General features: G+C 43.3%; 1 protein-coding gene across 1 annotated transcript; it reads right to left on the reverse strand.

Annotated features, from left to right (window-relative positions):
* Nucleotides 1–18,604: 18,604 nt before the first annotated feature.
* On the reverse strand, nt 18,605–25,100 carry OTOS (otospiralin). Its single transcript, XM_082249856.1, has 3 exons — nt 25,039–25,100; nt 21,627–21,653; nt 18,605–18,815 (listed from the first exon to the last, which is right to left on the reverse strand). Exons 1-3 carry the CDS (start codon nt 25,094–25,096, stop codon nt 18,637–18,639), a joined length of 264 nt encoding a protein of 87 aa, XP_082105982.1. The 5' UTR covers nt 25,097–25,100; the 3' UTR covers nt 18,605–18,636.
* Nucleotides 25,101–72,089: the final 46,989 nt, after the last annotated feature.

Below are 72,089 nucleotides of genomic sequence, written 5' to 3' on the forward strand. Positions count from 1 at the left end.
TTGCTGACACTGGGACTCATGTGGTGACAATCAGGAACACTGATCCTGGCTTACACTGGGACTTCTGTGGCAGTGACCAGCAACCCTATTGCTGGCATACATTGGTCTGGTGACAGACTCGTGTAGCAGCAATTAGGAGAACTGCTGCTGGCTGCTCTGGAAACACTGACTGGTGTGGTGGTAATCAGGGACACCGCAGCTGGCTGGTATTGTGAAACTGCAGTGGTGTGGCGGAAATTTCATTGGTCCTGTACCCTGCTCTGTGATCGAAATAGCCGGAGAGGGGATATTTAGATACACCCTCATGAGCAGGGCAGCCATCAAAAAATTTGGGGCCCCTTACAAAGCTTTAGGCCTGGGCCCCCCAGGCTTGACCACCAACATTCCCCCAGGGCCTCGCAGCGCCCCTGCACCCACATGAAAAGAATGCACCAAGGGAAGGTGCTCCTCCCACCCCTGCCATCTCCTGACCCTGCCGGACAGCTGGGCCCCTCAGGATGCCCGGGCCCCAAACATGTGTATGGGCTGTCCTCCCCCTGACGGCAGCCCTGCTCATGAGTAAGAAGTCTGTAAATTTAAGTACAATGGCTGGGCAGCAAGTGGTACAGATTGATTTCATCTTACAAATATGGACTTTCCTTAGTAATCAACAGCAAGGACTGATTAACAGCAGACTTAGAGTGCAAATACAATAACACTCCGAGAGCTCCAGTTTATTTAAAGTGACTTGCTTTTATAGGTTTTCTTCTTCCATGTTAATGAACATAATGCGCCCCCTCCCCCTTTTGGAGAACCAGAACACTTGCAATTTTATTGGCAGACCTCACTAAAATTTCACCATATTAGTTACAGACTAAGAAATGGCAACATGTGCATGAATTGTAACTTTAGACAAAATATAGCTTCAGTCTCAGAGTCGTTGATTGTACATAATACTTAATAAAATACGAGATCATCATTTACAGGTTAGGTCATTTTATTTACATAGCATACATAAATTAAGAACATATATTGCTCAGAAACTCAGCATTCACCGTTTACCATCCGGCCTCAAAATCCATGAACAATGTTGTGAGTTTACAAATTAGTCAATGTCATCATCATCAAAAAGGTCCCCGAAATCTAAAAAAAATATGAGCACAGAGTTAGTACAAACATTTTACATAACAGCCACTGTTTATATTAGCTGTTATTTATACAAAGTCTGAAAATGCATTTATAACAGTTTTATAACCAAACCAGCTACACCAACACTACATGGTTGCATCTTCATATAGCCTTAAAGATGATAGCAGCAGTCCCATGAAAATTGAAAACAAAGGCAGACCTTTTTTTTGTTTTCTCTCTGTCATTCCTAATTTAAACCGATATATACATTGCTCAAAAACTTAAAGGAACACTTTGAAAACACATCAGATCTCAATAGGGAAAAATATCATGCTGGATATCTATACTAATATGGACTGGGTAATTTGTTAGGAACAAAAGGATATCACATTGTTTGATGGAAATGAAAATTAACACCCTACAGAGGGCTGAATTTAAAGACACCCTGAAATTCAAAGTGAAAAAATGATGCAGCAGGCTACTCCATTTTGCTGAAATTTCATTGCAGAAACTTAAAATGGTACTCAATTGTTTGTATGGTCCCACGTGCTTGTATGCATGCCTGACAACCACAGGACATGCTCCTAATGAAACGATGGATGGTGTCCTGGGGTATTTCCTCCCACATCTGGACCAGGGCATCACTGAGCTCTCATCCAGACACATAATGGCAGTCAGGATGCCATTGTCTAGCCTGTAGAGGTCTGTGCGTCCCTCCATAGATGCCTCCCCAGACCATCACTGACCCACCACCAAACTGGTCATGCTGAGCGATGTTACAGGCAGCATAACGTTCTCCAAGGTTTCTCAAGACCCTTTCACGTCTGTCACATGTGCTCAGGGTGAACCAGTGACGGAGCTGCCAATTCTGATGTTCAATGGCAAATGCCAATCAAGGTGTCGGGCAGTGAGCACAGGGCCCACTAGAGGATGTCAGACCCTCAGGCCACCCTCATGAAGTCTGTTTCTGATTGTTTGGTGAGAGACTTTCACACCAAAAGCCTGCCGGAGGTCATTTTGTAGGGCTCTGGCAGTGCTCATTCAGTTTCTCCTTGAACAAAGGAGCAGATACAGGTCTTGCTAAAGGGTTAAGGAACTTCTACGGCCCTGTTCAGCTCTCCTAAACATCAATATGTGCCATTGCCAGAAGGCTTGCTGTGTCTCTCAGCATAGGTTGGGATCCGCACACATGCCTGGACTAGCATCTGGCTCAGCCCTTCAGCAAGCCACTGAGAGCCTGAGCCAGACACTCCTGCCCCCTCCAAAGCCCAGCGCTCCAGTGAGTGCAGGGCATGGGCAGAGCAGAGAGTATGTGACAGAGTTACCAGCTCTCTGCTCACAGGGGTGTGAAAACTGAGTGATCGGCAGTGTTTAAACACTTGGTTCTCAGCTTTAGAGCTGGCGGGGAACCGATGTTGCATCCAGCTAGGTGGGTATGATTTAAAAAAAAAAAAAGAAAAAAAAAACAAACATTCACATACTTCTCTTTTATCCAATTGTTTCTCTCCTATTTGCGCTTGAGTCATTATTGTCTAACAGATATTTGTAAGCCTAAATCCCTAAAAGTGGACCCATTGCACAGCCTGTTCACTGGATGTCAGTGCTCTTGCACTTCAAAGCTGCCAGCAGAATCTTCAGCATCTGACACTTCTGTTCCTGTACCCCCCCCCCCACACAATCTGTGGTTACAACTGCTGGCCACTATCACTAATGTGTCCCAAATGTGGATCCACATCTTGTGGTGGGAAGTCCAGGCATCCAACAGGTACAGAAGATTCTGCAGGCAACTTTGCTCTGCAAGACTACCAACATCCAAGAAACAGACTGTACAAGTATAAAGAGTATATTGTGCATTTTTTTTTTTAATCAATGACAGAGTTTCCTTAAAAGGACAGAACAATGAAATGTGTATGGTGACCTTGACTGTGTATGACCCAGAAGACACAAATTATGGTCTCAAGCCTCTTTGATCACCTGTCTGCAGATCTTGTGTAAATCATTTTTGTTGACTTTAAGTCCCCGTTCACACTAAGGCGACCTGTGAGGCGACCTGGTCGCCTCACAGGTCGCCTTCCATAGGGAAGCTGCGGACCCGTTCTAATAGGAGTGACACAAGTCGCTCCCACTTAGAAAAAGGGTCCGGAGCTTCTTTGGGGCGACGCGGAGGCGACCGCCATAGACTTCAATGTTATGAAGCGTGCGGCGGCCGCTCCGAGGTCGCGGCGCGCTGCTCGCACCGCGACCTCGGAGGTCGCCCCCCCCAAGTCGGATCGCGGCAATGTGAACGGGGCTTAAAAGTGACTGAGCTACCAAAAAACAATATTGTGCCTAGACAAAACCTATTACAAATAAAAGTTCTGCCACTAAAAGGAAAATGTAAAACTAGCATCTGCCAGACGACTGTCAAAATCAGTTTATAAGGGGCACTAACCAATGACAGCAACTTATTTCCTTCCTTTACCCTGGCAGCAGTGACATGAAGAAACGCACACATCTCTGCTATTTTTGGATCACATCCATTATTCTGATCCCACACAGTATTTATAGTTATTGGCCAGCAATTACTAAAGTCAACTGATAAAACACTATATGTTCTCCATGCTGTGTAGAATAATATTACTATCACTTACTGTTGAAGTAGTCTAGATGCACAGCCTTTTCATTGGCTGCCAGGTCCATTAGTAGTCCTGTGCTTCCTCCCGCCTGAAAAAAAAAAAAAAAAAAAACGTAGACTATATGTTGATTTACTTTCTATTAAACAACACCTAAAATGGAAAGGTTATCTTAAAGATACAAAGCAGGAGAGCAACAAAAGCAGAAGCTGTACTTCGTTCTTCTCATCTTTTTGGGAGGCACATTTGAGCCTAATGCCTGGTACACATGTTCAGATAATCGTACGAAAATAATCGCTTTCGACTTGATTGCATAATAATCTGATCATTAGTACACAGCTTTCGACAGGTGATCACAACATTTCGTCCAACAAAATCCGAAGGGACAAACAGGAAAACTTCTGTCGTGCGCTAGCCTAGCGAACGACAATCGTTTAGTACAGTGTGCGTCTGCTAAAAATCGATCGACAGGACCGCGTATGATCAGAAACACTAAAATAGTACGGAAAAAGCCTGGCTGTTTTTGTTTTTCACCATCTGATACGTACCTAAGCAACGAGGAAGCTTTTCCAGAATCGTATGAAAAAAAGCCTACATTTATATGCATTGTTGAATTCGAGATTAGTATCATGCAACAAAATGCGAACAATAAGTCGTCCGATTATCTGAACGTGTGTACAAGGCATTAGGCAAGTTCTGCGACCCTTCATGGTTGTCTGTATTTAAGTAGGCAACAATAGGTGTTCAGGCAAAGAGAGGTTTAGTTATTAAAGTGGAACTTCAATCAAAAGGGGTTTTACTTGCTCCTCTCCCCATTTTCAGCCATGTTTGGAAAATATATACAGTGTGTGCATATATATATCTATATTAATAAAAGTCCTGTGTGTCTGCATCCGCTTTCCCTGTGTCCATGGAAATGCGCTACTGCGCATGTGCCAAAGGACAGCCGTTGGGACGCAGAGAGACCTCGGGCGGCCGGCCGGCGCTGGGGGTGGCGTCCCGATCTGTGGAGACTGACACCCTCCCCCCCCCCCCCCCCCCCCCCCGGAGTGCGGATACTGAGGAAGGCCCGTGGCCGTTAGGAGAGGCCGGGGATCGGGCCTGCACGGGGTGCCCAGGATGACGGACACCCTACGGAGTTCCACCCTCTGCAGAGGAGGCGCCGGGAGGACTGAGGAGACGGCTTCCGGGGACTGAACTGATGAGAAGCTGCCGTGACCGTGAGGTAAGTGCACGGGGGGGGGGACAATCCTATTCCCTACCTACACGCCCACTGTCTCATTGTCGGGTTGGCACAGTGTGGGGCATGGAGATCAGATTGTCGGGTCGGCGCAGTGTCGGGTCAGCGCAGTGTGTGCCATGGAGATTGGATGGATGTTTGTTGTAAGAGATCCTGCTGCCCGACCCATTGGTGTGTATGCGCCGGTGCATGCACACTAGGACTTTTGTCTGACCCCTTACGATGCGATCATAATTACCTACCTATTCTGCGCATTCCCAATAGGACGTGTGACGCAGGTACAAGCTGCTGCATGAAGAATCCACAACTGATCTCAATCGGAAATGACGTAGATAGGGAAATCTGATGGGGTAGGGAAATCTGATAGAACACCGGGCGAAACTGTTGAAGCGGCGGGTGTGGGGTAGGGAAATCTGATAGAACACCGGGCGAAACTGTTGAAGCGGCAGATGTGCGCTCGCGCGGACTTACTGCTAAGCGCCAGCGGGTGTTACAAGTGGTGGCGGGTGAGCGATGTCACGCAAGAGCCGCTCGGTCAGCTCTGCGCGTGTCCCCGGTGTTGCTAGGGCAACAGGGACGCTATGCGCAGAGCTGGCTACGTCATGTGGCTCTCGCGTTGTTAGAAAAAAAGAACGAGATAAGCGAGAGCCGCTCAGTCAGCTCTGCGCATGTCCTCGACGTTGCTAGGGCAACAGGGACGCAGAGCTAACAGAGGCTCTCGCTTAACTGGAACGAGTCTGTTTTTACAAATGTTTGACCACATATGTTCTAGTGCCCGTTAATTTAACGGGCTTAATGTCTAGTATATATATATATATATATTTTTTTTTTTTTTTTTTTTTGTGTGTGTACGCCACATATCAAATGTGTACAATGTGAAGGGGTGCTAGCTCACATGTCCATTATTTCTGAAAAGGCAAACAAAAGTCATGTCACACTGATCCATTTTTCTTCCACTTTTGTGAAAGAAAAACATGTGACCAAGTAATCTAATGGAACTCTTCACACTGATCCATTGCAGGTCCGCTGTGTTTAGTAAAATACGGCTTGCTGCAATTTTGGTGCACACCTCCCAATTGAAATGCATCAAAAACACACCGCAGTTATTATTTTGAGGGCTGGTTCACACCACGAAACCGAGCTTCGGGTCCGTTCCAGATGTTTCTGCATTGGTGTTTTTGATGTGTTTTGGTATGTTCTTTGTCTTATTTTGTTCATGATTTATTTTTCCCCACTCTGCTGCAGTCCAGTGCATATTTGATGCGGCTTTATTGCGTTCCAGTATAGGAAAAATGCAGCACGTTCTATTTTTTGTCTGGAATGCTCTGGAACTGAGCACACAGGTGTGAACAATGTCATTAGAAAGCATATAACCTACTTTCGATGCGTTTTTTTGATTCAGAAACAAAACGCACTACACTGCATGTAATGCGAGCTGGCCCTGAGTCACATCTCCTTCACTCACAGGTGCAAAACGTACCGCCGGGATGAGCAGATAGGCCTGTGTGTATGCAATGTACACGGGGATACTATAGAACACCTCCGTGTGTAGGAGAGGCTGCGCCCTCTATGGTCTCATATATGAAGGGTGAGGGTCCTTCTCCTGTACACAATATACAGGGCACACCTAATCAGGGACGCTGACAACAGGCCCAGCATGGAAGTGTACATCCCCACCCCGGGAGTATATATGAGAGCCGTCCGCCTCACCTCATCCAGGTCCACATAGGGCCCGGCTCCCTCCGGGAACATCTCATCTACGGCTGGCTTCATCTCTCTGCGGACACCAGTAGCCAGAACTCCACAATACCGGGCACTTCCGGTGAACCTCTGCCACACTTCCGTCAGAAAGCTGGGCGGGGCTCTACGCCAGTTCCGGTAGGTTATTAACACTTTGTAATGTGATGATAATGTAGGGGGCGGGAGCGATTTTTTTCCTTTCTTTTTTTTTTATCAGAGACAAGCTTTTTCTGAAAGGGTATTTGGGGCTGACAATACCGACCTCCTTCTATAAGTAGCACCTCTCCTGTGTGATTGTGTCCTCAGGATATTCTGTACTGGTGACAGAGAGGTAGGTTGCAGTTTGTAAAGTCAGCACCAGTCCATCATTTCTACATATTCATTTTATTCAGAGACTATTAAAGTAGAATTAAGGCCATGTTTACACTAACGTTCACTGAAGAGCAATCTAGGTTTGGATCAGTCTTCAGAGAGTGTCGTATCACCTCTTCGTTGCCTGCTTTAACCCTTCAAGCCCTGCACTAGTGTGCTGCACCTGCATTCATTAGAGTAAGTGTAAGTTCACACACAGTGCAGCTTCGAAATTGTGGGACTTCACTTGAAATCACAGGATAGCCGCATGTCAGTGTGACTTCATGCAAGCCGCAACCTAAAATCGCCAAAAGTAGTGCAGGAACTACTTTTTCAAATCGGTGCGGAACCAATTTAAATCCATTGTGCTGCGCTAGAAAATAGTGAATAATAAAATCACCAAAAAATACAAAAAATATATAATACAGAAAATATATATATCACTCTGTATGTGTGTCGGGATAAGGTAACCTGAAATTAATCAGTATTCCTTAAAAATGTGAATTTCACCAATGTATATCAATAATCACATAAATCATAAATCATCCAGTGTAAAATATAATAGAGTGAAAAAATTAGGGTAATAATTAAATTAAATCCCAATAAAGTCCATGCAAAAATTAGGAGAAAATCCAAGAAGGTGTGCCACAAGATCCCAAAGAGTGCATCCACGCAATTCCTTGTAAGAATATAATAGACACCAACGTGTAAATCACCCAGGGAAAATCAGATGGCTGCTTACCAGAACGGGTAGGTCTCTCAAGCTAATGAGTAGACCACAGAAAGCTTAAGTGTAATGCCAAGGATGGCCACAGGATGTCTCCTTTAAACTCTCAATGGCGATGTCCACATAGTGGGAAACAAATTATGACAGGGACATAGTGTAACTCCGTATACAAGGCATTTATTAAAAAGTAAAAAGCAGATAAAACCACTCACATTTGCGATGTGAATTCAAGGCATCTAAAGGTTACAGGTACGCTGGAAACGAACGAACATCTCCCTCGCTGTTAGTATCTAGGTAGCCGGCTTGTTGGGGGCGTGGTCTAGTCACGTCTGGGTCACCCGACCGGTTTCGCTATAGGTTAGCGAAACCGGTCGGGTGACCCAGACGTGACGAGACCACGCCCCCAACAAGCCGGCTACCTAGATACTAACAGCGAGGGAGATGTTCGTTCGTTTCCAGCGTACCTGTAACCTTTAGATGCCTTGAATTCACATCGCAAATGTGAGTGGTTTTATCTGCTTTTTACTTTTTAATAAATGCCTTGTATACGGAGTTACACTATGTCCCTGTCATAATTTGTTTCCCACTATGTGGACATCGCCATTGAGAGTTTAAAGGAGACATCCTGTGGCCATCCTTGGCATTACACTTAAGCTTTCTGTGGTCTACTCATTAGCTTGAGAGACCTACCCGTTCTGGTAAGCAGCCATCTGATTTTCCCTGGGTGATTTACACGTTGGTGTCTATTATATTCTTACAAGGAATTGCGTGGATGCACTCTTTGGGATCTTGTGGCACACCTTCTTGGATTTTCTCCTAATTTTTGCATGGACTTTATTGGGATTTAATTTAATTATTACCCTAATTTTTTCACTCTATTATATTTTACACTGGATGATTTATGATTTATGTGATTATTGATATACATTGGTGAAATTCACATTTTTAAGGAATACTGATTAATTTCAGGTTACCTTATCCCGACACACATACAGAGTGATATATATATTTTCTGTATTATATATTTTTTGTATTTTTTGGTGATTTTATTATTCACTATTTTCTAGCGCAGCACATTTTCGTTTAATTTCCACTATGGGTTTTTTCTGTGATTCCTTTGTGCAGCAGCTCACCCTACAATACTAATTTTTTATATAATTATATTAGCGCAGAAATATCCACTTTTATATAATTTAAATCCATTGCCAACAATAGGATGCGACTTGTCATGCAGTTTGACATGCAATTTGGAATTGCAAGACAAGTCGCACCGGTGTGAATGGGGACAATACTGGCAGCTAATGTGACCATGGCAATAATCGTTGCTGCTTTGCAAAACATGGCAGCAGCAACAAACTGTATGTAACCCCTCCCCCCCCCCCCGAACCGCCCCATCACTGCCTTTGCAGCTCTGCAGTACATTTTTACCCCCCCCCCCCCCAAATACAACTGTAAACACATCTCAATGGGTTATTTTTTGTTTTGGATAGAGCTGAGAGGGATTCAGGCCCCTGTCAGGCTTTTATTGGTGTCAGTGTTACAGAGATTCACCCTCTCTATTTGTCCTGATTACCATTATCCATTATCACTGAAAGTTAAACAAAATACAATTTTGGCACCAGAACAGGAATAGAGGGGGAAGTCCTCCTATGGGGACACTAGTTTCGGTGACCCTCCCTCAGTGGCGTACCTAGAGCATTTGGCATCCGGGACGGATCCTATATCTGCCCCCCCAACCTTAAAATGTAAAAACACCCACAAAAATTTGTTATGTTTTCAAGAATATTTATATATTTATTGCACACATTTCGCAACCCCCCATCACAGTGCCCCTTGCAGTCTGCCCTTCCGTCTCTCTAATCACAATGCCCCCTTTTGCACTCTCTGCCTCCCCTGCACAGTCCTGCCTTTGGCATAAACAGATAGCTAATACTATTAGCAATGTTTTTAAGTTTGAGTAAGAGATTGGAAACACACTACAGGAGATGGTCCGAGACTGAGGACATGATACAGGAGATGGTCAGAGACTGAGGACATGATACAGGAGATAGAGACTGCAGACATGATACAGTAGTGGTCAGAGACTGAGGACACGATACAAGAGATGATCAAAGACTAAAGACATGATACAAGAGATGATCAGAGACTGCGGACATGATACAGGAGATGGTCAGACACTGCAGATGTGATAAAAGAGACAGTCAGAGACTGCAGACATGATACAAGAGATGGTCAGAGACTGCAGACATGATACAGGAGATGGTCAAAGACTGCAGACATGATACAGGAGATGGTCAGAGACTTGAGACATGAAATATGATATGGTCAGAGATTGCAGACATGATAGAGGAGATGGTCGGAGATTGCAGACATGATAGAGGAGATGGTCAGAAACTGCAGACATGATACAAGAGATGGTCAGAGACTGCAGACATGATACAGGAGATGGTCATAGACTGCAGGCATGATACAGGAGATGCTCAGAGACTGCAGACATGATACAGGAGATGATCAGAGACTGCAGGCATGATACAGGAGATGGTAAGAGACTGAGGACATGATACAAGAGATGATCAGAGACTGCAGACATGATACAGGAGATGGTAAGAGACTGCAGACATGATACAGGAGATGGTAAGAGACTGAGGACATGATACAAAAGATGGTCAGAGACTGCAGACATGATACAGGAGATGGTAAGAGACTGAGGACATGATACAAGAGATGGTCAGAGACTGCAGACATGATACAAGAGATGGTCAGAGACGTCGGACATGATACAAGAGATGGTCAGAGATTGCGGACATCATAGAAGATAGAAGAGCACTAGGGGGTCGGGAAGCACAGAGGAAGCAGAGAGCACTGGAGGATCTGAAGGGCAGGGGGGGGGGGGGGATGACTTGAGAGCATTAGGGGGACTGGAGAGAATTAAGGGGGGTGGGTTTGGAAAGCATTGCAGGGGGGTTGAAAAGCACGGAGATGGAGAGCACTGGGGGGGGGGGGCAGGGAAAACCAGGGGGGGGGCGGAGAGCTCGGGGGGGACTGGAGAGCACCGGGGGGAACTGGAGATCACTGAGGGGGGGGGGGTGAGAACTGGGAGAGCAAGAGAGCATAGGGGGGGGAGCTGAAAAGCACTGTGGGGAACTGAAGAGCACAGGGGGGGGTGCTGGAAATGGGGGGGGGGGGCTGGACAGCACTGGGGGGCCAGCAAAATAAGTTGTACAGTATAGGAGGAGTGGTGGGGCAGCTACATATATGCATACAGCGGCTGCAAGAGGAATATGGAAAGATCAATTCCTCTATATGCTGCCCCCCCCCCCTTGCTCCTATCCAGGCACACACACAAGGCTACTCAGGCACTCACCTTCTTCCCGCCGCTCCCCGCGTGCAGCGCAGATTGGAGCTGGTACTGCAGCTGCCTTCACAGGGAGATGTGGGTCGGGCTGTCCTGACACCCCTCCCAGTGCGTGGCACTCGGGGCGGGGCGGGCCGCACCCCCCGTTGGTACGCCACTGCCCTCCCTTACTCTGTCCAAGAGAATTAAAGAAAAAAAAAAGGTTTTGTCTTCAGTACTCAACTCTCCCCATGACCACCATGTTTTTTTGTTGCTCTTCAAAGCACATCAAAAAGTAAATCCAGTGTTGTTCCGCTGCAATGCGGGTGCAGGCAGCTTGCTTCCCCATCGCTGTGATCTGTCATGCTCAGCATCTTGTAGGCCTCTTCACTAGTGTACCGCTGTTTGGACATTTTGGCCAATAAATTTATAGGTACCTAGTGTGACTCAGAAGTAAAAAAATGCACCTGGTTGTCAAGGACTGTTTGAATTTCTACTAAAAAATATAACTGCTAGTGCTAGTAAAGATCAGGCCTGACTCTTCTAACGCTGCGGTTTAGTGTGCTCTGTATTGGAAGTGACAGTAATCTGCTGATACTGCACTTCTTGGGGAATGGGTGGAGGGGCTAAACGCAGGTGTTGGTAGGTGTCGGGGCTGATCCTGCTAACGCTGCATTTGGGACCACTATACTATACTATTGGGGATGCTAGCATAGTTCTGATCTGATCAAAGATATTGATCTGTTCAGAAACTATACTAGTAATGGAGGTGTTTAATGTGTGTGTGTGTCACTGGCAACCAAAGGGTTAAAATGTATTACTAAATATGCGGAAGGAAATCTGACGCTGTCCTGGATTGATGCTAACTAACTGATGTCACCTGTGACACTAATACAGTGATCAGAAAAAAAGATCTGTACACTATAATAGTAACACTGTGACAGGGCAATTAAGGGGTTAACTGGGGGTTATCAGGGAGTTAAATCTTTATTAGGGGATATATGGCGGGGACCCTAAACCTATCTGGGACTCCCTCATATTATCACTAACTGTCTCTTAAACTAACTGAAGTCACAAGTGACACTAATACAGTGATCAGTAAATTATCTGTATATAGTGATACTGTGACAGGGAGTGAAAGGGTTAACTGGGTTGATGATCAGGGGCTGACTAATGTGCTTATGTGTACTGTTGTCAGTGTAGTGCTTGTGTACTCACTGTCTGATGTTCTCTTCTCTCACACTGGAACCGAAAAGGGCTCAAGGAGAGAAGATTGCATAATTTCCTGTGCCTGTGTTTACATTATAAGGGCACAGGACGCTCTGCAATTGGTCAGAAACGATCACCAGGTCCAGGTCAAAAATCATTGGCCTGGACCTGATGACTGATCGGTTTTGAACCGAATCAGCACATCGTGGGGACTGTGAGCATGTGCTCCCTAGCCCCGCAAGCAACCAATGTACAGTTACGTCAGTTCGCGCAGCCAAGCCACCTTGCCACGCAAAGGGAGTTGTGGCCATAAAGCATGTGATTACAGACGGAAGGATCTCCTACCTTTGCTGAGTTGCAAGATAAATTCTCTCCGCCTCGATTAATGTCCTGTTATTTTCAACTACACCATGCTATCCGGGCCCAGTTCCCAGAGCCGATCACACTGGAACCTGATCTGATTAAAAGACTGCTCATCTCCAGACTATTAGATAAATCTTTATCCTCCCTTAACCTTAGTCTCTCAGTCTCATACGCCCAAACAACAAATAAAACTTTTGATAGATGAAAACAAGACATACCAAACATCACTACTGAGGAGTGGGAAGACTATATGGAATCTTACATCACAAATATGATTTCAGCTAGAGATAGATTCATTCAGGTAAAGTTCCTTCACGGGGCTTATTACACCCCTCAAAGGCTATCGGTCATTTACCCGCAGGTTAGTTCGGCCTGTACACCATGCTTTTCCTCTGCTGGATCCTTTTTCCATATGGTTTGGCAGTGCCCGGTTATTTGGACTTTCTGGGAGTTGGTGCTTGAGGATCTCAATGCACTCTGTAACTGGTCTCTGCAGCATGACCCACGTATGGCGCTATTGGGTATTATGGACAATATAGTGGCTCCTAGGCATATGAAGCTGTTCTTAATTTATAAACTTTTTTATGCATGAAGAGAGACTCTACTTAAGTGGAAGTTGCCTACCTCGCCTACTCTAACAAACTGGATTTCAGCAGTGAATGCAGTACTGCCTATTTATAAGCTAACCTATGAGAGTAGAAATTGCCCAAAAAAGTTTTACAAAGTGTGGTCAACGTGGATCAATGCTCACGGTCCGGGTGAACCAGTGGATAATTAAATCCAGTCGGTGTGCTTCAATCTTCTTTCCCCTCCCCCCCCTCTCCCTATAATTTCCCCTCCTCTCCATTACCCCCCCCCCCTCCCCCCTCCTCTCCCTATAATTTCCCCTCCTCTCCGTTACCCCCCCCCCTCCCCCCCTCCTTATCCTACTTTCTCCTCTAATTTCCTGATGTTTCATAATTTATTTACATATCTGTTCATGGTGTGCCTACCTAGTTGTGACAGTATTTTTAACAAAGTCTGACTCCTTTCCCCCCATGTAATCTATCTATCTATCTATCTATCTATCTATCTATCTATCTATCTATCTATCTATCTATCTATCTATCTATCTATCTATCTATCTATCTATCTATCTATCTATCTATCTATCTATCTATCTATCTATCTATCTATCTATCACTGCTTTATGCTATATGCAAGACTCAGATATGTATCTTGTCTCCCTGTGCTAGCCTATAATGGCGATTGTGGAATACCTTGTCCCTCATAGTGGATACAGTCAGATTTTCAAGCACTGGTGTTAAAAAATCTCTCTTTTTAGTTTATTACAGTTGAAGTTTTATAGTATGTGGGAGGAACTACGGTTTTACTGGCCAAGAATGTGGAGCTAGGCTTACTACTTTAGTTAGTCCAGAAACACCAGTGGATAACACAATGGACTGGCTCTGTCTGTCTCCCCACAGCAGCATAATGCACCGTGACTACTACTGGTGAGTACATAATGACAATAATGATAATACTATTTGTTCTAATAATGTCTTGTATATGACGTTCTGCCTCTATTCTACCTGCACTCTTTTTTTAATTGAACAGTTTACCATTCCCCTATATGATGAAACTATATGGCAATACATACATGTATAGGGTCTTTGAAAGTTCTCAATTTTCCAGGTCATGGTATATAAAACAGTTGTTATTTACATTCAACAGGACTTGTTCTGTAACGTTAAAGGTATTTATCCAAGATAGTTTTTCAGTTCTAATGGTAATCAATCTACCAAGGAAAGACAGATGTTATTGTCCAAGGCCAGGATCGTTCCACAACTTTCATATCTCCCAACTTGTTCATGGACAATAAAATCTGCCTTTTCATGGTGGTTAGATTAACCACTTGCCGCTAGCCCAAAGTACATTTACTGCAGACGGGCAGCAGCTCCAGGCTAAGCGACATAATGGTATGTCGCTCAGCACATGCACACTGGCGCGCCCACTGGGGCGCACAGTGGAGTGATCTTGTGACCGGACACAGCAAATCACGGTGCTCGGTACTGGCCAGAGTATCATGTGATCTCTTTGACCAATCATAGCGATCACATGAATACATGCAGGCAAAGCTGTCATGAATAGCTTCCATTCATGACAGCTTACTTACTATTGTGATGCTGTAAACGGCCCACAGCTATCACTAGTAAGCAAGTTTTCATGAAGAAAAGCCATTTCTGACAGTTAAAACAATTGCTAATAACTGTGATCATCACTGTTATAATCAATACCAGTGTAAAAAAAAAAAAATCCATGATCATCCCCCCAGAGTAGTACAATATCACTATGGTGACACTGAACTGCTCTGATGAGAGTATATAAAGAAAAATCTTAAACAAGATAAATAGTGTTTAAAATATTGAATAATTTTTTCTTTTTTTTCTTTTACATACTGTCACCAGTCAGTGTCCCTGATCACCACCACACCAGTCTTATAATACACTGGTGACAGCGTGTAAAAAAAAAAAAAGTCTTAATTTTCCAAACGTGCCAAAAAAATTAAATCTTCAAAAAACTAGCCATGCCTCTTACTAAATACCTTGGACTGTCTACTTTCCAAAAATGGGTAATTTGGGGGTAGTTGTACTGTCCTGGCATTTTAGGGCCTCAAGAGATGAGATAGGCCATCAGTACATTAGGGTTGATCAATTTGTAAATACTGTATATACAGTATACCATAGTTTGTAGACTAATAATATACACTGATTTGGGTTATTTTTACAGAAGAATACATTTTGGCCAAAATTTTTGAAGAAAGATTATTTGTTTGCAAAATTTTATAACAGAAAAAAAAGAAAAAGGTAGGTTTTACTTTCAATTTTTTCAGTATTCTTTGGTTTATATAGTAAAAAAAAAAACAGTGGGGATTAAATACCACCAAAAAAAGCTAATTTGGGTACAGTGTTGCAGGACCGCGCAATTGCCAGTTAAAGGAGAAGTATAGCCAAAGCTTTTTTAGCTGTACTTGTCTAATGGATCACAGGAGTGCAGTTCGTTCTGCATTCCTGTGACCCACTGTCGGCTAAACATCAGAGCCGGTCCAGGCTCTGAAAAGATCACAACCATATAGTCAGGATACGCCAGCTGCCTGGACTAGAAGCTGGCTTAGCCTCTCAGGATGCCACTGAGAGCCTGAGCAAGCGGACCACCCCACCCCCTCCACAGCCAAGGGCTCCAGCTGGAGGGGCAGAGCAGAGACGTCACTGACTCTCTGCAGCCTGAAGACCGAGAGCTGAGTGATCAGCTATGTTTGATCGCTTCGTTTTTGGTCTTAGAGCTGGTGGGGGACAGATGCAACATCGGATCTATGCTGCATCCACTTAGGTGAGTATAATTTTTTTTTTTTTTTTTTTTTTTTACTTAAACCCATACTTCTCTTTTAAAGTAGTGCAGTGCTGAATAGTAAAAAAACATTCCCTGATCATGAAGGGGATACAACCTTCTGGAGGTTAAGTAGTAAAGGTGTCAGTGCTATCTATGTGGATATAAATGCTGGGGTATGTGCCCTGACAATCATTAGAACCAAAGAACTGGCCTGGCTTGGCTTGGCAAGTCCAGTTAATTGTGACTACTACTAGCTGCGTGTATGGTATTTTTTGGACAAGCTCGTATTTGAGCATCTAATTAATTTCATATCTCAATATGCTGAAGGTTAGTGAATGAGGCCAATTTATAGAAAAATATATTGAACCATTGTGATGTCTGTGAATATTTTTGAAACCATTATCCATTTAGAGCCCATTCACACTAGGGCGACTTATGAGGCGACTTGTGTCGCCCCAGGTCGCCCCAGGTCGCTTGACATAACAAAAGCAATGTTAATCAATCAGTGCCGTCTTAATTGGCACTACTGAAGTCGCTCCGACTTCAGAAAAGGGTCCTGTACTACTTTGAGGCGACCTGTGATCCGACTTGTCCCATATACTTCAATGGGAGTCGCCTCCTTATCTTAATTGAAGCGACTTGTGATCCGACTTTCCATAAAAATGGTATTGAACAAGAAAAAAAGAGCATTTTTCTTATAATTTTTATTAAAACATGAATACGGCTTCTCTGCACCCGGTGTTTTTTCTTGCAGGCATTTATCTGGCATTTTTGGAGGCAGGCATGACTTTTTTTGGATTTAGTGTCTGGGGGGTCTAAAAAGTGTACCTGTGAAGTTTCAGCTCTGTAGCATGTCCAGAACCCCCCAAAAATTAGCATGTTTCTTATAATTTTTATTAGAACATGAATACGGCTTCTCTGCACCCGGCGTTTTTTCTTGCAGGCATTTATCGGGCATTTTTAGAGGCAGGCATGCCTTTTTTTTGGATTAGTGTCTGGGGAGGTCTAAAAAGTGTACCTGTGAAGTTTCAGCTCTGTAGCATGTCCAGAACCCCAAAAAAATTAGCATTTTTCTTATAATTTTTAATACAGCAGTGTGGCGGCTTTTTTACACCTTGCCTTTTTTATTGCAGGCATTTATCTGGCATTTTTGGAGGCAGGCATGACTGTTTTTGGATTTAGTGTCTGGGGGGTCCAAAAAGTGTCCCTGTGAAGTTTCAGCTCTGTAGCATCAACCCACACTGATCCCACTGATCCCACACTGCTGTATTAATAATTATAAGAAAAATGCTCTTTTTTTCTGGTTCTGGACATGCTACAGTGATGAAACTTCACAGGGACACTTTTTAGACCCCCCAGACACTAAATCCAAAAAATGTCATGCCTGCCTCCAAAAATGCCCGATAAATGCCTGCAAGAAAAAATGCCGGGTGGAGAGGAGCCATATTCCTGTTCTAATAAAAATTATAAGAAAAATGCTTTTTTTTTCTGGTTCTGGACATGCTACAGAAATGAAAATTCACAGGGACACTTTTTTCATATTCTGATTGGCCAAATACAAAGTCGTTCAAAGTCGTCTATCATACAAGTCGCGTAAAAAAATTCACAAGTCGCGCTAAGTCGCTCTGAAGTCGCGCCAAAGTCGCGCTAGAAGTCGCCCCTTTATGAGGCGACTTAGAGGTCGCGCTAGTGTGAATGGGCTCTTAAAGGTTTATATTATCATCCAGTGATATTTCAGTATTAGGTGAAGTCCACAGACTGAATAGAGTGGAGTCCACAGACTGAATCACTCTCTAATTCCACAGTTTATCTTTTGGGGGCTGCAGTGGTGAGAAACCAAAGGCATAATGCCCAGAGGCTCACACCTTCTGCTATAAAAGGGAAGATTTCTCTACTTGTAGTTCAAATGATATAAAATGACATATCCACCAGTAGAGCAAAACCACCTAGTCATGGCTATAGCAATTATACAAGTGAAAGTAAGAGACCTAACCACCCTCAAGGAACATAGGAAAGGGTTTTGTGATTTCACTCACTAACATCCTTAAAAAAACTAAAGTATCAATTATGGGTGGACTGTTTAATCACATTTTGTTATCACAATTACACTAAAATCTCAGTGATCAGTAAATGTAACAATCACAGTAATAAAAATATTTCATTATCCAAGCCAAATGGCAGTAACATGCATGTTAGGAGTATACCTGGTGGCCACAGTAAGCATAAAAAAATAAAACATTTACAAAATAAGTGTAATAGAAAGTGGTATTAAATAGCCATCACTTTATTGCTTTTAAATACAGTGCGACAGATTAGTATTTTTTTACAGAAAATTTACTGTTTGAGGGTCTCCTCCTTCTTGGTGGAGAGGAGGGATGACAGAAGCTGACACCGGCGTGTAAAGCATAACATTTTCAAGACAGTTATTGGAGGACAGACTGGTGCACCATCAGTGACCAAACTGATTGGATCTTGCCTTGCATATGGGCACAGCCTGACATCTCTGGGCTCAAATCTTCAGGATTATAGTACTTTTGTACATACATCTATACTAGAGATGAGCAGGGGATCTATACACCGCCTCCTAATGATCGTTATGATCGTATCCCAGAGTTTCTTCAATAGGGTAGTGAGCAAAGAAAGTACGAGCCAGGTCGTTGATGTTTTCATAGGCGCCCATTGAACGGAAATGGTTTACATACTGCCAGAAATCTGAGGTAGAGAAGGGCCAGTAGGGGTGTGCAGGGGCATCCAAATATCGATCTGGAAAGAATATTACATAGCATTAAGATTTGTTTAAGTGAGTTTGCTCTGTTTTATTAAGATTAGTAGGCACAAATGATCATCTCTAGAGAAGAATAAAATATGAGGAATAAGTATGCATTGATAAGAATAAATGCATGACCTTTGATTTGCGTGAAGACATGTTTTTACTTCACGATGAAAAAGGGAGTAAGGTTTTTAGCCTAACCTGGTGCTTCAGGAGCAAACAAAAGTGGAAAAGAAAGAAAACTGCTTGTAGGATACCCTGTTTTTAGATATAAAACATAAGTAGAACTAATATCAAAGGTTTTATTTGTTTCTTTTTGGATGGAGTAAGAGATGATTATAACCCCTGTCAGTTTTTTTTTTTTTGGCTTCTGTGCCTCATTGGGGAGAACTAATTTTATTGTCCCATTGCCAAAACAGGAAGTGATAGGCTTTCCCTCCAAAGTGAGAGAAATTATTGGTTTTATCTAAGTCTTAGTCTGGCCATACACAGTTCCTATTGAGTCTAAATTCAAGCCATTGGTGGCCCTGTCACTCAGCACAAATCAACAAAAGTTGATTAAAAATCAAAGGCGCCAGGTGGAAAATTAATGGAAAGTGCAGTCACTGTTTGCGTTATCACAGGTGCTGTGGCTATATGGTTACAAAAGCTGATGGGGAGATTCCTCCATCCACCCTGTTAAGCGTACATGTGGGAATTGAAAGAGAAAACTAAATGTGTATTGCTAGCCTTAGATCCTTTCTGGAATTTCCTTCTCTGTGTATGCCATATGCTTTGAAGTTACCCTGTCAAAATAGGGCCAGTTTGTATGTTAATGTATGCCTGTACTAGGATAGGCAATATCCTCTGCATTGACCTTATTTTTAATATTCTGCCTGTTTGCTTCTCACTAGTCACTCATGGTTTCTCCCGATGGCTGGTACATCCTGTAGTGACATATAAGCCATCAGGAGAAACTACTGTGTTCCAATACAGGAAACAGGTAATCAACTCATCCAGATGCTTAAATACTTGCAGCAAGAAGGCAGCATATCAACAAAAGGACCACCGGAAAGGTAAGTATATTATATATATATACATATACAGTAGATGACAGGTGCACTTGTATATAACATATACCTGCAAAATAGAAGACTGCATATGCAGCTTAAAGTGACCCTGTCAGCACAGAGGCACTTGTATATAACATGTACCTGCAAACTAGAAGACTGCATATGCTTACAGTACCTTTCCATTGTTCCATCTGATTTTTCAAAGGCCGTCAATTCACTTCTCACCATACTCCGCAAGTATTCACACATTTCTGTGTGTGTGAATAAACTGCTTCCCCTCTGCTTTCTGTGGTTTTTACAACCTGGCTCCTACATCTCTCTAAGTCTGAGATATCAGTGCCATAGCCTAATGATTATATGCTCTCCTATACTTTGGTAAACATACTTTCTTTACCAACCCAAGCATGCATGCTTGCAGCAATGGCTTAATGTATTTTGCTGGAAGGGACTCTTGCCATATTGGGCAAGTGGTCTCCCTCATCATCGGGACATCTTCTTCTGGTCTATTTCTGGTACTGGAAACAGCTACATGACTTTAGGGCAAGCACTGACATGTGTTGTGTGGCGTCCAGAGAAATATTCCCAAGGCACATGTTCCTGAAAATGGCTGCAAGGTAAATGGGTACCGCAGCAACTATCGGTTGTGGACCAGAAAACAGGACAGAATAAAAGATATGTTGCCAGCACAGCAAGGATCTCCAAAATAACATCCAAACGGTTTATTAAAAATATTACATCACAGCATAAAAATAGCCAGTTTATGGAACCGTGCAGGACCCTTCCTCAGTCATGTGATGAGGATGGTCCAATGCCTAAGAAAGGGGTCCTGCATGGCTCCAAAACTTTGCTAGATTATGTTTGTGATGTGGTCTTGTTAATAAGCTGTTTGCACATTTTTTTGGGGCTCCTTGGTGGGCTGGGACATATCTTCTAATTTGTAGTGTAGCATATTGACATGTGTGGCATATGGACACTTCATCCTTAGAGTAGCACAGCTCCAAAGAGAGTGCAGCGGCATAGGAGTTTTTTTGCTGGGTGGGCGGAGCCTGATGGGGTGTTTTAGGCACACTAGTTCCCCATTAATTCCCCTCCCCTTGTGATTGAGAACAGGCAGAGGGTGGATTCCTTAGCCAATAGACAACCTTATTTTGGCTATTGAATCCACCCACTACCTGCTGTCAATCAGAAGGCGAAAGCAGACCTGATGGGAGACCAGTCCCTCATCTTCCCCATCAGGCTCCACCTACTGTCAGCAACACTGTTTGCCAGGAAGCTGTGAGCTGTAAAGCTGACAGCGTCCTTGACAGGTAAGGAGGGGGTTGCACCAGCAGACATACTGCCCTGTTACACTCCGAAAAAGACAGGCACTCTGCCTGTCTCTGTACACCAACTTAGAGTTTGTCCTAATTCCCTCCAGTTATGTACGAACTGGAAGTAACACTTTTTGAATTTGGTGTAGACATAGTGTCACCTTGCAAAAGTTGCGCTGTGGAGAACTACCTGAATTTGTTGCATGCTTCGGAAAAGCAGCTGAAACAGGTGGCAGGTCGTTTTTAAAGGCTATACCACCAGAAAAGTGGTGCTAATGTTTATTAAAATCCTCCCACAGAAAGTTTTCTGCGGTGAAAGCCTACCTGCTAGCAATTTTCACTAAAGAACCTTAACTTTTGCTTTAGGTGAATAATGAATGTAATGTTTATATTGAAGTATTAGTTGCAGAGAAAGTAAACAAAGTGTAGAAACTGTCTTTACCATCCTCCTCGTGGATAGGTCTGGCATCTGCAAATAAACATGGAAATGTTATGTGAGAGAGGCATGCATTGGACAATGGAGACTTTCATAGCACAAAGTCTGAGTAGAATTCTAATGTCAGCAGGAATTCCTAACAGCACAGCACTGTGTCCTACATAATAGGGTCCTGTGTTCACCGACTGCGTGGCACTTCCCTTCCACCTGAGAGAAGATCTGTCAGTGAAGAGGATGGGAATATCACTGACACCATGCTATGAGTGAATACAGAGGATGTGTATTGGCACCAGAGACACACAGCTACAGACCAGAACTCTCCGTATGTTTTATGTAGGGCTTGCTACATTGCTAATTAGACTAAGAAATATTTAAGATTTTGCAGCTGAGATGAGTCAAACTGGTAAAATGTCTACTGCACCCCATTTCGTAAAGGGAAACATACTGTATATACCAAGTTTTTTTCAGGATTCATAGCCAAAGCCACCTGGTTGGCATATTCCAATAGAAACAATTGAATCCTCATTATCGCAATGGGAACTTTAAAACTGGGACCCCAGTATAGAAAACAGAATTGCATGCAGAACATAGGCTACTTGTGTAATGAGGCAACACAACAGTTTAGTGGCCAGCACTTTTGCTTTGCAGAAGTGGCCTTGCACAGTTCAGACCTCACTACCTGCATGTAGTTTGCATGTTCTCCCTGTGATTGTGTGAGCATCCTTCCACACTCTAAAAGACATGCTCAAAGGTTAATTGGCTCCTGTAAAATTTAGCCCTAGTAAGTATGTGCATCTATCTAAGAGGAACACCTTGGGTTGTAGGCTTCTTGAGGGCAGGGACTGATGTGAATGTACATTATGTAAAATGCTGTGTAAAGTTGGTAATGTAATATAAATGGCTGTAATAAATAAATAAAAATGTGTATAGCTGTCATTACTAAATATAAACTGGTTTATTTTACTACTGTACAACATGTAATGAATAAAGGTATGCTGCAATTTATACCAGTAAAATGAGTGCTGACATTTTTATAATTAAAAAAGTTATTAAAAAAAGATGCAGGATATACAGTAATCAATCAACCAATGTTATACAAACTAACCTACGAGGCTAGGGGTTGCCTAAAATTAATCCAGACTAAGATTTTTTAGTCTGGACCCAGTGGGTAGAATCCAATACCACTATCCTATCTGTTACTTGAGATGTACATTTTGACTGGGGTAATTTTGATATATAAGGAATGTTGCAATTGTAGGTATAGACCGTAGCTTGGGGATGTTTCTGTAATCTTTCTTCTGTATTACTTTTCTGCTCCTTGGAATACATATACACAAAATGTTTATGTATCTGTACTTTGCAATTGCTATCCTGATATATGCTGATGGTACATTGGATGGACTATTACTCTTTATGTCATACACTGTTAAAGAGCACTGTTTGCTCTCATTTGTATATTTTTCTTATAAAACTAATAAAGCTACCTTAAAAAAAAAAAAAAAAAATCAACCATAGGTACATTTAAATATGCTTGTAATAAACATAGGTCTAAAAATACTTGATGGATCTCTTCCATGCTGACATTTCATACAGGAGAGGAATATTTCAAAAACAGTAGAAAGTTAGCCACCTTTTATTTACTGGTAATCTTAAAAGTAAAAGTAGTTAACTCAGCACTGCATAGTGCATGACAATACCCAGGCAGATATTAATGTATAATGTTAACACCGTTGTGCACTAATGCCCATATATGTATGTAGTATATACAACAAGAACATAATCACATTGGTGGACCATGGGAGACCAAGTAATATAGCTGTCATTAGGAGAGGTTAGTATTTTGCCTGATAGTCTATTCATATGGCTGTCAAAGCAGATATGAAAAGACAGCACCCCAGATTACTCCCAGCAGTGATGGAGTGAAAACCCAACATGCACCGCATAATGTTTGTGCTAGAGGTTCATCCAAGTGTATGGTCCATGTCCAGGAGACTACATTCCCCAAGTATGGCCACCTTAATGTCATATAATCAGTTAACTCATAGCAACAGCAGATGCAATATGAGTTAATTAAGAAGCTTCTATTCTGTTTAGAGATGTCCATAAAATCCTGATGCCACTCTTGGTGGCAGGTTGCAAACTGTTTATGGTTATCCCTACAGAGCTTCTGACAATGGAAGGGCTCTTTGTTGAGTTGGAAAATCTCCATGCGACCTTGCCGATCCTTCCTTCTTCTAATGAGTAGAAGGAATGAAAGTGTAAACAGCTTGCGTGCTGCTTCAGTTTTTTGGGTGGAGTCCATTAAGAAACAGCAGCAGGCTCCCAACCACCACTTTAAGATAGACATTTGCCCATCTATTGCTAGTTTAACATTTTTAAAGCTGACTTGACTTTTCTTTATGTTAAATTCTGTCTGGTACCCCCCAATATCAGCTTTGCATTATGAACTTAATAGGCAGCTTGTACCATTTTGGTGGGGTTCGGGGACAAGAAATGTGTAACTCAGCATGTTATTTGACTTTCAGTTAGATACATACTTTATCTTTATGACTTTGACAATATATTTCAAAAGGTGGCTAGAAAATGATAAACATAGTTCAGGCATTCAGCTGCTGAATTAATTCACTTTTATTGTATCCTTTTTTATTGGGAAAGATTAAATCAACTACAGCATAAATTAGCAGCTGGGCTTTACTGATATGGTAAAACACATGAAGTACAAGTTAGATGAACATTGAAAACTCAGAAAAGAGATTTTAGAGTTATTAAAACACGCTATTTTTTCTAGTTCATAAGTTTCATAAATTCAAGGTCAGATTCGGTAATGGAGCCATCTAAACATCATTCAAAACTATTTAAATAAATAAATAAAGAAATGTATATTGCATAACTCGTGTCAATTATTTAGTTAGCTTGCAGTTTCACTTATACAGTTAATACCATTCTCATTTTAAGAGAAGTTTATTTACTGAGGTTTCTTTGGGCAGCATTTATAGTGGCTGATAACGAGTGAGCACTGGGTAATTGTCTTCAGAAAAAATGACAGCAGTATAAGACAATTCAAAGAAATAGATTTTAGTAAATAAAATAATGTATTTTTTAAAAGCAGTGTGGGTCTAGCAGGGTACTTCATAAAAATATGAAGAGGTGGGTATAGGGATTGATTTACAAGGATTTAAGTAACATTACATTATGCTTTAGATCATGATCCCAGTTTGTTTAAATAATGCCCCTAAATAAAATGGCAAATAGCAATATGAAATAACCTAGAGCAACTAATCAGAAACTAAACCAAGCTGCTGAAAAATTATTAGTTGCTGTGGTTTCCTGCAAATTTGAGTTAGTTTTTCACACTATTACCGTAGGCACCAAATAGGTGAGAAGATTGTATACATAGTCAGTATAAACAAAGACTTACCAAGGATAGCACCCAAAAGGATACAGGAGAAATATAAACCAATAAAAAGTAGCTTCATCTTTATATATTTAGTGCTGTAAATGAGAATAATTCGATTTGTTCAAAAGTGCATCTTGTTAATGTTACTATAGCAGTTTATAGAACTATGTTTAAATGAACCTTTAATACAGTATAATTCTGCTGTAAGCATGAACATAGTTACCATATATATTTTACATGCACTAATCATATGCAAAGCACTGTATAACTTCTATGCAATCCTTTATGTGTTCGCTACTTAAACAGTATGAAAGCAATACAGGTACACAACTTAATACAGCATACAACATAAAAACTTTCCATGGCTATGTGGTTCAATGTGGTGCTCTGTTACCTGCTCTATATGGTGATACTTGCTGCAGTCCTGCTAAGTCTTCCTGCACAGGTTACCTGCTGCTTCTACTGCCAGCCTGGCTGCTCCTCTTACAGCTGTTTCCAGCCCCCCTTGTATAAAGGGGCTGACTGAGGAAAGCACAGCCGGCTTCATTTTTTTTTTTTTTCTGCTTGGAAATATAACATCAATTATACAGTCCCAGGTTATGGAAATATTGCTGGTGACCAAAGAGTGAATTATAGGATTAGGACAAAACTTTCTAAAGCTTATGTACAGGCAAAAGCAGTGGTTAAACAAAAGTCCCCATAAAAGATATATTTTTATATATATATATATATATATATATATACACATATATATATATACACACACATGCACGCAAAAGAGGGTTTCATAAAAAAAAAAAAAAGTCCTTTGCCAGATATTTTTTATGGCAAAACTTCAATGCTAAATTATACCAAAGATAGTGCTGCAGATGACAACTCTCTTCTTGAATAATACCAGAAAGTTGCATTAAAACTGATAGGACTCCATGTAAATGTAACCTTGAGCTACTGATCTGTATAACCAGCAGGCTTTTTTTTTTCTTTTCCAGATAAGACGTAAATACACTGCTCAAATAAATTAAAGGAACACTTTGAAAACATATCAGATCTTGATGGGGAAAAATATCATGCTGGATATCTATACTGATATGGACTGGGTAATGTGTTAGGAACAAAAGGATGCCACATCCTTTGGTAGAAATGAAAATTATCAACCTACAGAGGGCTGAATTCAAAGACACCCCGAAAATGAAAGTAAAAAATTATGCAACAGGCTAGTCAATTTTTCTGTAATTTCATTGCAGCAATTCAAAATTGCACTCAATAGTTTGTATGGCCCACACGTGCTTGTATGCATGCCGGACAACGTTGGGGCATTCTCCTAATGAGTGGTGTCCTGGGGTATTTCCTTCCAGATCTGGACCAGGGCATCACTGAGTTCCTAAATAGACTGAGGTGCAGCGTCGGATGGACCGAAACATATTGTCCCAGAGGTTTTCTATTTAATTTAGGTCAGACGAACGTGGGGCCCATTCAGGGGTATCAATTCATTCATCCTCCAGGAACTGGCTGCATACTCTCACCACAGGAGGCTGGGCATTTTTGTGCACCAGGAGGAACCCAGGATCCACTGCACCAGCATAGGGTCTGACAATGGGTCCAAGGATTTAATCCAGATACCCAATGGCAGTCAGGGTGCCATTGTCTAGCCTGTAGAGGTCCATGTGTCCCTTCATGGATATGGCTCTCCAGACCATTACTGACCCACCACCAAACCGGTCATGCTGAGCGATGGTACATCTGTGAAAAGCACAGGGCGCCGGTGACGGACCTGCCAATTCTGGTGTTCAATGGTAAATGCCAATCGAGCTCCTCCGTGCTGGGCAGTGAACACAGGACCCACTAGAGGATGTCGGGCCCTCAGGCCACCCTCATGAAGTCTGTTTCTGATTGTTTGGTCAGAGACATTCACACCAGTGGCCTACTGGAGATCATTTTTGTAGGGCTCTGGCAGTGCTAATGCTGTTTCTCCTTGCACAAAGGAGCAGATACAGGTCCTGCTGATGGGTTAAGGATCTTCTACGGCCCTGTTCAGCTCTCCTAGAGTAACTGCCTGTCTCCTGAAATCTCCTCCATGCTCTTGAGACTGTGCTGGGAGACACAGAAAACCTTCTGGTAATGGCACATATTGATGTGCCATCCTGGAGGAGTTTGACTGCCTGTGCCACCTCTATAGGGTTCAGGTATTGCTTATGCTACTAGTAGTGACACTGACCCTAGCTAAATGCAAAACTAGTGAAAAACAGAAAAGATGAGTGAAAAAAAAATTTCAGTGGCCTTCACCTGTAAAACCATTCCGGTTTTGGTGGTTGTCTCGTTGTTGCCCATCTAGTGCACCTGTTGTTGATTTCATGAACACAAAAGCAGCTAAAACTGAATAACAACCCCCTCTGCTACTTAACTTACCAGATCAATATCCTAGGAGTTTAACCACTTTACCTCCGCTCACATGGAGGTTACTGTGGCACTTTGCCACGATCCCGTCCAGCGACGTAGACCTACGTCGGGCGGGTTCACGGCTCCCAGAGCGTGCTCCCGCGCGCCGCGGGAGCCGATTCCGATCGGATTCGTTTGGGAACCGATCAGTCACCAGATACTGACCAATGATTTTTGGTCAGTGTCTGGCGATCGGTCCAAACCAATGGCAATCTGTCCCCTGTCTGTGTAATGTAAACACTCCGGACTCCATATCACATCTCCCCTAGGAAGGGAACTACTACACAAAGCCAGGATTAAAAGATACCTCTTCAGTACCCGCTCTATACCCCTGTGTGGGGTGGGTACATCTGGTGAGTAGGTCTTTCTACCAGGGGCCACTTTACCACTCACCAGTCACCCACCTTGGGGGTCACCGTAAGACATCCTGTACACCTATATTTTTGTTATCACCACTATTTTATGGACTCATTTTTATAATATGGACTGATTTAATATCACAATTTTTTTGCACGTTGCACAAATAGATTTCCCGCACCTTTGTATCCACCTGCATATTTATATAAAAAAATTTTTTGGCACATTTTTGATTCACCTTGATATATTTATTGTTATCACCTTTTGTTGCACTGTATACCAACCGTTTTTTTGCACACCCATCCCGTGCATAAAAGTTTCCCGCACATTTATCACTTCTTCACTATTTATTTATTATTTAATTCATCCACTATTATTTATATTATCACTTGCGGAACCAACACCTTTTATAAATTTTATCAATTCATTTAGTATTGTCATATATTTACATTGTTTATTTTTATTTTATTTTTTGGCATATACACAAGCATATTTATTGTCATATCTTGCAATTTATTACGCCCTCTGGTGGTTGCTTCTCTTATATACCTTTAAAATATTTTTAGATTATTTTATATCCCTTATAACACCATACGTTTGATCTTTTTACTTGGTTATTGGTTTTTTTACCTCCGCATCTTTTATCTATTTACTTATTCCTCAATCATATTTATATTTAAACATCTTATATTTATTTGCACTTTATAAAATAAGCAGCGCCATCACCTTCCATTTTATTTATCTATCTTTATAGCCTTTGGCTATAGTTTAAGGGAGGCTGCAGCTTATTTGTGCACATACTGTACTAATCCCTTGATATCCTTAGCGCGGATTTATTTATTCACAAAACTGAATAACAACCCCCTCTGCTACTTAACTTACCAGATCAATATCCTAGGAGTTTAACCACTTTACCTCCGCTCACATGGAGGTTACTGTGGCACTTTGCCACGATCCCGTCCAGCGACGTAGACCTACGTCGGGCGGGTTCACGGCTCCCAGAGCGTGCTCCCGCGCGCCGCGGGAGCCGATTCCGATCGGATTCGTTTGGGAACCGATCAGTCACCAGATACTGACCAATGATTTTTGGTCAGTGTCTGGCGATCGGTCCAAACCAATGGCAATCTGTCCCCTGTCTGTGTAATGTAAACACAGGCAGGGGAAGTGATGTCACTGTCCCTCCTGGAGTCCTTTCGGTTCCAGGAGAAGACAGAGAGACATCAAAAAACGTGAGTTCCACTAAGCACTACACTGACACACCTCACATAGGCACATTTAACCCCTTGATCACCTCTGATCACCCCCAAACCCCTCACAGTGAACACTATATACAGTGGTATACATATATTTTACTGATCACTGTATAAGTGTCACTTGTGAGCGTAGTTTGCGCTTGCACTAGGCCTATCCCCTAATAAAGTTTTAACCCCTTGATCACCCACAGTTAACCCCTTTACACTCTATTACTCTGTGCACTAAATACAGTATATAGGTAAATACTGATCACTGTATTTAGTGTCACTAGTGACCCTAATTTGTGCTAAGCCCAGATAGGGTTAGGGCACCCGCCACCTATCCCCTAATAAACCTTTATCCCCTAATAAACTTTTAACCCCTTGATCTCCCCCAGTTAACCCCTTCACTCTCTATAACACAGTGCACTAATATATACAGTATATCAGATAACTACTGATCACTGTATTTAGTGTCACTTGTGACCCTAATTTGCGCTTGCGCTAGGCCCGAATAGGTTTAGGCCACCCGCCATCTATCCCCTATAAAGGTTTAACCCCTTGATCTCCCCCAGTTTAACCCCTTCACTTCCCTGTCACAGTGTTCACTATATACAGTGATTACCGATCACTGTATTAGCGTCACGGGTGACACAACTTAGGCTAGCTAGTTAGCATCAGGGTCCCACTACACCACCGTTACTTAGCGTCAGTTAGAGTCAAGTACACTAACACACATACACACACACACACACACACACCTCCATTACCAGTATAGTGTTTGAACAGATCAATATCTAAACTGATCAGAACTATACTAGCGTCCTCATAATTTAGTGTTCCCAAAACGCAGTGTTTGCACAATCAGCACTGATTCCTGCTAGCACCTGCGTTTAGCCCCCCTGCCCAGCCCACCTTACCCAGGCAAGTGTAGTTATCAATAGATTACTGACACTTCCAAAAAACACAAATCACACAAAACCGCTGCGTTAGCAGAGTCAGGCCTGATCTCTGTTAGCACTAGCAGTTTTTTTTGTAGTGACCAAATAGTCCTCGACAACCAGGTGCTTTTATTACCTAGTAGTCACACTACTGTACCGGTAAATTTAGTTACTAAAATGACAAAACGTTGGTACAGTGGTGAAGAGGTCTACAATATACTGACCACGGCAGGTGAGAGCGATGGGGAAGCCTCACTGTCAGAATCAGGGTCAATATATGAACCAGATGACAGCAGCGGCTCCCTGACATATAGCTCCGACAGAGGGGTCCCTGCTAGGGTCAGGCGTACCCGACCCTATTCTGGAGTTGCTGACTTGCAAGAACCGGGAGTTTCTCGTATGCAGCAGAGTGCCAGTACTAGTGTCGCTCACACTTCTCGTGATCTGGCAAGCACGAGCGGCCTAGTACACCCTGGACCTTCAACCAGCACTGCAGTATCACCTGGTGACGTGGCGAGTCACCTAAGTGCAGTTGAAGCTGGTGCGGTGGCTAGTATGAGTCGTGGCCCGCAGCCACCGCGTATCCGAAGACAGGCCCGTAGAGCCCATAGTGTCCTCCCTGAAGCGCTGGCATATCCTAATTGGCAGCCCACAGATTCCACAGCGCCAGTACTTACCCCATTCACCGCCCAACCCGGAATCCAAGTGGAAACAGCTGGTTTTAATCCCATAAACTTTTTTGAGGTGTTTTTCACTGAAGATCTTTTCAGATTTATTGTGGACCAATCAAATTTGTATGCTCAACAATTCATCGCCGCCAACCCAAATTCACCCCTTGCCAGACCATTCGCCTGGAATCCTATTACGATTCAGGAGTTTAAAACCTATCTGGGCCTTTCCTTCAACACGGGCATTACAAGAAAGAATGAATTGCGGTTATATTGGTCCACTGACCCAATTCATCAAATGCACGTGTTCTCTGCTGCTATGTCCAGGGCTCGATACGAACAAATATTTCGGTTCATGCATTTCAACAACAGTGAACTCTGTCGTCCTCGGGGAGACCCTGAATATGATCGGCTCCACAAAATTCGGCCCCTCGTAGACCACTTCAATCAGCGGTTTGCAGCCTTGTTTACCCCCCAACAAGATGTCTGCGTTGACGAGTCCCTGATTAAGTTTACTGGCCGCCTTGCTATCAAACAGTACCTCCCCAGCAAGCGTGCCAGATACGGGGTCAAGTTGTATAAGCTTTGTGACAGGGCCACAGGCTATACAGTTAATTTCCGTGTCTACGAGGGAAAAGATAGCACTGTGGAGCCCCCCGACTGCCCAGGCTACATAGGGAGCAGCGGCAAGATAGTTTGGGACTTGGTGTCACCCTTATTCGGAAAGGGGTACCACTTGTATGTGGACAATTTCTATTCAAGGTGTGAGGGTGAGTAGTTGGAAAAACGGCGCTACCTAACGCATGTGCAAAATGCGGGTGACGAGGAAAGTAAAAAAGTGCTTAGTGCATACAAATTGTGTACGTGGGTGAATAAATATATAATTCAAGCCAAGACAATAAATAAATTAAATAAATAAGTATTTAGATGTGAGGTATGGTAAAACGTATGGTAAAAAGTATATTTGTGATGAGGTAATTTCCAATAAGTGCTAATGAATAAATAATAATAAAAAAATGCCAGGTATGAAGCTAATGATGAATAAAGGGTGTTGAAAAAATAAAAAAATAAAAATGCCAAATAAGTAAAAGATGTTGAATAAATACTGCTGAATAAATATTGTTGAATAGAGATGCCGAATGAATTATAAATCAATCATCATGAATCAATAGGAGCAATGAGAATACTAACTGTATACCTTTTAGGATGTAGTTCTCCAATTCGAACACTAGGTGTCACACTTACCCTAAGACCACAGATGTTGAGATGTTGGAGCTCCCCGTAGACGTCCTATGACGAAACGTATGTAGGGCGGAAACCCACGTCACTTCCGGTCCGCAGCTCGCCTAGGCTTGGAACGCAGAAGCTTCCTCGGCGTAGACTGCCACTATCTGAAGGGATCTGCTGCATCTACTACCCAAGCGTGAGTCGCTACTAACTTATTGTATACCCGATCTTCACTATCACACTAAGTAGATTCTCTCTCTTTCCCTTTTGTACCCAGATGGGATCTTTTTGGTCCGTAGGGACCGTCAGCAGACAGGTTTGAGGAACATACCCTCATACATTTAACATCTGTGAACAAATAGCAGACTTTACATACAGTGGCGTATCTAGGGTCTCCAGTGCCCTTGTTGAGGAGCTGTATTTGGCAACAACCCCCCCCCCCCAAGATCAATGTAAAAATGTAACCCCCCCCCCCCCCCCCAAAAAAAAATCTAAAAGGGCATTAAATGTTTCTCATTTGTCCCTTGTTTGCCCAGTGTAGAGCTCTCTAGTGGGCAATCATTGTCTCAGGTGTGAAAAACAAGAAAGAGAGGGGTGAGAGATAGAGAGAGGGAGAGAAAGAGGGGGTGTGAGAGAGAGAGGAGGGGGGTTGCAGAGAGAGAGGGGCCTGAACTTGCAGAGGGCTTGATGTAGGGCATTGAGGGTGAAGCGGTGCAGGTAAACAGGAATAAGGAAGCCACCTGCCTTGCTGACCCAGAGTGAGAGACCAGAGACATGGAAGCAAGGATGGATGTATCATTTGCAGGAGCTGTTAGTTTGTTAGTTTTGTTAAAAAAAGGTTGAGCCTGAGGAATGCTGAGGCTACAGCAGTGTTTGTTAGGACTGGAGGTGTGCTGGGGATGCAGCAGTGTTTGTAAGACCGGAGGTGTGCTGAGGCTATAGCAGTGTTTGTTAAGACCGGAGGTGTGCTGGGGATGCAGTGAGAGGCAGTCTCAGTCTCCTGGTCTGTTGGCTCAGCTGCTCTCAATGTTTTACACCTGCATGAAGCAGCTCTCAATGTTTTACACCTGCATGAAGCACCTCTCAATGTTTTACACCTGCATGAAGCAGCTCTCAATGTTTTACACCTGCATGAATCTGCCTGCAAACTGGGGGTTCTGGGGTGTGCAGGCTGAGTGGATTGTTAAAAAATCACGAAAACAATGCCAATGTTTTTGCGACACACCCCCCCCCCCCCCCCTTGGCCTGCGCCCCTGGCGGTTGCCTGTCATGCCAACTCCTTGCTATGTCCGTTTACATAAAGGATCAATTATGGTTTAGCTTATAATTTTGTTACATGATTACATTTTTAGCAGACAATATATTGTGAAATGCCATACCTGAGTCAAATTCTCCTCCAGGATATCTTCCTCCTGGCTGGGATCAACAGAGACTGAGGCCTCTGACAAAGTTGAAGGCAGCGTGGAAATTGATGGCCTGGATTCCACTGTGTCTGCCAGGAATCGCAGGTTGTCAAAGTACCACAGCCGTGGTACAGGGATATTCTCTGCAGCTGCTCCAGACTTTGTGGCCTCTTCAATTTTTTTGTCTGTAGGCAGTCCTTATGCTATTTATTTTTCTTTTTATATATTCTATATTTGCCCTCGGATATACGGGCTTGTAGAAGGCCACTAAATGTTCATAGGCCTGTTGTTTAAGATGCTTATTTTTGTAGTCTGCAGATTTTACTTGCCACAAACAGGGCAGTTGCCTGTACTCCTCAATGAATTGAAGCAAACATTCATGGCTGGTGAAAGTGTCCTCCATTTTCCAGTACAGTATATGCCTGCAAGACACAACACAACACAAAACATATGAAAATAGCATGTATTTTGGGACATAATAAAGATATTCCTAATAAAAGCTGTATACGACCCAAAACACACACTTTCAAATCAAATAGTTGTACCTTTGTTTGCGGTGAAGAGTCGTGATTCGCCGATCGATCGTGCTCCAACCAACGATATGTCCACTAGCGAATCGTCGACCGAAAGATCTGGCGTCCTTTAAATACAGCACATGCGTCAACTCCTCCTCCAGTGGCGGGCTTGTGCAGGGGTGTGTACGTGCCGAAGATCAGGCCTACATGCGACACACACACACCTGAGGCAGTGGAACAATCGTTGGCAAGAACCATGTCTCAAAGATCTGAGAGCTCAACTAGTGTGGGCAGAAGTGGTTGGGCCACCAGAAAAACCAGAGCTACACCCATGACCAAGGGGGAAATGGTGGAGATGGTAGGAATTCTAGAAAGGATGGATTATGATGGGAAGTTGGCTAATTACGATCGGCCCAATGCCAGGAAAGACCGCATCATGGACAAGGTGGTGGCCTGTTTAAATAAAAAATATGGTGTGGAGCGATCCAAAGATCAAATTAGGAAACGATGGTCCGACCTCAAACATCGTGAGCAGGATCAGCTTGGGCAAATCCATCGTATTTTGAAAAAAAGTAAGTTTTTTTTTTTATCATGCAATATGTTTATTTGAAATTTGGTGTATGTTGTATTAACATGTCTAGATTCCAATGTCTATATAAAAAGTACTATTACTCATTTTATTGGTCATGTCGTGATTAGATCGATCTATTGTTGATTTTTTTAGTATATTACATTAAAAGACAGGAAGCCATAGTTAAAAATATATGTATTGTGTTGCAACGAACGTTCTTTCCTGCACAAATTTTCTCTGCAAACATTCCTATTAATCACAGATTATTATTCTATTATTCAAACCTTGAAATAGGAGAAAAAAGAAAACAAAAAGCCAAAGAATGGGAAAGGAGGAGGAGAGGTTTGGCAGCTCCATCTGCAGTGGAGGAAGAAGCTGAGGACATGGGCCCAGATGCTGGCACACATTCTCCAAAAGGTAATTGGTTCCTATGCACAGTCAAACATTAATGTACCATATTTTTAGTAGATAACCATGTACATGTCTTAATATTTGTTCCTAAAATAGCTATCAAGCAGGGCACCATGTCCTAACAAATGTACCTCTTGTGACTTTTATGATATGGCAACTTTTTTGTATTATGTAGATCAAGACATTCTTCCAGAAATAATACTGGTGGAGCCAACAAGTGACCAGACACCAGAGCAACATGAAGGTTGGTAGGCACAGATTTTTTGGTAGTGGGATCATAGAAATATGTGTATTTGCAATGATTGTTTAACCTTATATTCTTGTATTCCCTTACAAATTTACATTGCAGATGTTCCCTCATGCGAGGATGTGGCATCTCCAGCCAGGTCAGATGTTAACACATCCGAAACCACATCTCCTGGCAACTTGCCAAGCAGCGTTGCCGGCACATCAGAAAATTTGGAGGATCCTGGACCAAGTGTCGGAGAGCCAGTTGTGTGCCCACGTAGGTTTTTTCATAATGATTTTTATCAGTGTTATTTTTTAGCCTCCAATTGTCAACACTAGTTCCCTATGGGAGCCTCTTTATTTGAATGGAAGTCGCACCGTAAGTCGGATCAGGATGCTCTGACTTGCGGGGCCACTTGCGCTGTGAAGATTATTGAGGGGGAACTACACAGAAAAATTGAATAACCCACCGTGGGTGTCCCCCCCAAGTTCCCAAGCAGGCCCTTTGTGTGTGGTATGGAGTTTGAGGGTAGGCCCACAACAAAAAGACAGCGTGGGTTACCCCCAAAACCCATACCAGACCCTTATCCAAGCATGCAGCTTGTCAGGCCAGGAAAGGGGACGAGCAAGCGGACCAAACAGCCCCTGGACCACAGCAGGACACATGCCCTCAACATGGGGGGGTTTTGTTGCTTTGGGCCAGGGGGGGCTCTGCACCCCACACCCAAAAGCACCTTGCTCCCATGTTGAGGAGGACAAGGGCCTCATCCCCACAACCCTGTATGGTGGTTTTGGGGGGTCATGCGGCCAGGGGGTTCCTAGGACTTTGGAAGCAACCTTTAACAAAGGGTGGCCCCCAGATCCCAGACCCCAATCCCTATGTGAATGGGTATGGGGTACATAGTACCCCTACACATTAACCACATAAATGGAAGTGTATGTGAATAACGACAGGAGACGTTTCTGAAATGTTCTTAAATATCTTCATCCGGTCTTCTCCACTCTGCTCTTTGGATCTTCTCCTCTCCACTCTTCTGCTGTCCAATCTTCTGCTCTTATGTTGTCTGCTCTTTTGCCCTAGGCTCTTCTTCTTCCTCCTGTCCTCCTCTGATGCTGTTGCCGTGCATTCTGCCCGTCTCTGGTCTCTGCAGCTTAATATATATACATTACGACCATGCCCTCACAATGACGTCATCATGCGTTCACACCCCTAATGAATATATAGTAAGCTCAGGAGACCGGCAGAATCATCAGCAACAGCATCGGAGGAGGACAGGAGGAAGAAGAAGAGCCTAGCGCAAAAGACCATAAGAACAGGGTAGGTATTAACTCGAGAGTAATTTAAGATAACCTGGACACCAAATGTTTCTCTATTATGACCTCATGTAGGTGATTCACATTGACTCTGTTGTATTTTTTTTTACAGATCATGTTTTACATAGTTGCACTTTAGCAAAATTGACCCGTGAGGCTCTACAATGCTGCTCAGACCTAGAAAAAATAAAGGAGACTGCAACGGCATTACAGAACAAAATGCGCGATTTTGTGGACATGATTGGCAAATGTTAAACCAAAATTTTAATATGTTTTAAATGTTTTTATTGGGATGTTCCTGATGTTACAAATTTTTTATAATCTTTTATGGCATTTTTATTACACTCAGATGTTAAGAGTGTACCCAAGTTTGGGAAAAACACTTTACAACACCCTAACCCTAACCCTGTAAATGTTTGTTACTAAAACATTTTTACATTCAACAATGTGTGTTCAATTCTTTATTTGACTTTCGTTGGGGGGTCCAGGTCTAAAGCTGTGTAAAGAAGCACTAAATGTATGATGGCTGTCCTATTCACATATTTACATGTTAATGAAAGCATTTTGGACACTGCCATATGCGAGTTACTGGAGGTGTCAATGAAATGTTAAAGATCCCATCAGTTGTAACGCATATCACAGTGCGATCTGACATTTCACACAGGATCGGATCACACAAGTGTGAACGACTGTGCGATCCTATCCTGATGCGGCTGAATAAATGCATCATGTGTGACTTTTGTGCGAGTGCAGTGCGAATTGAGCCATACAAATTGTATAGCTGATTTTGGCCTGAACATCTGATCGCATGTAATAAAGGAGCAGTGCGCTACGATATTACATGCCATCAGATGTGCAGTGTGAATTGAGACATACACTTTGTATGGCTACATTCGCACTGAACACGCACACAAGTCGCACATGACCCTTTATTTCTGATGTATTTGGATTGGATCGCACAGTGCTTCACACTTGTGGAATACAATCCTGTGCAAAAAGTAAGTGGCGGGTCACCCTTATGCGATGCAGGAAGGCTGCAAAGTCGCAGACTTCCTGCATCGCATAAGTGTGACTCAACACTCAAGGTGCTAGCAGTCCTAGGATTCAATATGGCATTGATATTGCCAGTAGCAATCAGTGTAGGGAGATCAGTGTAATCTATAGTGTATTGCTTGTTCGTTGCTCTAGTTCACTTTCCATTACCTATATATAACACTTTGAGATGAACAATGATCAAGTTTCACATAATACTGACATATCCTAACATTGGTAGGCAGTGAGAAGGATGTCATAAATGAACACAACATAACAGGTGTAGGTACGTTGTTAATACCCTAATGTATTATATGAAATATATAGTATGGGCACCTTCTGGACAATGACCACCAATGTAAGGTGACATTAGATGAACCTTGGGTGTGACCAATGTTCTCAATGTGAGAGGGTTTGTGGAAATTTTATGGGGTGCAGAAGGCCCTTGTATTTACACCACTGGCTAAAAAATAACACATGGCCATCATCACTTGGATCAGCTGGTGAGAGACTACAGTAAAGAAACACACTGATGAATGTATTAACCCTTCCAAAGTCACACATATATAACACATGATTAACCCAAAAAATTATGTTTGGCATATGTGCCCAAATGATTAGAATCCACAATACAGAATCATTGCAATTTTGGTTTAATGTGTTGAAAAATCTGATATCTCTGACATTTATCTTGTGTGTCAAATCTTTAACAACATTAATGTGTGTGTGACATTGATTGCTGCCAGGACACAGCTCCTCTCCCCACGAAATATTCCAGATATTCCTGGCGGATCTGACGGCCCTCTGTGATGCCAATCCTGAGCGTCCAACTTGCATTGAGGTCATGGACTCCATTTGGTCACGAGGTTGTGCCTCTCCACTTGTACCTGGCATAGCAGGGTCAGTATCCAGTTGCTGCATAACATAATTTTCTGCATTCCTGCGTAGGAAGTTGTGCAAAATGCAGCAACACAGGACCACGTTATCAACTTTGTACAGTGCCAGGTGTATGGACGTCAGGAATATCCGGAACCGGTTGGCCATTATCCCGAAGGCATTCTCCACAACTCTGTGAGCTCTGGACAACCGGTAGTTGTAGATCCTTTGGTCAGGGGTGAGGTTCCTCTGAGGGTAGGGCTTCATGAGATGCTCCCCAAGCGCAAAAGCATCATCTGCGATAAAAACAAAGCTCATACCCTCAACGGTTTGCTCCCTGGATGGCAGGTTCAGAGTGCCGTTATGAAGACGACGAGCGAACTCCGTCTGCTCAATAACTCCCCCATCCGAATTGCGGCCATTTTTGCCAATATCCAAAAAAATAAACTCATAGTTTGCATTAACTATGGCTAGCATGACTATACTAAAAATCCTTTATAATTATAATAAAATGTGCCGGAATTCGGAGGGGGGACAATGCGGACGTGCTTCCCATATATAGCACCCCCAAAATTGGGAAAATTCCACTTCTCCAGAAATTGAGCAGAAATCTCCAGCCATTGCTCTGCGTTTGAAGGAAACTGTGGGGGAAAACCAAAAAAAAAACAAGATTTAGTGCTTGAGCACATCACATTATTAATTACACACACAGTTGTCTGTTAAATGCTTATGCAACTTTTTAAAAATATAAACAACAGGAAGGCAATCGTTTGGATTTGGGGATGTAACATCTACATACATTTATTTTACACCTCCTATTGTTCTTATATTGTAAAGGGCCATACACACTATAAGATTCTCTGAAGACTTTTTCCTTCAGATTTACCTTTTCTATGTAGTGCAAGGGCCTGCCAGATTGCATAGGATTTGAAAGTGTTTGTTTGACCTCGTATTATCTGGTTTTGGTAAATCGTAAGGACAAATTGTTCTGAAAATCTTATAGTGTGTATGGCCCATTGTACTCACCAGCTAGAGCTGAGATTTACAAACTACGGCCCTCCAGCTATTGCAGAACTACACATCCCATGAGGCCTTGTAATTCTCTGACATTCACAGACATGACTAGGCATGATGGAAATTGTAGTTCCTGAACAACTGGAGGGCCATAGTTTTAAGACCTCTGAGCTAGAGCTTTGGTATATGCTGACTTTTAGATTTAGCATGTGGGTGGGGGGATGGGTAAGTAAAACTGGGCATTTATACATCAATAAGGGCTTGTGGTCAGTGAAGGTTTTAACATCATTACATAAACATACACAATCATAGGTGGAAATGGATGGACTGATGTATTTAAGATAAATCATAAACTAGGTAATAAAACATTGGCCAAGGAATAATTGTTTGAGGGAAAGTAATAAAATGACACAGATTCAAAATACTGTTAACACGCAATGCGTTTAGGGACACATAGGAGAGAATGGTGGGGTGGTTAGTGGGTAATTTTACAAATGGTTAAGATAATCTACATCTTTACTACTATGTGCATGCGGACAGAGGGTAGTTACTAAATAATGGCCTGTGTCAATTGCTGTACATCCAAAAACATCATAATTCGGGTGAAACGACTAATACATGTAATGTAATGTAAAAAATAAAACATACCTTGATATAGTCCTTCTGCAAGACCTTGATGATAGCAGAGCAGGTCTCAGGGATGATGATACCAAGTGCTTGGGGGGAGATGCCTGTGGTGAACTTCATATCCTGCAGACTTCTCCCTGTTGCAAGATACCTCAAAGTCGCAATTAACCTTTGCTCAGGAGTAATTGCAACCCGCATACAAGTATCCTGCTTCAGAATATAGGGGGACACCAGGGCAAGAAGACGGTAAAAGATGGGATCCGTCATCCTCAAATAATTCCTGAAGTCATCAGGATTATTTTCCTGGAGCTCCCTCAGCAAGGACATGTGGGAAAATTGATCACGGTTAAGCAACCAATTTTTCGTCCAGGAGGTCTGGTTCTTCTTCCTCTTGCTCATACGTCGCCTCAGAGCCAAAACTCCAACGCTAAGTACAGCAATGGTCGAATCCTCGGTCTCCATAATAAATTCTCGAACGATGTCTCGGAAAATAGCGAAATGTCGTCAACCAAACAAATGCTACCGAAATCAGCGCGAGATGCCCAGAAGGGTCACGGCCAAACACTCACTTCCTCTTTTGTAGCGGCGGACGTGCGTGGAACGTGCGTTGAACGTTCTGACGTCATTTTCTGTCGGCAGACAAAAGTCCTGGGCAAGTTTTGAGCACTTTTCAACAGACAAACAACAAACACGACAGCCATGGACATTTGACGGCCGATCGGTCGGCCGACGATCGGTACGTGTGTACGAGGCATAAGGGCGTAAATTGTTGATCTCACTCCTTACCACCTATCACACTTTTGAAGGCCATGAAATGCCAAGATGGCACAAACCCCCCTAAATGACCCCATTTTGCAAAGTAGACACTCCAAGCTATTAGCTGAGAGGCATGATGAGTCCATGGAATAGTTTATATTTTGCCACAAGTTTCAGGAAAATTATTATTTTTTTTTTTTTTTTTTTACACAAAGTTGTCAGTAAATGATATAATGCTCACACATGCCATGGGTATATGTGAAATGACACCCCAAAATACATTCTGCTGCTTCTCCTGAGTACAAGGATACCCCATGTGTGAGACTTTTTTGCAGTCTAGCCGCGTACAGGACCCGGAAAACCACTCCCCACCTTCAGGCTTTCTTAGGGCGTAAATTGTTGATCTTAAACCTTACTACCTATCACACTTTTGAAGGTCATGAAATGCCAAGATGGCACAAACCCCCCCCCCAAATGACCCCATTTTGCAAAGTAGACACTCCAGTCTATTTGCTGAGAGGCATGGTGAGTATTTTGCATCTCTCATTTTTTTTGGAAAATGAAGAAAAAACAGGAAAATGCATTTTTTTTCCTCTTTTTTCAATTTCCAAAACTTTGTGACAAAAAGTGAGATCTGCAAAACACTCAACATGCCTCTCTGCAAATAGCTTAGGGTGTCTACTTTCCGAAAAGGGGTAATTTGGGGGGGGGGGGGGGGTTGTGCTGTCTTGGCATTTCATGGCCTCCGAAACTGTGATAGGTAGTCAGGAGTGAAATCAACAATTTCCGCCTTTGGAAAGCCTGAAAGTGGTGATTGATTTTCGGGGGCCTGTACTTGGCTAGACTGCAAAAAAGTCTCACACATGTGGTATCCCTGTACTCAGGAGAAGCAGCAGAATGTATTTTGGGGTGTCATTTCACATATATCCTATGTGTGAGCAATATATCATTTAGTGACAACTTTGTGTAAAAAAAACAAAAAAAAAATAATAATAATATATTTCCCGGAACTTGTGGCAAAATATAAAATCAAAAATTTACGCCATTAGAAAACCTAAAGATGGAGATTTATTTTCGGGGTCCCGTACACAGCTACGCTCCCAAAAAGTCTCACATATGTGGTATCCCTGTACTCAGGAGAAGCAGCAGAATATATTTTGGGGTGTAATTACACATATACCCATGGCATGTGTGAGCAATATATCATTTCAATGACAACTTTGTGTAAAAAAAAAAAGATTTTTTTTTTTAGTCATTTTTCAAACACCTGTGACAAAAAAATTAAATATTCAATGAGCTCAACATGCCTCTCAGAACATTCCTTAGGATGTCTACTTTCCAAAAAGTGGTAATTTGGGGGGGTCTTGTACTGCCCTGCTATTTTAGCACTTCATGAAATGAGATAGGCAGTCAGAAATTAAAGCTGCGTAAAATTTCAGTATTTACACCATAGTTTGTAGACGCTATAACTTTTGCGCAAACCAATAAAAATACGCTCATTGAATTTTTTTTTGTCAAAGACATGTAGCTAAATATATTTTGGCCAAAAAAAATGACATAAATTGAGTATATTGGATATTTTTTAAAAGACAAAAATGTCATTTTTTTGCAAAATTTTCGCTCTTTTTTTATTAATATCGCAAAAAATAAAAAGCGCAGAGGTGATCAAATACCACCAAAAAAAAAGCCCTGTTTCTGGGAAAAAAAGGACGTAAATTTTGTTTGGGTACCACATTGCATGACCGCACAATTGTCAATTAAATTCGCACAGTGCCGAAGCACAAAAAGTGGCCTGGACGTAAGACAGCAAAATCCTCCGGTGGTAAAGTGGTTAATTGACTTGATGCTCTGATTAAAAAGTGTTCATTTTTTTGAGCAGTCTATATAGCGGTTAGGATGGTCAAGGCTCAACTCCAGCATTTTTGTGCCCCCTTGCATTCTCCTTTACTAGACTATGCCAGCACCTCCCCAACTCCACATCTCCATTGCTCCTCTTTGTTTACATTCACAGCACTACATCCCTACATAGACTCAGTGCTGCAGAAGCAGTGTCATCAGCGCAGTATAGGAAGTTGGAAGCTGGCTGCATTTCTGGCAGGTTTACACAGCATTCCTCCCTGACAGACTATGGTCATTTTCAGATTTGTTCTTTTGTCTTGCTAAATAAATGCTATGCAAAATCATGAGAAAAGTGTCAAAACTAAAAGATATTGGTCAGGGTAAATGATTTCACCTTATCCTACCGATTCCTACCTGATTCTCTCTCTATGGGTTACAACAATTTTTTTTTTGTTAAATAAAAGTTACAACACTTGAAGTTAGGAAAATGTCTAAACGTACCCAGAGTAACATACTTAGCATAACGTATTCAAGTTCGTTTTTGCATCTCCTGACAGTATCATAATACTACACTGGAATGTACATTTATGATATGAATTTGAATGCAAAAAAAGTAAACATAAAAAGAGGAAACAGAAAGAAGAGGGGTAGAGGGTGGGAATGGATGAGGAAAGGTATCCTATAAAGCACACTGAACAAAATTAAAAACGCAACACTATATTGTTCATGAGCTGAACTCAAAGGTCTAAGACTTTTTCTATGTACACAAAAGGCCTATTTCTCTCAAAGAATGTTCACAAATCTTTCTAAATCTGTGTTAGTGACCACTTCTTGTTCTGTCAACCAGACTTATATTCTGATTACTTGTGTTTATGTTGCTTAAAATAACATGTTGGGTTTTCTTGATTCACACAAGTTAGTTATGTGCACAGCACAGGTGCCACCTACTGTTCTTTTTTGGTATAGTTTCAGTTCTGCTGTATTACATATTGAAAATTCACAGAATGTATTAAATAAAGTTGTTAGGAACCAGGGCATTCTGGGTAGGATTTCTACAGGAAGTGAATCAGCCACCATATTTAGAAGATATAGCAGGGCAGCAAGACACGTTTCTTCAATCTCTTGCCAGCACCCCTGAGAGAGCTTAAAAAGTGAGTTCTTGTTATCCCATCCTGTATTTTAGAGCATTGTTTCTTTCTTGTATGCAAATTTGTACTGATTGATGTTTGTTTTTATAAATTTGTAGTTTCACCTGACTTGTTCTGATAAATTTGAGATCAAAGAAATATGGTATCTGGAGTTTATGGAGCAGGAAGGTTTAGCCCTCTGTCCTATAGACAGAACAGTGAAATTTTTGCTGACCTCTGAGGTGAAGATAGGCTGACTTCGGAAGACTGTACAGCCCGGGGCTACGCAGGATCCATACAGTCAGAGGCCTTAGATGAAACAGGCCTTCAGCAGGTGAAGCAAGTAGCCAGGCTACACAGGGATGCGTTCTGTCACGCAGCATCAACACTACAGCAATCTCTACACAGCAGGATAGCTTCTCCCCCACAGCTATGTCTCACAGTGGAGCATCTTCTTACAAAACACGATCACGAGCAAACTCATTCAAGTCATCTGTTGCAAATGCAGCAGCAATCGCCTGTTCGAAAGCCGAAGCAGCGAGGGCCAAGGCTGCATTTGCAGACCAAGAGTTGCAGATAAAAAAAGAAAAGGCTCACCTTGAAGCAGAAGAGATGAGGCAGGAGCAAGAGAGAGAGCAGGAGAGAGTACGCATGGAGGCTGAACTAGCTCAGCAAGAAGCATCTCTGAAAATGCAGCAGGCTATCCTAGACTTACATGGAGAGGCTGGCAATGGACCGAAATGCTGTTGCCGTCATTGCAGAAGCATTAGAAGCAGTTGTCTACGATGAGCCAAGAGTAGGTAGCAGCATACTGGGTCTAGAGGAGGACCAACAAGATTACATGCAGTGCACTTCAGATTATGTCTACCAACACTCTAACCCAAGCAGTACTCCACAGCAAGAAATCAAACATGACGTCAGTGAGTCATATCAAATAAAGCAGCAAGAAGCCGACCTTAAACCCCAGTGCTACAAGCAAGATAAATCTGGCCGAGATCCAGGCTATCCAGCTCCAACCAAACCTTCTACTCAACAAGGTATTCAGCCTTCATACAAGCATCAAGCACCTGCTTTCACTCCAAGGGAGTATGAAACAAGCCGGTACGAGCTGCCAACCTTATGCAAGTATGATTCCAGCCCACCTAAAAAGAAGAGACTTCTACCAGGTATGCCTATACACCACACCACGATACACCAGCAGCCTACACCAATGCTAATCAGGCTACTGTAGACATTGCCAAGTTCCTTGCAAAATGTGAGTTAGTTACCCAAGGACTTGTCAAATTTAGTGATCAAACCCAGCATTATAGGGCATGGTGATCTTCTTTCCAGAGTGCCATCAAAGGTCTGGATCTATCCTGCAGGGAACAGATAGACCTCCTCGTAAAGTGGCTTGGCCATTATTCTGCTGAGCATGCTAAAAAGATCAGAGACATTAATATAAATCACCCTGAAATAGGCCTTACAAACATCTGGAGCAAACTGGATAGATGTTATGGCTCACCAGTGGCTATAGAGAGTACACTATTTAAAAGGATAGAGGACTTCCCAAAAATACCTAGCAGAGGTTACCAAAGACTCAGAGAATTCAGTAACCTGTGTATAGAATTACAAGTTGCTAAAGCAGAAGGAGACTAAAGGCCCGTACACACGTGTAGATTGTCGGCCGAAAAGATTTTCGGCTTGTTAGTATGATGCTTCCGACAGCCGACAGCGCACTTTCGGCCGAACAGAATCTGTCGTGCAAGCATTAAAATTTTTGTATGCCGACACCAGAACGGCCGATTGTTCGCCAGTCAGTACAGAATTCGGCCGACAGACAGCAGATTTGCAAGACTGGGCATGCTCAGAAAAGAAAAAAGACCAGGAAAGTTAACCATCACATGACATCACTTCTGCAGTCGGCTGTTGTTGGCTGACAAAATTCGTGTGCAGTCTTTTGCAGTTTTCAACAGACAAGACAGCCCTTAGACAAAAGACGGCCGATCGGTCGGCCGACGATCGGTACGTGTGAAGGGGGCTTTACCTGGCCTTTCTTATCTTGACTCTGCTAGAGGTATTAACTCCTTAGCACAAAAACTTCCTTATGAGTTGCAGGAAAGATGGATCGCTCATGGCTGTTTCTACAAACAAAAACACAATGTACATTTTCCACCCTTTAGAGAGTTTATGGATTTTGTAGACAGACAAGCAGGAACGAAAGATGACCTCAGCTTCATTTTTCCAGTGTCTTATGTCACTTCTTCTGGCCCTAAGCAACACAGGGCTCCAGTAGAAGTGCAAAAAACTAACATTTCTTCCCACAGATCTGCAGAGTCTCAGCCAGAGGATCAAGACAGTGACCCTGCTAAGTTCTGCCCTCTGCATAAGATGTCACATCCTCTTCTGAAATTCAGAACCATCAGGACAAAGACCTTCCGGGATCGCAAGGCCTTCCTCAAAGAAAACAACATCTGTTACAAGTGATGCTCTTCATCAACACACTTCGCCAAGGACTGTAAGGTCAGTGTTAGGTGTACAGAGTGTGACAGCACAGATCACAACACAGCTCTACACCCAGGGCCAGCTTCAAGAACCTTCCCACCTGCCCATAGTGACAAGGAGCATGGCGGGGAGGCCAAAGACTTGAGTACAGACGCAATAGCAATCACTTTACAGTGCACTGAAGTCTGCAAAGGATTTATAGGTGATAGATCCTGTTTCAAAGTCTGTCTAGTAAGAGTTTACCCAAAAGGAAGCAGAGATAAAGCAGTCAAACTCTACGCCATCTTGGATGATCAGAGTAATAGGTCACTAGCTAGATCTGTGCTTTTTACATTGTAAACATTAAGGGCCCCAGCAGTCTTTACTCCTTTAGGAACTGTGCAGGTACAGTGGAGATGGCGGGGAGAAGAGCTGACGGCCTACAGATTGAATCTATGGGTGGTAAGACATGCTACCCTTACTGACCATAATAGAGTTCAATCAGATCCCAGACAACAGATCTGAGATTCCCACACCAGATGCAGGAGTTCACCAGACTCACCTGAATCACATAGAACATCTCATACCAGAACTAGATGATCAGGCTCAGATAATCTTACTCCTAGGGAGGGATATCTTGCAAGCCCACAAAGCAAGACAGCAAATCAATGGTCCTCACAATGCCCCATATGCACAAAAACTTGATCTTGGGTGGGTCATTAAAGGTGATGTTTGCCTGGGGGGCACACAAAAACTGACCTCTGGTAATAACTTGCTCACTAGTACACTAGAGAATGGTTGTCCTCTTTTCCAGCCCTATCAAAATCACATCCTCATAAAGGAGCTACCACACAGCAACCCTGTACCTCTTTCTTTCTTAAGTTCCCTCTGTGACAGCAATACCTATGACAGTGACCAAGATGACTTAGGATGCACAGTGTTCAGGAGAGCAAAGGAGGACAATCAAGAAGCAATGTCCATTGAGGATAGGCTCTTCCTGGAAGTTATGGAAAAGAGTATAGAGAATGACGAGTCTAATAGCTGGGTTGCACCTCTTTACTTTAGGCCAGAAAGACGACGTTTGTCTAACAGGGAGCAAGTAAATAAACTCTTCACTTCCCTAAGACACAATCTTCAAAGAAAACCAGGAATGAGAGAATTTCTTTTCCTTCATGGAGAAAATATTCCAGAATGGTCATGCTGAGATACCAAACCAAAACCTCAAAGACTCAGAGGAATGCTGGTACTTACCTATATTTGGAGTCTATCACCCTAAAAAGCCAGGGCAGATCAGAGTAGTGTTCCAGCGCCAAGCATGAGGGTGTCTCCCTAAATTATGTCCTTCTCTCTGGCCCTGACCTTAACAACAGACTGTTAGGAGTACTAATCTACTTCTGCAATGATTAATTTGCATTCATTTCAGACCTACAACAAATGTTCCATTGTTTTCTTGTTAAAGAAGAACACTGAAACTTCTGAGGTTCCTTTGGTTCAGGGACAACAACATCTATAGAGACATCACAGAATACAGCATGAGGGTGCACATATTTGGCAACAGTCCTTCCCCTGCAGTTGCTATTTATGGCCTCAGACATTCTGTTAGAGATGGAGAGTCAGAGTATGGGTCAGATGTCAGACAATTTGTGGATAAGGATTTTTATGTAGATGACTGCTTGAAATCACTACCCACACATGAAGCCACAATCAGTCTCCTCAAAAGAGCTCATGCAATGCTTGCTTGTTCCAACTTAAGACTCCATAAGATTGCTCCCCACAGTAGGGAAGTTATAGAAGCCTTTCCTGCCCAAGATCATTCTAGCGAGTTAAAGGACTTAGATCCAGGCACAGACTCACTTCCCATGCAACGCAGCCTTGGTTTGCTTTGGGATTTAAAATCTGACACTTTTACCTTCCAAGTAAACGCGGAAGAAAAACCCTTTAGAGGTGTCCTGTCTACCATAAACAGCCTGTATAATCCTTTAGGCTTTGCAGCACCTGTTACCATCCGGGGTAAAGCACTACTTAGAGACTTAACGACTTAACCTGTGAGTCATTGGACTGGGACAACCCTTTCCCCACCGACAGGAAGAATCTATGGGTAGAGTGGAAGGACTCACTAACAGCTCTATCTAGACTCAAAATTCCACGCCCATATTCCCATCTACAGAAGTTCAGATGCAAAGACTGTGTTTTAAGATGCTTCTGTTAAAGCAATCGCTGCTGTAGCCTACCTTCAAAACCATATACAGTAAAGGACAATGCCACGTAGGGTTTGTAATAGGTAAACCAAAAAATGGGGTTAAAACAGGCGGTGAGGAGACATCGCATCACCTCCTCACCACCTGTCAGTAGCCTCTGGAGCATAGCCTCGGGCTTCAGAGGCATGGGCGATTTAGACGCATGTCTAAATCTACCCTTAGGGCCCTTTCACATGGGCTGTTCGCCTGTCAGTTTTTCAGGCAGACTTGAGCGGACCCTCCAGTCTCCCCTTTGGAGGGGCAAATGTCAGCGGTGACATCTCCACTGACATCTGCCGCTATCCGATCCTTCCCACAAAAAAACACGGATGGTGGTCCTATTTTCCATTCGTCTTGCGGATCGGATATGTTTGGATGAAAATGGAAAAGCTGTTCATTTTCATCCGATCTCCCCATAGAGGAGAGCGGGACTGTGTCCGTCTCTGTTCTGCACAGCGGAGCAGAGATGGTCCTGTCATCTGAGGGGATTAGCAGACTGATCCCCCACTGAGCTACCAGATTCTGTCCCATGGAGGTGCCTGTGTGAATGAAAGAGAAAGGAACTAAAGAGAGTTTAGTCCCTTTCTCTGCAGGCTCAGGTGTAATACTACAACAGGGGTGTACTGGCACAAAAGAGATTGAAGGATAACCATCAATAAACCTTCTATAAAAACCATATAGGACAAATGGAAGAACTATAAATGCATAACACATATACAGAGTCCATAAAGTCCATTAAAAAACACAGCAGGTCTGGGAACACTTGAAGGCAGCTCTGTCACAAGTGAAAAAGATGAACTTGCAGAGTGCTATGAGAGAAAGACAGGCGCCACTCTAAGTGTAATATGACTTTGTGTTTATTGGAAATTCACCATATTACATACTCACAATCGTGCAAGTAGCAAAACAGCAGTGGATATACATCTAGAGGGAGCGATGAATCTGGGTGCCTCTGCAGAAGAAAACCGACTGGTCCACTATAGAGATCCGTTGCAGCCAATGTAGATCGGCATGTCCCGGACCCTGGGGACACTGTCAGAGTTTCCGGCGGCGTACTTCCGGCTTGGGCGTGGAGCGTGATGACGCAAACAGGCGACGCGTTGTCGGAGCATGCACTCCTTCCTCAGGCCTCTAGTGGCGCCATCTTAGAGAAGGGCATTTTATAGGGCAAAGGAGCTAGACTACCGCTGGGTCCTAGAATGAGTCCATATTGAACTGGTCATATAATACAATACAAGAAAATGCATGCTAATTTAAAAACAATGTATCTGGAACCGATCTTGAATAACATTACATAATAAAATTAAAAAATTAAATTAAATAAAGCAGGGAGAAATGTCAGTGTAGAGGGGGGGGGAACAACTTGTTGGGGTTATAGATCCAGTACAGTGCTCCAGAATCATCCACCACACCCCTGTGAAATGGGGACACTCACCAGAAAAGCTGGCTGCCGTTACAGCAGCAGACACACACTCAGTGTAGATCTGCCATCTGTTGTGGGGAAGGCTGTTCACTAACTCGGACCATCCAGATGTAGATGTGGTAAATAAAGCTCGCCGGAAGTCTCCATAGTGTAGTATTTATTGGATGTTTATGTTAAAAGCCAAAATAAAATGAATCATAAAACCATATGACAAAGGGTGCCACTACTACGTTAAAAAGGGGTCCTTATAACTAGTTTGACATCTGACACTAGATAACTCCTTGATAACGTCCTATTGGACGAAACACGTCGGGAAGGAGACACTAGTGCTGACGTCAGGCCACTGTCCAATAACGGGTCGGTAGCATTGTATTGTCATATGGTTTTATGATTTATTTTATTTTTTCTTTTAACATACACATCCAATAAATACTACACTATGGAGACTTCATCTGGCTCCCAGTGAGCTTTATTTATAACAGCTACATCTGGATGGTGCGAGTTGCTGAAAAGCCTTCCCCACAACAGATGGCAGATCTACACTGAGTGCGTGTTTGCTGCTGTAATGGCAGCCAGCTTTTCTGGTGTCCATTTCACAGGGGTGTGGTGAATGATTCTGGAGCACTGTACTGGATAACTTCTTCACTTTTCAAGTCACCACCAATTTTTTGTGCACATCTGTGCACTGAACTTTGTGCTTTCACCAATAAGTTTATATTGCTGATCCTATCATTGAAATGCACATATAAATCTATATTTTTCACTTTATTGGTTTTTTATTGTTGATTTTCATTCAAGATTGGACTTGTATTTATATACATTTTTTCCACTTTAGCACTTTTTGGACTTTTTGTTCAATGTGTTGTCCATTTATAACACAGTATTCACATTTAATTGTTGTTAATTTACTTTTGACGCTACACACTTTTGCTTTAGGTAAAGGACATTCCCTACCCACGATGGTTTGCTGAATGCACAGCAAAAAAAAAAAAAAAAAAAAGCGACCCTGGAAGAAAGGACATTCCCTACCTACAACAATGCAATTTGCAATACAGATAATTTTGTCTTGCTCACATTGCACTGTGGGATGCAGGAGACAGGATGAGATTTGTATACTGTGTGCTTTTCAGGTTCAGGGGCTTCAAGAGTTTATTGTGTGCTTTTCAGGTTCAGGGGCTTCAAGAGTTTATTGTGTGCTTTTCAGGTTCAGGGGCTTCAAGAACACACTATTTTTATTTATTATTTATTTCAGGTACTTATATAGCGCTGTCAATTTACGCAGCCCTTTACATATACATTGCACATTCACATCAGTCCCTGCCCTCAAGGAGCGTACAATCTAAGCATAGGCGTGCGCACGGGGTGTGCCGGGTGTGCCTGGGCACACCCTAATCACACCCTGTGTCTGTTAGTGTAGGGCCGGCTGCCTCCCGAGATCTCCATCTTTGGCACTGAGGGTAGTGAGATACTCAGTGAAGAGGCGGCTGTGCTGTTGGCTCCAGCAGACAGTGAGGCTTGCCATGTGTGTGACACTGTCAGGTAATGTTACTGCTTGCAGGGAGAAAGACAAGCTGTCAAAACTCAGCGGTGATGTCGGGGATGGGCGGGACCGAACAGCTATCAAACACCAGCCAATGGGATGGGGTCTGGGCGGCTGCTTCATTTATGTGGCTCCGCCCCTTTCTTAAGCAGCCCAATCATTGGCTGGTGTTTGACAGCTCCCGCCCACCCCCGACATCACCGCTAAGTTTTGACAGCTGGTCTTTCTCCCTGCAAGCAGCTACATGACAGTGACTGTGTCACACACACACAGTGGGGTACCAATAGGGGGGCGCACTGGGGGGTATCAGCCAGCGTCCTCTGAGAGATCCTGTATGGCAGTGTGAAGGCAGCTGCAGTGGCAGCTCCTTCAATCCGTGCTGCAAGCGGGGGACGGAGACGCGGCGGGATGAAGGGGTCGGAGCCGCGGCGGGAAGAAAGGGCGGAGCCTCGGCGGGAAGGAGGGGGCGGAGCCTCGACAGGAAGAAGGGGCGGAGCCTCGGCGGGAAGAAGGTGAGTGCCCATTGCCCAAGTGTGTGTGCTCTGTGTTGGATAGGAGGAGGATGGGGAAGCTGCATATAGAGGAATTCATCCTTCCCTATCCTTCCTGCAGCTGCTGAATAACTGCTGAATAACTGATTGTCCTCCTCTCCCTCCTGCAGGAAGAATGGTGAAAGATCAATTCCTCTATATGCAGCTGCCCCATCCCCCTCCTATACAACTTCCTTTGCTGGCCCCCCAGTGCTCTCTTAACCCCCCCCTCCAGTGTTCTTATCCCCCCTCAGTGCTCTTAACCCCCCCCCCCCCCAGTGCACTAGACCCCCTGTTCTTTAGCCCCCCCATGCTCTTCAGCTCCCCACAGTGCTTTTTATCTCCCTCCCCCTATGCTCCCTGTCCCCCCCCAGTGCTCTCCACCCCCCTGGTTTTCCCTGCTCGCCCCCCAAGTGCTCCCTGTCCCCCCAGTGCTCTCCACCCCCCTGGTTTTCCCTGCTCGCCCCCCCAGTGCTCTCCACCCCCTGCACCTTCCAACCCCCCTACAATGCTTTGCAAACCCCCTCTTAATTCTCTCCTGTCCCCCCGCCCACCGTGCCCTTCACCTCCTCCAGTGCTCTCTGCTTCCCCTGTGCTCTCCGGCCCCCTAGTGCTCTTCTATCTTCTATCATGTCTGCAGTCTCTGAGCATCTTCTGTATCACGTCCGTAGTCTCTGACCATCTCCTGTATCATGTCTGCAGTCTCTGACCATCTCCTGTATCATGTCTGCAGTCTCTGACCATCTCCTGTATCACGTCTGCAGTCTCTGACCATCTATTGTATCACGTCTGCAGTCTCTGACCATCTATTGTATCATGTCTGCAGTCTCTGACCATCTCCTGTATCACGTCTGCAGTCTCTGACCATCTACTGTATCATGTCTGCAGTCTCTGACCATCTCCTGTATCATGTCTGCAGTCTCTGACCATCTCCTGTATCACGTCTGCAGTCTCTGACCATCTACTGTATCATGTCTGCAGTCTCTGACCATCTCTTGTATCATGTCTGCAGTCTCTGACCATCTCCTGTATCATGTCTGCAATCTCTGACCGTCTCATGCCAAGGTTCGCCATCACTGCTCTATATATATATATATACACGCATGTGTGTTTGAGCTTTGGGGTGCACACCCTAATGCAATAGGCTGCGCACGCCTATGAATCTAAGGTCCCTAACTCACATTCATACATACATAGTTGGGTCAATTTTTATACAGGAACCAATTTACCTACCAGCATGTCTTTGGAGTGTGGGAGGAAACCGGAGTACGCGGAGGAAACCCACGCAGGCACAGGGAGAACATACAAACTCCAGGCAGGTGTTGTCATGGTTGAGATTCTAGAGGAGAATTTTCACAAAGCTCTGTTACTTAGTAATGTTTGGTCAAATTATTGTAGTGACAGGTTGTCTCAAACTTTTAGTGACAGGTTGTCTCAAACTTTTGGGGCACCATTTAGGAAAAGGCTTTATGCGGGAAAAAAATCAGAACATAGAAACACACAGAACAATCTCTGACAGTACAGATCAAACGTTTTTTTTTTTTGGTTTTTTTTTATTCCAGTCATTTCTTCTTACAAATACCAGTCCTTTACTGCTTCCATGTGGCAGCTGTTAGAATTACAAGTGTTTGTAGTTTGGCTGAGCTACAGTGTTCAAAACTGCTATACTACTACATAAATTACAAACAATAATTCAGATTTTCCTAATATTCTACACAGTTATTGAAAATATTTATGTGTGTTAATGTTGTTTGAGCATGTTTGGAAATAGCCTTATTGATGCATGGTTGCATAGTTGCCAACATTTGAAAAAAAATTCCAGGGACCCTTTGCAGCACAGCTATCAATTACTTCCTTGAAAATGTACCACGCCCACTTCCCTGAAGCTCCACATTATTAATCTCCGCCTAATTATCAGATTATAGGGTCTACTCAATAAAGAGAGAATTACAGGAAATTGAAAAGGAAATTTCAAACTTAAGGCCAAAGTAGCAGAGATGGAATAATTCTCCCATTCACCTGAACTACTTCAGCCTAAAGTTTAAAATTCTCATCACAATTCCCTGCAATTCTCTCTTTATTGAGTAGGCCTTTATAACACCAAGTTCCCACCAACAGTACCATCATAAAACGTGTGTGTATTTGTGTGTGCATGCAATGTGAAAGTAAAACGTGTTTGTATTTGTGTGTGCATGCAATGTGAAAGTAAAACATGTGTGTATTTGTGTGTGCATGCAATGTGAAAGTAAAACGTGTTTGTATTTGTGTGTGCATGCAATGTGAAAGTTAAATGTGTGTATTTGTGTGTGCATGCAATGTGAAAGTAAAACATGTGTGTATTTGTGTGTGCATGCAATGTGAAAGTAAAACGTGTTTGTATTTGTGTGTGCATGCAATGTGAAAGTTAAATGTGTGTATTTGTGTGTGCATGCAATGTGAAAGTAAAACATGTGTGTATTTGTGTGTGCATGCAATGTGAAAGTAAAACATGTGTGTATTTGTGTGTACATGCAGTGTGAAAGTAAAACATGTGTGTATTTGTGTGTGCATGCAATGTGAAAGTAAAACATGTGTGTATTTGTGTGTACATGCAATGTGAAAGTAAAACATGTGTGTATTTGTGTGTACATGCAGGGTGAAAGTAAAACATGTGTGTATTTGTGTGTACATGCAATGTTAAAGTAAAACATGTGTGTATTTGTGTGTACATGCAATGTGAAAGTAAAACGTGTGTGTATTTGTGTGTGCATGCAATGTGAAAGTAAAATGTATGTGTATTTGTGTGTACATGCAGTGTGAAAGTAAAACATGTGTGTATTTGTGTGTGCATGCGGGAGTGAAGACATAGTACAGAGACTGCAGGCCTACTACAGGAGAGGGTCGGAGACTGCAGACGTAGTACAAGACTGGGTCAGAGACTGCTGGCGTTGTACAAAAAAGGGTCAGAGGCTGCTGGCGTAGTACAGGAGAGGGTCAGAGACCTCAGGCGTACTAAAAGAGAAGGTGAGAGACTGCAGGTGTAGTACAGGAGAAGGTCAGCTGCTTTGGGCCCCATAATAATGACTGGGCCTGAGGCAGCTGACCCTTTTCCCTCTGTCATACTTGCCAACTGTCCCGTTTTTGGTGGGACAATCCCAGGCAATAGGAATGTCCCGGGTAATTTACTCTGCCGGGACTAGTACCAGGAAATCAGTGTTGCCTTGGGCTGCCCATAAATGACCGCTGTTACGGGCAGCCCATCACAGAGAAGGTGGGAATTACACTGCAGCCGCTTTTCCCCCACACATAATACCAGTAACAATGAACGCACAGTCACATTTTAAACCAGAATGCAGACTTACGTCTCCGAGGGGAAGAAATTCGCTGCTACAGTTTCTGGCATAGTATCCTCATTTGGATCTGGTAGGGATGAAAACACAGTGTTATGCATTTTTGTCAATTGCTTTTGAAGCGCTGCAACCCGTCTAGTGAGATCTGAGTGTGTGGCTTGCAATTGCTGTGGTAAATAGAGACCTGCTTCAGGAGCGCTCCTGAAGAGTACCTACACCTCTCTTTGAAGTGTTCCTGACAAAGGAAAAAACATAAAACAATAGGTGGGTACTCTACCTGTTCCTGCTATTATTTTACTCAACTTGTTTTTTTTTTCAACCTTTCTACCTTCCCTACTCTGTGGGTGATATGGAGTGTGAAAGGCTTTCTCAATATTTAGTGCGGATAGGACCTCTTGTACAACCCTTCCTGTATAGTGAGTACCTGTCACTTTCGATAGTTTCTGGAATTCCATACCTGCACACTACCTCAGACAAGAGCTTTTTTTGCTGTGGTTTGTACTGTACCCCTAGAAACTGGCCAGGCCTCAGGCCATCCTGAAAAAATGTCTATACAAACCAAAGTATGTGCATAGGGACCAGACTGTGGGAAATCAATGTAATCTATTTGAATTCCCTGGAAGGATAGTCTGGCTTAGGGGTGTGCTTTTGTGGGGTGCTTACAGTTCTACCAGCATTGTACCTAGCACAGGTAAGACAAGAAGCACTATGTTTTGCAGCTACTCCAGGAAAACCTGGTGCTAACCAGTGTTGCATTACCAAGGTAGTCATTAGAGTCTTTGAGTTATGACACGGTCCGTGAGCGGCAGCTGCCGCCCTCGGGTATAGGGCCTGAGATCAGACAGAAATGCTCCTCCATCCTCCAGCAACCAGTTACATCCGGTGTCGCACCTTTCTTCTGCCACTTCTCACATTCCTATGAGGGGGGTTTTTCTGCAATGATATCAAGATTGCCATACTTACCAGAGTTGGTTGCTTTCCTGCAAAAATCAGTACCCGTATAGGGAATTGTTCCAGTGCAGCCTCTTTCGCTGTCCTGTCAGCCCTTGCATTTCCTGCAGCTTCTTCTGTGTCTTCTCTTGCATGCAGGGCCGGACTGGGAATAAAATTCAGCCCTGGAAATAATTTCATACCAGCCCCATAGAATTATTATACCACCCAAACAGCATAACATCATTATTTTCTTGTTCATAAAAGGGAAAACCGTGCATTTTAAAGCACATTTCTAGAGTGTATATAACAAGGTGCAATGTATGTATTGTGTGCTGATTTTTAATGCGGATTGATTTGTTTATTTTCCCTGCTTAGTAGGGAGAAGAAACAAAGCACCCATTCTCTTTGTACAGAGCCCTCCCAGGGGAGTTGACGGGTGAGGGCATGCGCCTGAAACAGGCAGTGATGTATGGGTACACTGCAGTGCCTGTAGTTACAGCCCTGTTGCAGTATATGTACTGCGGCAGGTGGGCAAGTGGTTAATTACCAATGGTATTTGTAAAATGCAGCATGAAGGGGGTTAATGTATTGCCACTGGTCACTAATGCATTAGTGACCAGTGTCGGAAAATGAACCCCTTTGTGCTGCAGTAGTGGCAGTGTTTATAAACCCCTACATGCTGCAGCATAAATGAACACTGATACTAATGAACACTGATACTAATGCCACTAATGCAGCACAAAGGGGTTAATTTTCTGACACTGGTCACTAATGCATTAGTGACCAATGGCAATACATTAACCCCCTCATGCTGCATATTACCATTGGTAATTATATAACCGCTGCCTCCACCACCACCACCCAGAGTATGACAATTCAACTGTAGATGCAAATCTGCTTACTTTTTGGATGCACTGGCTGGCTGGCTGGCTGATTCCTTCCCAGCCGCTCTCTATGGTCCTCTCCGATCCCGCCTCCCGGCCCGCCTCTCGGTGACGTTGCGCCTTGCCGGGACTCGTAAGCGTCTGTCAGGCGGAGATTACCCTGCGGCTCTGCCTGACAGGAAAGTGAAGGCCGGGTCCTAGGCTTGTGCCGAAGGCAGGAGCGCACTCGGCACATCCTCCTTACAGCTCTGCAGTGTTGTAGCGCAACCAGTGCCCGGCGGTAGTCACTTGTTGCCCAGAAAATAATTTGCACACTGTCAGTACTTCACCTGCTCTGCACCCCCCCCTTTCTACAATAAATTGTTCCGCCCAGCGCATCCGCCCACCCCTTGTACCTGGCGGCCCTGGCTGCAGCCACCCACAGCCCAAAGCGGCCCCAAGGCAGGCAGCCTACCGGGATTTTTCCCGGTGTCCCAGTAGGCCAGTCCGACCCTGCTTGCATGTGCCTTGGTTTTAAAATAAATGGCCACCTTGGTGGGACACTGGAAGACTAAGAACAGTCTCTATTATATCTGCATGCTTTATTGGCTTACCAGCTGAGGTCAAAAAGTTACACGCTTTCAAAAATATGACCAAAATCATGTCAATGTAAATGTTAACTCTTTGTCATTTAGAAAATTCACAGGCCTTTGCCAAAGCCATCAGCTCAGCTGCTTGTGCTGAAAACATTAGATTTAATGCCTCTGCATTCCTTTTTTCCTTTTGTTTATTTATTTATTTTGCTGTTACTACTGTTGTTACTGCTGCATACCCAGCTACAGGCTTACCCTCTTCTGTGTGGAAACATGATCCATCTACATAAAAGGTCTCATCAGGGCTTGAGAGAGGAGCCTTTTTTGGCAGGGCTCCAAGATTCGGACTCTGCCATCATCAGCTCAAAGCAGTCATGAGGGGTATTAAACACTTTCTCCTCCCTCTCTAGTGCCTGCTCCTGTACTGGAAGTAAACTGGCAGGATTCAACATATTGCACCGTTTTATTGTGATATGGTCACTACTCAACATGTGGGACCATTATAATCAGAGGATGTCCCAAAACAATATCAGTTGTTTGGTTTTATCCAGCAGCTCCTTGCAGGCTGCTTCAGCCCACACACAGCTGAGGATCCTTTTATCACAGGGTCAAGTGGGCAAGAAACATATGCAGGTGGCTTCTGTTTGCCCCCATGTTCCTGTGTGAGAACCCCGGATGCGTGTCCATTCAACTCATGACAAAACAAAGTAGAAGGTTTCACATAGTTTGGGAGAGAAAGGACGGGAGCAACCTGTAACCCCTCCTTCAGTTCACCCAGACAGTCTATCTCTTCCTGATTTAAAGAGACAGACCGTCTGGTTGTCAGAGACGGCAAAACTGCAAGCCATTTATACACTGGATTAATGCCGTCTCTGCGTCATAATATTTGATATTAGCTCCTACTACAGTCAGAATGTCAGCTCCTAACAAATTAATGGGCACGGCATCTGAAACTGAAACTTGACTTAACTTAGTGTTTTCTGTTTTTTTTTCATCTGTAAAATTACTTCCCTTTTTTCTTTAAAGCTGGCAGAAGGTCCCTCCCAGCCCCACCCTGCTACTGTTATGTTATTCGGTAACCCTTTAGATTTCTTCTGATGGGACACGGGTTGGCTGAATCCTTTATTCACTGTCTATCTTATGGGGGGTTGCAATCCTTTGCTTTGCTTTAATGTCCTGTCTTCATACAATTTGTAGTAGGTCACTTTCTTTTATACACCCATAATGACAGGAATTAACGTACTTTTATCTTTCAAACAAATATCCTCTAAATACTTTGTCCCAATTTTACAAAAATCTGATCAGAGGTTCCCCTTTGGTTATGGAGGGTGCCCCTAAAATACCACTTAAATACTATAATCAGATAAAAAGTTGATCTAATTTAAAACTTTTGGCTCAGTGCCAATAGTGTTCAATGGTCATGGTCATTGCGGTAACCCTTAATGTCCAAAAATTAATTCTATAACTATTATAGGAATAAAGATATTTACATTTGAACCCCCTTGGCAAGCAGCCAATTTTCTAAATTTTTTGAAAAATAACCTCAAAATATCCTATGCTGTTTGTTTATCAGATACAGAAACAATCTTCTCTCTTTTCTCCATGTCACGGAGAAGAAACCCAGCGAGAAGGGGGGGTCACTTCCTCTTTTATACAAAAGACACAGAGCCTGCTGTATTTTCCCTTTCTCATAATACTGCAGCTAACAAATCAGCTTCTACTAAGTCTGCTTCATAAATTCTGCAAGGAATCTGCCATATATCAAAAAATCCTTCTCTTATAACAAAAACCACAATAGGCTGTCACACAAAAAACCATGCTCCCGGAGCATATAATCTAAGGCAGTGGTCCTAATGACCCTTAGCATTGACCCCTGGTCAGAATCCGTAGTAATCCAATTACCCATTGTTTCACTATTACCCTGTAATAGTACCTGCCTTTAGATCTCCCAGGTCCCTGACCTGGATTTGCATTTTGACAGTAAAAAAACAATCCCTACTGTTCTTCCACAATGATCAAACAATTACTATGGCAAATAATTTCTCACTTAGAACCAAACTATTACCACATACACACATATATATATATATATATATATATATATATATACTAGAGCATAGAGGCAGAAAACCTCAGGAGTATATAGAATGACAGGTTAATTAGTTACATGGTTGTAATGCTTGCTGCATCTCAAATGGACACTCCGAAATGAGACCGCTTTACCAGAACACAACCGTGGGTCACGTTTCTGCGTGTCCAAGACACCCACAGCGGTGAGGGTTGACCCAACCTCACCTTTCTCAACAAGTGTTAGTAGCAACAATATATACACCGACAAAGGGTTTAGGTTCTTTTAAGAGGGTATTACATCAAAAATAAACAGAGTTACCTAGAAATCATTGAGAAGGCTGGAAATACATTGTAAGCAGACAATGGGCTTACCTGGCCAGTTTCTTTCCAGCATTCCCAGCGCCGTTCAGGTGTCTCACTCCGTCCGCAGATGACGTCACCTCTCCTGGGCTCAAGCTCGCCAAGCTGTTGTGGAATTTTCCTCAGGTACAAATTACCTGTTACCTGTTAGTCAGTGATACCAAATCAGAAATTTATATAGCTATATATAGAGTGAGATCAGATAAGACTCAAAATGGTTGAATCAAAACGACCTGATTTATTATTCCGTGTCTGAGTTTAAATATACCATATGACATATAAAAAGTAGGCTGTATTATCATCTGACATATAAAAAGTAGGTTGTTATTAACATTTTTTTTATCCAATCAAGGTTAGCAATTTATGGTAAGCATAGGGTTAATAGTCTATATTGTGATGTCTGTGATTTTCATCAGGGAATTTTCTAGGGACTTTGGATTCAGATATAAATTGTTCTGTGGTCAAGATGTCCAGACGGAGTTCCTCTTTATGAGAGATAGGGAATTTTGGAAGTTGCAGAGTATCTCAGCTTATCAGATATATTTTTAGCTTTTGAAAGCTCATGATACATGTAAAGAAAATCAAGAGAGACAAGAGATTAATACTGTGCAGACATTTTGTACAAGCAGAGCAGCCATCTTGCCACCTCAGTGGGGACTGAGCAGTTTAGGCTCTATTCAAATTCGTGCACATGGTTCAAACATGAGGCCTGCGGGCTAAATCTGGCTCCTATGGCCATTTTATATAACCCTCGCACCCCCTCCTCTCTGTCCCCACCTTGTCTCAGCAATTGGTAGCAGAGAGGAGAAACTGAAATCCTCTGCCAGATCCTGTTCTTCCCCATGAAGCTGCAAAGAGGCTTGTCTCTGCCCCCCCCCCCCCCCCCCCGCAGGACCCCCTTGCCTCTGCCTCCCATGAGCTGACTCCAGCCCTCCTCTAAACCTCCTACAGACCCTGCACATTCTACTTCCCAGCTCTGGCCCCAACTTCCTGGCAACAGCACAAGGTAAGGGGGGTGCACTGTGTTGTAAGGGAGGGTGGGAGAAACTTGACTTCTGATGGTGGGTGGGGGCTCTTGACATCTGATATAAGGGGGTCTGGGGTGCTCTGGACATCTAATCGTATAAATAAAACCGGCCCTTTGAGGGCGACCATAATGCTGATGTTGACCACGATTAAATAGAGTTTGACACCCCTGCATTACCGCATCTCCAAAGTCGCACAATTTCTAGTGTGACTTTGATGTGACTTTTGGTGCAATTTTGATTACACTTTACATTCTATGGATCAAAGTCACATCAAAAGTTGAACCAAACTAGTGCAGGCACCTTTTCAAAGTCGCTGCGACTTTAATTCACATCAATTTAAATGGTTGCTATTGAAAAGAATGGGGGGCAACTTGTCAAACAATTTAATGTCCAAAGTCGCATGACAAATCACACAAGTATGAGTGGAGCCTTAAGAAGTATTGGCAGAACAGAGGAGCCATCAAACCAAGTGGCTCCTAGGTGGGCAGTGCTACAGACTCTTAAGTTCTGCCCCTCCCGCTATTGTCCTTATAATACCATTTGTGGGTGGGGCCAGTGAGAACAGGAAATGGGAACGGATAACCCTGACCCTTTAAGATGTGAAGATGAGCTGAAGTCACTGTAAAGAGTCCTGTACAGAGCTGGACTCCCAGGCAGAGTAGTACCGAACACATTAAGACTATCCAGAGTTGCCTGGACTATCCCTGACCTTCTTCTGTAGGTCCTGTAGCTCAAGACTTATGGCCTTGAGTCCTGTGTCAGAGTCTTCAAATGTGAGTGGGATTGGATCACCTGGAAGCATATAACATCAGGAATCATGTCCGGCTGGGCAGTTAAATAGGGGACATTGTGAGAGTGGTGATATGCTGAAGGAGGGGCCATGCCACCCCTGGCCCTCAGCTGTGCCTTGGGCTTAGAAAATAACATACTTTTGGAGAAGAGCTCCCAACCCTGTGGTGCTCCCTAGGAGAGACATAATGGGAAGATAACTGAAGATGAATCATTGTGTTCTGCACTGATAAGACTGCTAAGTGATTGTGTGAATGTTGATATAATGCACTAAAGTTCTGCCGTAATGTTGATGTATCAGTTGGAGAAGAATAGTCAAGTCAAGTGCAGAAAATGTGTGGACATTCCTTTATTTCAAGGATTAGGCATCAGGCTGGGAGTGTGGTGAGCAGACTTTTGGTTGGGAGAAATGGGTCCAAGATGGTGGCCACAAAGACAGGTATGTGGGTGTATTATCCAAGAAGAAATGGGGAGGGACTTCTGCCCTACCCTGGCCCCCTACACTCCTAAACACTGGAGCCTCATGCACAGGGGCTAAACACTTAGTGAGCATGAGGCCTCAGGTGTGACTATCAAAATGGTCATGAAAATGTATCGGTATAGTTAGGAGAGTGTGCAAAGAGGCAGTCAAGTGATATTGTTGATTGTATAGTTGTATAGGAAAAAGAAACAAAATGATAAAAACACTAAATATTGATTGATTACACCAAGTCGCAGAAATTACATTATACATGTATGTAAAAATCTTTGCTGGGGTCATTTGGCCGCAGTCTTTGTAGTTTATTGATCACACCTTTTAATAATCAATTTATCTGACACTCTCGTGAAGGACATTTACCTTTTCCCGTTCCTAAGACATATCTAGTATCAGAATATTGTTATATATACTTCAAAGGGAGATTTCCTCTTTCTTCACATTTACTGTATGTTTAAAATTCTGTCTGAGGGCAGTCCTGAATGCTCTGTTCCAACCATTACCACCAGAAGTCATCAGTTATTTTGAGTTAATCAACTGGAATCCTAAAAACAGATCTAATGTTATTTACTGGAAGTCTTTTTATGTTACCAAAGCTATTACAACTAAATGGATGTCACCTGAGTGCCAAAGCCAAATGTTTTGCTTAATGTGAATAAACGATGACTTGCAGGAATAACATACACAATTAGACAAATAGTGACCTTCAGTGCTGGTTCACATTTGTGCGATGCAGGAACGCTGCGAATATACAGCATGTTCCCGCATCGCATCTGCACCATTAATGCAAAGTGACCAGTGCAGTGCCCCCATTAATACAGAGTGACCAGTGCAGTGCCCCCCATTAATGCAGAGTGAGAGGGGGGAGCAGTGTGTCAGAGAGGGGGGAGCAGTGTGTCAGAGGGGGGAGCAGTGTGTCAGGGTGGGGGAGCAGTGTGTCAGAGGTGGAGGAGCAATGTCAGAGAGGGGGAACAATGTGTCAGATGGGGGGGGTGACTAGTGCTACATTAAAGCAGATTGACCAATGCCCCCATTAATGCAGAGTGACCAGTGCCCCCATCCAATGCAGAGTGACCAGTGCCCCCATCAATGCAGAGTGACCAGTGCAGTGCCCCCATTAATGCAGAGTGACCAGTGCCCCCATTAATGCAGAGTGACCAGTGTCCCCATTAATGCAGAGTGACCAGTGCAGTGCCCCCATTAATACAGAGTGATCAGTGCCCCCATTAATGCAGAGTGACCAGTACAGTGCCCCCATTAATGCACAGTGACCAGTGCCCCCATTAATGCAGAGGGACCAATTCAGTGCCCCCATTAATGCAGAGTGACCAGTGTCCCAATTAATGCAAAGTGACCAGTGCAGTTCCCCCATTAATGCAGAGTGACCAGTGCCCCCATTAATGCAGAGTGACCAGTACAGTGCCCCCATTAATGCACAGTGACCAGTGCCCCCATTAATGCAGAGGGACCAATTCAGTGCCCCCATTAATGCACAGTGACCAGTGCAGTACCCCCATTAATACAGAGTGACCAGTGTTTTTTTTAAATCAGAAAATAAACTTTATTGAACAAAATGGGCAGTACATAGCAGCAGAGTAACAGGTATAAATGCGTAGACAAGGCATCATCACAGTTAAAGTAGTAGCTTGCAGTTATCAAAAGTGCAATCAAAAAAGGCAAAACAAGATGAAAAGAAAGTCACTGTTCACAGAGCAAAGTATGTAATATAGCCCAATATATATGTTAATGCAAAAAGTGGTCACCGCCTCCACCTATAACTGGTCTTAGTGGTAAGGAGAACTGGAAGGGCGGACGCAGATCAAAAAAACGAAGAGATTTCCAGTCACAACTTACCAACCAGCCAGCGTCATTTTCACATACATGCGTAAGCTGCAGGCCCCGACAAGGCACCCTGTGATCTGCAGTCCATAACTCTACAATTTAAATTTGACTGGAAATCTCTTCGTTTTTTTTGAGCTGTGGAGAAGGAGCCTGTGGAATGGGCCACTTTGGCAGCTGCGGTGGAAGGCAAACTACTGGGAGCGTGGGTGTCAGAGGAAGAAGAGGACGAGGATGGCTTATTGATCCACTCCACCAACTCTTCCACATGTTGTGGATGAATAGCACGGGCAGCACCTGAAATAAAGGACGGGCATGCCCCGCCTGCAGAGGATGCACTGTGATCACCACTTTTCTCAATGGACACAGAGGCTGCTTGCCCTCTTTTCGTGGCCTGTGAGCGTTGGCCTCTCCTTGTCGGCCTTTCAGACATGATGTTGATACAGATCAATATAGGTTATACGCAACTGACCAATAGATATTCAATGACCTGATATGATGTAATTGATAGCCCTATAGATAAGCTGTGGTGGTTATAGATGCACGCAAGTGACCGATTATCAATACTCTCACTGATATCTGATGTAATCTATAATCCTATAGATGGATGATCTGTGATCCCTATAGAAAGTTCCACAACTGAGCAATGGTTACTGTGGCTGATATCTGAAGTGATCTCTATTCCTGGAGGTCTGTGATCCCTATAGAAAGTTCCACAACTGAGCAATGGTTACTGTGGGTGATATCTGCAGTGATCTCTATTCCTACAGGTCTGAGATCCCTATAGAAAGTTCCACAACTGAGCAATGGTTACTGTGGCTGATATCTGCAGTGATCTCTATTCCTAGAGGTCTGTGATCCCTATAGAAAGTTCCCCAACTGAGCAATGGTTACTGTGGCTGATATCTGAAGTGATCTCTATTCCTACAGGTCTGTGACTATTATAGAATGTTGCAGAAACTGACCGATGAACAATACTGTGACTGGTATCTGATGTAAAGAAATAAAGCACTCCCTACCTCACACAGGAACCTTTGCCCTCACTACACTGCTACTCACTCACTGGCGCTATACTGTCTGATATGATGTAAAGAAATCAATCTATCCCTACCTCACACAGGAACCTGGCCCTCCCTACACTGCTAGAATTGTCTCTCTGCACTGTCTGATTTAAAAAAAAAAAATGACTCTCTCCCTGCCTGAATTGTGTGCCTGTCCCTGTCTCTTCGCCCGCACAATGACACTACAAGCTGCGGCTGCGCGAGCAGCCTTTATGTAGTGTGGGGCGTGTACTTGGCCCATGAGCCATGATTGGCTAAAAGCAGCCTGCCTTTAGTCCATTCATGGCAGAGATCATTTGATTGGCCAAAGCATGAGGTCAGGGTGCATGCTTTGGCCAATCACATAACGAGCTGCACACGCGGCGCGGGTGCATTGCATTATGGGACACTCAAATTTCCCGCAAATAAGCACATTTGTTCGTCATTCGATGAACGATCGAATGAGCGATGTTCGAGTTGAACTTACCTTCGACTCGAACTCGAAGCTCATCCCTACTAATAATTTAGGTCACTTTTATGGCCGGTTCACACCATGAATCGCACATGATCATTCTGTGTGTTCTTGTACGATTCACGTGAGATCCGGGTGCAGTGCGATTTAAGCCTTTTAATTTGAATGGGCTAAAAATTTGCCGGACCAGGCCAAAGTAGTGTATACACTACTTTACAAAAAACAAAGGATCCAGATAACATGGTGCTAAAATACCATGTACCTTGCCAAAATGTATGTTTAAACCATTAAAAATGTTTTCTTGATGGAATCCAAATTGTGCGTATTTCTAATGCAAAAAAATTTCCACCACAGACAAACATGAGTCCTTTCTTAATAAGTAACTTAATAAATCTTCAGTATTCCATAATCACTTCAAACACCACTCCTTAGAATTGATTTCTATTCGCCTTTTTTTTACATTTTCTGCACACACTTAAAAAAAAAAAAAAAAATAGGCCTGAAGATTACACTAAACAATATCCATTTGTTTAAAAAGTAATTCATACACATCCACTACTTATTCACTTCAATACCGGACATTTTTACTCTATTCCTGCTCAGGCCACTTTTTGGCTTTCAGCGCTGTCACACTTTGAATGACAATTGCACGGTCATGCAAAACTGTACCCATATGAAACGTAGCACCCTCCTAGGCAGGTAGGTGCTAGACAAATGCATCTATTGCTCCTTCTGCTTATCAGGGGAGCCTGATCTATTAGGTTGCCTGTTACATGTCTCCAGATGTGATTCACTGGGTCTGAGGGAGTGTCCCCACTTTATCCAATGAGGGAGCTTATTGGACAGTGGAGGAAACACAACCAGTGACACATTGGCTTTTGTGGGAGTCCCAGTGGGAGGATATTCTTGCAATGCATCCTGGGATTGCCCATAAAAGCTGAGGGGACATGTGACTGGGCATCTTTGGTGGGAAGCTGAGTCCCAGGAGGAGACTGACGGCTGTCTCTCCTCCTGCTGTGTATGAGGAAGGTGGTCTCAGGCGGTCGGCCTAGTGAACCAGGTGTGGAGCTGAGCTACAGAGGATCCAGCATAGCTGACAGTGGAGCTGCTGGCAGAGTCTCTCGGGAAAACAGTGTCCGTGAGTACCAGGAGATTTGCCAAAGGGTCTGCCAAGGAAGTGGGACCACTCCAATGAAGTCAGGGGATCAGGGAACCAGCTCACACAGACTGTTACAGTGAAAGGGGGTGCCGTGTAGATCCCTGAAGAATAGGGATAACGGGGGTGCCAAGTAGGGCCCTGAAGAGCGATTCCCAGAGTAGTACATTTCATCAAGTTCTTCTTCACTGCAGTGAAAAGGTGAAGCAGCGGCCTTGCTGCACTCAGCTACGTATATTCAGACGTCCCAGCAAATTGTGCATAGTTGTTCAAGTTGGAGTATCCCACTCATCCCTTCTCCTATCCAAGTTCTCAATAAAACCACAAAAACCAAAACCCCTGGACTGTTTCCTGACTGAGCCAAGCACTTTGAGAATGCTAAACTGTCATGTTGTTGCTATGGGTAACCCAAGGGAATCCGTAACCAGCAATTTCCATGTGAGTAGTGCTACAGAAATGTTTATCATTTTGAGACACCTAGAGCTTTTTTTTTGGTGATATTTACTCACCACTGGGGTTTTTAATTTTTGCTAAACAAATGAAAATAGACCAAAATTAAAAAAAAAAAAAAAAAATGTTTTTCTTAGTTTCTGTTATATAAGTTTTCTTCTTCACTGATGGGCACTGATAGGCTGCACTGATGGGCACAGATGAGGCACTATTCCTTCCACTAATACCAATAATGGGGCACTATTCCTTCCACCGAAACCAATGATCGGGCACTATTCCTCCCATTGACACCAATGATGGGGCAATATTCCTTCCGCTGACACCAGTAATAGGGCACTATTCCTCCCACTAATACCAATAATGGGACACTATTCCTCCCAGGAATACTAATAATGGGGCACTATTCCTCCCAGGCATATCAATGATGGGGCACTATTTCTCCCACGAATACCAATGATGGGGCACTATTCCTCCCACTATTACCAATGATGAAGCACTATTCCTCTCCGGAATACCAATGATGGGGCACTATTCCTCCCAGGAATACCAAGGATGGGGCCCTGTTCCTCCTCCTACTGACCAAAGGCCTCATGGTGTAACTGACCACCAACCCTGAGGCAATGTTTATTCTCACTGATGCTGGGCCTGGGACATTTTCTACCCTGACTGGCCACAGTCCACCTCCCCCCCCCCCCCCCCCGCCAAAGTCTGACTGACAGTAAACTGGGCCTTTGCTTGCCCCCTTTCAATGCACAGTGACCAGCGTGCCCCCTTTCAATGCACAGTGACCAGCGTGCCCCCTTTCAATGCACAGTGACCAGTGTGCCCCCTTTCAATGCACAGTGACCAGCATGCCCCCTTTCAATGCAGTGACCAGCGTACATGCCCCTTTCAATGCAGTGACCAGCGTACATGCCCCCTTTCAATGCAGTGACCAGCGTACATGCCCCCTTTCAATGCAGTGACCAGCATAGAAAATATGTTATTTCATATTTACATTAATTTTATTTTTTTTATTTTTTATTTTGTCTAATCCTAGATTTACTCAAATGGAAGGAGAAACACCATCTTTCAGCAGTTCCAGCAAGTCTACATGGGAGGAGAGAGTAAGCATTACTAAAAATATATATTTATGGACCAGGAGCTGTACGTTTTTTGTCTTATTACATTGAAATAAAATGATAAATTATAGCCAATTTTTTAAATAACTTTTTTTTATTAATAAAAATTCAAAATAAATTAACAGGCAAAGTATTGAAAAAAAAACTTTAGCATTCCAAATCCTATCACTACTAAACGATGATAAACTAAAATACATGGCTTTTTTAGACTAAATTTGAATAAAGTTTTTTTTGTTTTCTTTCTTTCAATTACAAAGAAAGATGTTGCTAGAGGAAATATGGACCGAATAACCAGAACTTAAAAATGATCCAGCATTTCCATCTATTACTTCAAAGGCGATTTGCTTGCAGACATCTTCAGAAAGTCCAGAGGATGGTGACACATTTCGCCTTGGAAATCCTTTGGAATCGGTGTGCTGCCAGGAAGGGCACTAATCAAGAAAATGTGAAAGTCCACAGCATTGGCCTGCATCGAGAAGGCCCCTCTCCTGTCGATCCTGCAAACAACAGGTATAGATTAGAATTCAAATTTATTGTACTAATCTATTAAAATATCAGCTGACCAAAATATTTTTTCAAAACTTTAAACATTTATTTTTAAGGTCGCTATAAATATAATAAAATCTTTTTTTTTTTTCTATGTTTATTGTACTTGCATTGTTTATGCAATTCTTTTACTAAAAGTATTTGCTATATGATTTTCATTGCGTGGATATATGGCTATTTGAGAAAGGGAAATTGAAGAGTCATCCCATCTTGTGCTGTGAATGCAGAACGAGATGCTTTTCCTGATCCTAATGCTTCTTATGTAGGATTCTTGTATTCAAATGACTATGAAGCCTCTGACATGGCTTTTGAGTAATTAAAATTGAATTTATTTTTCAAATACATTTTTTTGTTATTGCAAATAACATACAATTCTGTATTTCTTGCACTTGAATCTTGCTATGTCTCATGAGAGCATAGGCAGCACATTCACTTGCACACAGATCTAGGGCTTATTTCAACTCTGTTTGCATGGTGAGAAGTGAATTTCTGCACTTCAGAAATAGTGTGTCAGACAACACTATATTTTCCTGGAGAAATGCAGAGAAGTGAACTGAGAGAACTTCTCGGTTTGCTGACTTTGCAGAAAAGAGGACTAGACTAACATTGTAATTCCAGCATAATTGTATAACTACTTAAATTTTTCAAAACTTGATCCCGAGATTTATATATATATATATATATATATATATATATATATATATATATAGGTAGTTGTGTGGAGAGATAGGTAGGTAGTTGTGTGGAGAGATAGGTAAGTAGTGGTGTGTGGAGAGATAGGTAGGTAGTGGTGTGTGGATAGATCATAGTGCTTCCTAATCATAGTGTGCCATCATCACAGTTCTGCCCCCAACACAGTGCCATCACAGTGCTGCCCCCCTTACAGTGCTATTATCATCACAGTGCCATCACAATTCTGCCCCCCCCCCCTTACAGTGCTATTATCATTACAGTACCATCACAGTTCTGCCACCATCACAGTTATTCCCCCATCACAGTGCCTTCACTTTGCTGCCCGCATCACAGTGCTATTATCATCACAGTGCCATCACAGTGCTGCTGCCCCCATAGCAGTGCTGCTGCCCCCATGACAGTGCTGCTGCCATCAATATGACTGCCATCGCTTATGCTGCCCCCAATATCACAGTGCCATTGCTGCTGCTGATGCCCCCAATATCACAGTGCCATTGCTGCTGCTGGTGCCCCCAATATCACAGTGCAATTGCTGCTGCTTGTGCCCCCAATATCACAGTGCAATTTAAGCTGCTGATGCCCCCAATATCACAGTGCAATTGAAGCTGCTGGTGCCCCCAATATCATAGTGCCATTGCTGCTGGTGCCCCTAATATCACAGTGTCATTACTGCTGCTGGTGCCCCCAATATCACAGTGCAATTGCTGGTGCCCCCAATATCACAGTGCAATTAAAAGCTGCTGGTGCCCCCAATATCACAGGGCAATTGAAGCTGCTGGTTCCCCCAATATCACAGTGCCATTGCTGCAGCTGCTGCCCCCAATATCACAGTGCCATTGCTGCAGCTGCTGCCTCCAATATCACAGTGCCATTGAAGCTGCTGGTGCCCCCAATATCACAGTGCCATTGAAGCTGCCGGTGCCCCCAATATCACAGTGCTAATGCTGCTTGTGCCCCCAATATCACAGTGCCATTACTGCTGCTGGTGCCCCCAATATCACAGTGCAGTTGCTGCTGCTGGTGCCCCCAATATCACAGTGCAATTGCTGCTGCTGGTGCCCCCAATATCACAGTGCAATTGAAGCTGCTGGTGCCCCCAATATCACAGTACAATTGAAGCTGCTGGTGCCCCCAATATCACAGTGTCATTGCTGCATCTGCTGCCCCCAGTATCACAGTGCCATATTACTGCTGCTGGTGCCCCCAATATCACAGTGCAATTAAAAGCTGCTGGTGCCCCCAATATCACAGGGCAATTGAAGCTGCTGGTGCCCCCAATATCACAGTGCCATTGCTGCAGCTGCTGCCCCCAATATCACAGTGCCATTGCTGCAGCTGCTGTCCCCAATATCACAGTGCCATTGCTGCAGCTGCTGCCTCCAATATCACAGTGCCATTGAAGCTGCTGGTGCCCCCAATATCACAGTGTCATTGAAGCTGCCGGTGCCCCCAATATCACAGTGCTAATGCTGCTTGTGCCCCCAATATCACAGTGCCATTACTGCTGCTGGTGCCCCCAATATCACAGTGCAGTTGCTGCTGCTGGTGCCCCCAATATCACAGTGCAATTGCTGCTGCTGGTGCCCCCAATATCACAGTGCAATTGAAGCTGCTGGTGCCCCCAATATCACAGTGTCATTGCTGCATCTGCTGCCCCCAGTATCACAGTGCCATATTACTGCTGCTGGTGCCCCCAATATTACAGTGCCATTGAAGCTGCTGGTGCCCCCAATATCACAGTGCCATTGCTGCTGGTGACCCCAATATCACAGTGCCATTGAAGCTGCTGGTGACCCCAAATATCACAGTGCCATTGCTGCTGGTGCTACCAATATCACAGTGTTTTATTGAAGCTGCTGCCCCCAATATCACAGTGCCATTGCTGCTGGTGCCCCCAATATCACAGTGCCGTTGAAGCTGCTGCCCCCAATATTACAGTGCCATTGCTGCAGCTGCCCCCAATCACACATACCAGAATTGCAGTAAAGTCAAGCCTAATCTTTTTCCAATGATCAGTCTGCTCTGCCTCCCTCTCTCCCACAGTCAAAAGGGTATACTGGCAACAATAGCCTGTATACCCTTTTTAAAGATGGCGCTGTATGCGCTGGATGCCGCCTTTCATCGCGTCATTTCCGGTTTGTAAATAACAAGATGAGAGGAGCGGCCAGCCGCCCACGTCACTGCCCATTGCCTCCTGGGAGTGATGAGTAAGAGCTCCCAGGACGCATTGCAGAGCAGGAAGTGACGTCACAGGCCACGGCTGCAGAGGGAGGAAGTGGAAGGAAGGTAAGTATATTTTCTTTAAAAAACAAGGTAAGTAAATAAAAAAAAAAATTGTGATTATCCAATTCTTTTTCAGGTTATTTAGAGCAAGCGGATGGGCAAAAGTTCATTTTGAGGCTGGAACTCCGCTTTAAGTCAAATAGGGCATGAAGCCTTTTTTCACATTGAGGCTTATTGGCACTACGGAATCACAAATGCAATTGTAGCAGGCTTTCCAGGCATTGGGCCTGATGTGGGTCTGCCATGGTTACCGGTAACACCTTTA

Source organism: Pelophylax lessonae, assembly GCF_965119305.1.
Source record: "Pelophylax lessonae genome assembly, chromosome: 3".
Taxonomy (NCBI): Eukaryota; Metazoa; Chordata; class Amphibia; order Anura; family Ranidae; genus Pelophylax; species Pelophylax lessonae.

Excerpts from the sequence above, each read along its gene's own strand:
- OTOS (XM_082249856.1), bottom strand. The coding sequence starts at position 25,096 with ATGAAGCTACTTTTTATTGGTTTATATTTCTCCTGTATCCTTTTGGGT. Across the intron at positions 21,654-25,038 it reads CCTTTTGGGTGCTATCCTTG|ATGCCAGACCTATCCACGAG; the intron begins GTAAGTCTTTGT and ends GTTTATTTGCAG. Across the intron at positions 18,816-21,626 it reads ACCTATCCACGAGGAGGATG|ATCGATATTTGGATGCCCCT; the intron begins GTAAAGACAGTT and ends TATTCTTTCCAG.